This window comes from Schistocerca serialis, chromosome 2 (assembly GCF_023864345.2).
Source record: "Schistocerca serialis cubense isolate TAMUIC-IGC-003099 chromosome 2, iqSchSeri2.2, whole genome shotgun sequence".
In the NCBI taxonomy this organism is placed as follows: Eukaryota; Metazoa; Arthropoda; class Insecta; order Orthoptera; family Acrididae; genus Schistocerca; species Schistocerca serialis.
Genome location: NC_064639.1, coordinates 79,999,437 through 80,071,525, shown reverse-complemented (window position 1 = coordinate 80,071,525; position 72,089 = coordinate 79,999,437).

The window sequence follows — 72,089 nt, the reverse complement described above, 5'->3', positions numbered from 1 at the left end:
TTGCATCTGAATTTAATACAAAAGTCACAATGACGACTTAAGTACAAGAGGACAGACACTGTAACTTTCTTTGATTTAAACCTCTCCTGTGAGTCCAGTTTTAGATTCCGATGCTTCACTTCAGGTTTGCTGTATACCTTGGTCGTTCTTATTGACGATGAAACACAGAAATTGCATCCGAATTTATTACAAAAGGCACAAGGCAGACTTAAGTACAAGAGGACTGACACTATAACCTTCTATAAATTGAAACTCTCCTGTGAGTCCAGTTTTAAATTCCGATGTTTCACTTCAGGTTTACTGTATACCTTTTACCTTCTTATTGACGATGAAACACAGAAATGGCATCCGAATTTAATAAAAAAAGCACAATGCCGACTTAAGTACAAGAGGACAGACACTCTAACTTTCTTTGTTATAAACTTCTCCTGTGAGTAGAGTTTTGGATTCCGATGCCTCACTTCAGGTTTACTGTATACCTTTGACCTTCTTATTGACGATGAAACACAGAAATTGCATCCGAATTTAATACAAAAGGCACAATGCCGACTTAAGTACAAGAGGACTGACACTCTAACTTTCTTTGATTTAAACTTCTCCTGTGAGTCCAGTTTTGGATTCCGATGCTTCACTTCAGGTTGACTGTATCCCTTCGACCTTATTATTGACGATGAAACACAGAAATTGCATCCGAATTTAATACAAAACGCACAATGCCGACTTAAGTACCAGAGGACTGACACTCCAACTTTCTTTGATTTAAACCTCTCCTGTGAGTCCAGTTTTAGATTCCGATGCTTCACTTCAGGTTTACTGTATCCCTTGGACGTTCTTATTGACGATGAAACACAGAAATTGCATCCGAATTTAATACAAAAGCCACAATGCCGACTTAAGTACAAGAGGACTGACACTCTAACTTTCTATGATTGGAACCTCTCCTGTGAGTCCAGTTTTAGATTCCGATGCTTCACTTCAGGTTTACAGTATACCAAAGACCTTCTTATTGACGATGAAACACAAAAATTGCATCCGAATTTAATACAAAAGTCACAATGCCGACTGAAGTACAAGAGGACTGACACTCTAACTTTCTATGATTTGAACCTCTCCTGTGAGTCCAGTTTTAGATTCCTAAGCTTCACTTCAGGTTTCTGTATACCTTGGACCTTCTTATTGACGATGAAACACAGAAATTGCATCCGAATTTAATACAAAAGTCACAATGACGACTTAAGTACAAGAGGACAGACACTGTAACTTTCTTCGATTTAAACCTCTCCTGTGAGTCCAGTTTTCGATTCCGATGCATCACTTCAGGTTTGCTGTATACCTTGGACGCTCTTATTGACGATGAAACACAGAAATTGCATCCGAATTTATTACAAAAGGCACAAGGCAGACTTAAGTACAAGAGGACTGACACTCTAACTTTCTATGATGTGAACCACTCCTGTGAGTCCAGTTTTAAATTCCGATGCTTCTCTTCAGTTTTACTGTATACCTTGGACCTTTTTATTGACGATGAAACATAGAAATTGCATCCGAATTTAATACAAAAGCACAACGCCGACTTAAGTACAAGACGACTGACACTCTAACTTTCTTCGATTCAAACCTCTCCTGTGAGTGCGGTTTTAGATTCCGATGCTTCACTTCAGGTTTACTGTATCCCTTGGACCTTCTTATTGACGATGAGGCACAGAAATAGCATCCGAATTTAATACAAAAGGCACAATGCCGACTTAAGTACAAGAGGACTGACACTCTAACTTTCTTTGATTTAAACCTCTCCTAAGAGTCCAGTTTTAGATTCCGATGCTTCACTTCAGGTTTACTGTATCCCTTGGACGTTCTTATTGACGATGAAACACAGAAATTGCATCCGAATTTAATACAAAAGGCACAATGCCGACTTAAGTACAAGAGGACTGACACTCTAACTTTCTATGATTGGAACCTCTCCTGTGAGTCCAGTTTTAGATTCCGATGCTTCACTTCAGGATTACGGTATACCTAAGACCTTCTTATTGACGATATAACACAAAAATTGCATCCGAATTTAATACAAAAGTCACAATGCCGACTTCAGTACAAGAGGACTGACACTCTAACTATCTATGATTTGAACCTCTCCTGTGAGTCCAGTTTTAGATTCCTAAGCTTCACTTCAGGTTTCTGTATACCTTGGACCTTCTTATTGACGATGAAACACAGAAATTGCATCCGAATTTAATACAAAAGTCACAATGACGACTTAAGTACAAGAGGACAGACACTGTAACTTTCTTCGATTTAAACCTCTCCTGTGAGTCCAGTTTTAGATTCCGATGCATCACTTCAGGTTTTCTGTATACCTTGGACGTTCTTATTGACGATGAAACACAGAAATTGCATCCGAATTTATTACTAAAGGCACAAGGCAGACTTAAGTACAAGAGGACTGACACTCTAACTTTCTATGATGTGAACCACTCCTGTGAGTCCAGTTTTAGATTCCGATGCTTCTCTTCAGTTTTACTGTGGACCTTGGACCTTCTTATTGACGATGAAACATAGAAATTGCATCCGAATTTAATACAACAGCACAACGCCGACTTAAGTACAAGACGACTGACACTCTAACTTTCTTCGATTCAAACCTCTCCTGTGAGTCCGGTTTTAGATTCCGATGCTTCACTTCAGGTTTACTGTATCCCTTGGACCTTCTTATTGACGATGAAGCACAGAAATAGCATCCGAATATAATACAAAAGGCACAATGCCGACTTAAATACAAGAGGACAGACACTCTAACTTTCTTTGATATAAACTTCTCCTGTGAGTCCGGTTTTAGATTCCGATGCTTCACTTCACGTTTACCGTATCCGTTGGACCATCGTATTGACGATGAAGCACAGAAATAGCATCCGAATTTAATACAAAAGTCACAATGACGACTTAAGTACAAGAGGACAGACACTGTAACTTTCTTTGATTTAAACCCCTCCTGTGAGTCCAGTTTTAGATTCCGATGCTTCACTTCAGGTTTGCTGTATACCTTGGTCGTTCTTATTGACGATGTAACACAGAAATTGCATCCGAATTTATTACAAAAGGCACAAGGCAGACTTAAGTACAAGAGGACTGACACTATAACCTTCTATAAATTGAAACTCTCCTGTGAGTCCAGTTTTAAATTCCGATGTTTCACTTCAGGTTTACTGTATACCTTTTACCTTCTTATTGACGATGAAACACAGAAATGGCATCCGCATTTAATACAAAAAGCACAATGCCGACTTAAGTACAAGAGGACAGACACTCTAACTTTCTTTGTTATAAACTTCTCCTGTGAGTAGAGTTTTAGATTCCGATGCTTCACTTCAGGTTTACTGTATACCTTTGACCTTCTTATTGACGATGAAACACAGAAATTGCATCCGAATTTAATACAAAAGGCACAATGCCGACTTAAGTACAAGAGGACTGACACTCTAACTTTCTATGATTGGAACCTCTCCTGTGAGTCCAGTTATAGATTCCGGTGCCTACCTTCAGGTTTACTATATACCTTGGACCTTCTTATTGACGATGAAACACAGATATTGCATCCGAATTTAATACAAAAAGCACAATGACGACCTAAGTACAAGAGGACTGACACTATAGATATCTATGATTTGAACCTCTCCTGTGAGTCCAGTTTTAGATTCCGATGCTTCACTTCAGGTTTACAGTATACCTAAAACCTTCTTATTGACGATGAAACATAGAAATTGCATCCGAATTTAGTACAAAAGGCACAATGCTGACTTAAGTACAAGAGGACTGACACTCTAACTTTCTGTGATTTGAACCTCTCCTGTGAATCCAGTTGTAGATTCCGATGCTTCACTTCAGGTTTACTGTACACCTTGGACCATCTTATTGACGATGAAACACAGAAATAGCATCCGAAATTAATACAAAAGTCACAATGCCGACTTAAGTACAAGAGGACTGACACTCTAACTTTCTATGATTGGAACCTTTCCTGTGAGTCCAGTTTTAGATTCCGATTCTTCACTTCAGGTTTACTGTATACCTTGGCCCTTCTTATTGACGATGAAACACAGAAATTGCATTCGAATTTAATACAAAAGGCACAATGCCGACTTAAGTACAAGAGGACAGACACTCTAACTTTCTTTGATTTAAACTTCTCCTGTGAGTCCAGTTTTGGATTCCGATGCTTCACTTCAGGTTGACTGTATCCCTTCGACCTTATTATTGACGATGAAACACAGAAATTGCATCCGAATTTAATACAAAACGCACAATGCCGACTTAAGTACCAGAGGACTGACACTCCAACTTTCTTTGATTTAAACCTCTCCTGTGAGTCCAGTTTTAGATTCCGATGCTTCACTTCAGGTTTACTGTATCCCTTGGACGTTCTTATTGACGATGAAACACAGAAATTGCATCCGAATTTAATACAAAAGCCACAATGCCGACTTAAGTACAAGAGGACTGACACTCTAACTTTCTATGATTGGAACCTCTCCTGTGAGTCCAGTTTTAGATTCCGATGCTTCACTTCAGGTTTACAGTATACCAAAGACCTTCTTATTGACGATGAAACACAAAAATTGCATCCGAATTTAATACAAAAGTCACAATGCCGACTTAAGTACAAGAGGACTGACACTCTAACTTTCTATGATTTGAACCTCTCCTGTGAGTCCAGTTTTAGATTCCTAAGCTTCACTTCAAGGTTAATGTATACCTTGGACCTTCCTATTGACGATGAAACACAGAAATTGCATCCGAATTTAATACAAAAGTCACAATGACGACTTAAGTACAAGAGGACAGACACTGTAAATTTCTTCGATTTAAACCTCTCCTGTGAGACCAGTTTTAGATTCCGATGCATCACTTCAGGTTTGCTGTATACCTTGGACGTTCTTATTGACGATGAAACACAGAAATTGCATCCGAATTTATTACAAAAGGCACAAGGCAGACTTAAGTACAAGAGGACTGACACTCTAACTTTCTATGATGTGAACCACTCCTGTGAGTCCAGTTTTAAATTCCGATGCTTCTCTTCAGTTTTACTGTATACCTTGGACCTTCTTATTGACGATGAAACATAGAAATTGCATCCGAATTTAATACAAAAGCACAACGCCGACTTAAGTACAAGACGACTGACACTCTAACTTTCTTCGATTCAAACCTCTCCTGTGAGTCCGGTTTTAGATTCCGATGCTTCACTTCAGGTTTACTGTATCCCTTGGACCTTCTTATTGACGATGAGGCACAGAAATAGCATCCGAATTTAATACAAAAGGCACAATGCCGACTTAAGTACAAGAGGACTGACACTCTAACTTTCTTTGATTTAAACCTCTCCTGTGAGTCCAGTTTTAGATTCCGATGCTTCACTTCAGGTTTACTGTATCCCTTGGACGTTCTTATTGACGATGAAACACAGAAATTGCATCCGAATTTAATACAAAAGACACAATGCCGACTTAAGTACAAGAGGACTGACACTCTAACTTTCTATGATTGGAACCTCTCCTGTGAGTCCAGTTTTAGATTCCGATGCTTCACTTCAGGTTTACGGTATACCTAAGACCTTCTTATTGACGATATAACACAAAAATTGCATCCGAATTTAATACAAAAGTCACAATGCCGACTTAAGTACAAGAGGACTGACACTCTAACTTTCTATGATTTGAACCTCTCCTGTGAGTCCAGTTTTAGATTCGTAAGCTTCACTTCAGGTTTCTGTATACCTTGGGCCTTCTTATTGACGATGAAACACAGATATTGCATCCGAATTTAATACAAAAGTCACAATGACGACTTAAGTACAAGAGGACAGACTCTGTAACTTTCTTCGATTTAAACCTCTCCTGTGAGTCCAGTTTTAGATTCCGATGCATCACTTCAGGTTTGCTGTATACCTTGGACGTTCTTATTGACGATGAAACACAGAAATTGCATCCGAATTTATTACAAAAGGCACAAGGCAGACTTAAGTACAAGAGGACTGACACTCTAACGTTCTATGATGTGAACCTCTCCTGTGAGTCCAGTTTTAGATTCCGATGCTTCTCTTCAGTTTTACTGTGTACCTTGGACCTTCTTATTGACGATGAAACATAGAAATTGCATCCGAATTTAATACAAAAGCACAACGCCGACTTAAGTACAAGACGACTGACACTCTAACTTTCTTCGATTCAAACCTCTCCTGTGAGTCCGGTTTTAGATTCCGATGCTTCACTTCAGGTTTACTGTATCCCTTGGACCTTCTTATTGACGATGAAGCACAGAAATAGCATCCGAAAATAATACAAAAGGCACAATGCCGACTTAAGTACAAGAGGACAGACACTCTAACTTTCTTTGATATAAACTTCTCCTGTGTGTCCGGTTTTAGATTCCGATGCTTCACTTCACGTTTACCGTATCCGTTGGACCATCGTATAGACGATGAAGCACAGAAATAGCATCCGAATTTTATACAAAAGGCACAATGCCGACTTAATTACAAGAGGACTGACACTCTAACTTTCTATGATTGGAACCTCTCTTGTGAGTCCAGTTATAGATTCCGGTGCCTCCCTTCAGGTTTACTATATACCTTGGACCTTCTTATTGACAATGAAACACAGAAATTGCATCCGAATTTAATACAAAAGGCACAATGCCGACTTAAGTACAAGAGGACTGACTCTATAACTATCTATGATTTGAACCTCTCCTGTGAGTCCAGTTTTAGATTCCGATGCTTCACTTCAGGTTTACAGTATACCTAAGACCTTCTTATTGACGATGAAACATAGAAATTGCATCGGAATTTAATACAAAAGGCACAATGCCGACTTAAGTACAAGAGGACTGACACTCTAACTTTCTATGATTTGAACCTCTCCTGTGAATCCAGTTGTAGATTCCGATGCTTCACTTCAGCTTTACTGTATCCCTTGGCCCATCTTATTGACGATGAAACACAGAAATTGCATCCGAATTTAATACAAAAGTCACAATGCCGACTTAAGTACAAGAGGACTGACACTCTAACTTTCTATGATTGGAACCTCTCCTGTGAGTCCAGTTTTAGATTCCGATGCTTCTCTTCAGTTTTACTGTATACCTTGGACCTTCTTATTGACGATGAAACATAGAAATTGCATCCGTATGTAATACAAAAGGCACAATGCCTACTTAAGTACAAGAGGACTGACACTCTAACTTTCTATGATGTGAACCTCTCCTGTGAATCCAGTTGTAGATTCCGATGCTTCACTTCAGGTTTACTGTATCCCTTATACCATCTTATTGACGATGAAGCACAGAAATTGCATGCCAATTTAATACAAAACGCACAATGCCGACTTAAGTACAAGAGGACAGACACTCTAACTTTCTTTGATTTAAACCTCTCCTGTGAGTCCAGTTTTAGATTCCGATGCTTCACTTCAGGTTTACTGTATCCCTTGGACGTTCTTATTGACGATGAAACACAGAAATTGCATCCCAATTTATTACAAAAGGCACAATGCCGACTTAAGTACAAGAGGCCTGACACTCTAACTTTCTATGATTGGGACCTCTCCTGTGAGTCCAGTTTTAGATTCCGATGCTTCACTTCAGGTTTACAGTATACCTAAGACCTCCTTATTGACGATGAAACACAAAAATTGCATTCGAATTTAATACAAAAGTCATAATGCCGACTTAAGTACAAGAGGACTGACACTCTAACTTTCTATGATTTGAACCTCTCCTGTGAGTCCAGTTTTAGATTCCGAAGCTTCACTTCAGGTTTACCGTACACCTTGGACCTTCTTATTGACGATGAAACACAGAAATTGCATCCGAATTTAATACAAAAGTCACAATGACGACTTAAGTACAAGTGGACAGACACCGTAACTTTCTTTGATTTAAACCTCTCCTGTGAGTCCATTTTTAGATTCCGATGCTTCACTTCAGGTTTGCTGTATACCTTGGACGTTCTTATTGACAATGAAACACAGAAATTGCATCCGAATTTATTACAAAAGGCACAAGGCAGACTTAAGTACAAGAGGACTGAAACTATAACTTTCTATAAATTGAAACTCTTCTGTGAGTCCAGTTTTAGATTCCGATGCTTCACTTCAGGTTCACTGTATACCTTGGACCTTCTTATTGACCACTAAACACAGAAATTGCATCCGAATTTAATACAAAAGGCACAATGCCGACTTAAGTACAAGAGGACAGACACTCTTACTTTCTTTGATATAAACCTCTCCTGTGAGTCCAGTTTTAGATTCCGATGCTTCACTTCAGGTTTACTGTATACCTTGGCCCTTCTTATTGACGATGAAACACAGAAATTGCATCCGAATTTAATACAAAAGGCACAATGCCGACTTAAGTACAAGAGGACAGACACTCTAAATTTCTTTGATATAAACTTCTCCTGTGAGTCCAGTTTTAGATTCCGATGCTTCACTTCAGGTTTACTGTATCCCTTGGATCTTCTTATTGACGATAAAACACAGAAATTGCATCCGAATTTAATACAAAAGCCACAATGAAGCCTTAAGTACAAGAGGACTGACACTCTATCTTTCTATGATTTGAACCTCTCCTGTGAGTCCAGTTTTAGATTCCGATGCTTCACTTCAGGTTTAGTGTATACCTTGGACCTTCTTATTGACGATGAAACACAGAAATTGCATCCGAATTTAATACAAAAGTCACAATGTCGACTTAAGTACAAGAGGACAGACACTGTAACTATCTTTGATTTAAACCTCTCCTGTGAGTCCAGTTTTAGATTCCGATGCTTCACTTCAGGTTTGCTGTATACATTGGACGTTCTTATTGACGATGAAACACAGAAATTGCATCCGAATTTATTACAAAAGGCACAAGGCAGACTTAAGTACAAGAGGACTGACACTATAACTTTCTATAAATTAAAACTCTCCTGTGAGTCCAGTTTTAGATTCCGATGCTTCACTTCGGGTTTACTGTATACCTTGGACCTTATTATTGACGATGAAACACAGAAATTTCATCCGAATTTTATACAAAAGGCACAATGCCGACTTAAGTACAAGAGGACTGACACTATAACTTTCTTTGATATAAACTTCTCCTGTGAGTCCAGTTTTAGATTCCGATGCTTCACTTCAGGTTTACTGTATCCCTTGGACCTTCTTATTGACGATGAAACACAGAAATTGCATCCGAATTTAATACAAAAGGCACAATGTTTACTTAAGTACAAGAGGAGTGACACTCAAACTTTCTGTGATCTTAACCGCTCCTGTAAGTCCAGTTTCAGATTCCGATGCTTTACTTAAGGTTTACTGTATACCTTTCACCTTCTTGTTGACGATGAAACACAGAAATTGCATCCGAATTTAATACAAAAGGCACAATGCCGACTTAAGTACAAGAGGAGTGACACTCTAACTTTCTATGATGTGAACCACTCCTGTGAGTCCAGTTTTAGATTCCGATGCTTCTCTTCAGTTTTACTGTATACCTTCGACCTTCTTATTGACGATAAAACATAGAAATTGCATCCGAATTTAATACAAAAGGCACAATGCCGACTTAAGTACAAGACGACTGACACTCCAACTTTCTTCGATTCAAACTTTTCTTGTGAGTCCGGTTTTAGATTCCGATGCTTCACTTCAGGTTTACTGTATCCCTTGGACCTTCTTATTGACGATGAAGCTCAGAAATAGCATCCGAATTTAATACAAAAGGCAAAATGCCGACTTTAGTACAAGAGGACTGACACTCAAACTTCCTATGATTGGAACCCCTCCTGTGAGTCCAGTTATAGATTCCGGTGCCTCACTTCAGGTTTACCATATACCTTGGACCTTCTTATTGACGACGAAACACAGAAATTGCATCCGAATTTAATACAAAAGTCACAATGCCGACTTAAGTACAAGAGAACTGACACTATAACTATCTATGATTTGAACCTCTCCTGTGAGTCCAGTTTTAGATTCCGATGCTTCACTTCAGGTTTACTGTATACCTTGGACCTTCTTATTGACGATGAAACACAGAAATTGCATCCGAAATTAATACAAAAAGCACAATGCCGACGTAAGTAGAAGAGGACTGACCCCTTAACTTTCCATGATTTGAACCTCTCCTGTGAGTCCAGTTTTCGATTCCGATGCTTCACTTTAGCTTTACTGTATACCTAGGATCTTCTTATTGACGATGAAAAACAGAAATTGCATCCGAATTTATTACAAAAGGCACAAGGCAGACTTAAGTACAAGAGGACGGACACTGTAACTTTCTAAGAATTGAACCTCTCCTGTGAGTCCAGTTTTAGATGCCGATGCTTCACATCAGGTTTACTGTATACCTTGGACCTTCTTATTGACGACGAAACACCGAAATTGGATCCGAATTTAATACAAAAGGCACAATGCCGACTTAAGTACAAGAGGACAGACACTCAAACTTTCTTTGCTTTAAACGTCTCCTGTGAGTCCAAATTTAGATTCCGATGCTTCACTTCAGGTTTACTGTATACCTTGGACCTTCTTATTGACGATGAAACACAGAAATTGCATCCGAAATTAATACAAAAAGCACAATGCCGACGTAAGTAGAAGAGGACTGACAACTTAACTTTCTATGATTTGAACCTCTCCTGTGAGTCCAGTTTTCGATTCCGATGCTTCACTTTACGTTTACTGTATTCCTTGGACTTTCTTATTGACGATGAAACACAGAAATTGCATCCGAATTTATTACAAAGTGCACAAGGCAGACTTAAGTACAAGAGGACGGACACTATAACTTTCTATGAATTGAACCTCTCCTGTGAGTCCAGTTTTAGATTCCGATGCTTCACATCAGGTTTACTGTATACCTTGGACCTTCTTATTGACGACGAAACACCGAAATTGCATCCGATTTTAATACAAAAGGCACAATGCCGACTTAAGTACAAGAGGACAGACACTCAAATTTTCTTTGATTTAAACGTCTCCTGTGAGTCCAGTTTTAGATTCCGATGCTTCACTTCAGGTTTACTGTATGCCTGGGACCTTCGTATTGACGATGAAACACATAAATTGCATCCGAATTTAATACAGAAGGCACAATGTCGACTTATGTACAAGAGGAGTGACACTCTAACTTTCTATGATTTGAATTGCTCCTGTGAGTCCAGTTTTAGATTCCGATGCTTCACTTCAGGTTTACTGTATACCTTTGACCTTCTTATTGACGATGAATTACAGAAATTGTATCCGAATTTAATACAAAAGGCACAATGCCGACTTAAGTAGAAGAGGACTGACACTATAACATTCTATGATTTGAACCTCTCCTGTGAGTTGAGTTTTAGATTCAGACGATTCACTTCAGGTTTACTGTATACCTTGGACCTTCTTATTGATGATCAAACACAGAAATTGCATCCGAATATAATATAAAAGCCACAATGCCGCCTTAAGTACAAGCGGCCTAACACACTAACTTTCAATGATTTGAACCTCTCCTGTGAGTCCAGTTTTAGATTCCGATGCTTCACTTCCGGTTCACTGTATACCTTGGACGTTCTTATTGACGATGAAACACAGAAATTGCATCCTAATTTATTACAAAAGGCACAATGCCGACTTAAGTACAAGAGGACTGACACTCTAACTTTCTATGATTGGGACCTCTCCTGTGAGTCCAGTTTTAGATTCCGATGCTTCACTTCAGGTTTACAGTATACCTAAGACCTCCTTATTGACGATGAAACACAAAAATTGCATTCGAATTTAATACAAAAGTCATAATGCCGACTTAAGTACAAGAGGACTGACACTCTAACTTTCTATGATTTGAACCTCTCCTGTGAGTCCAGTTTTAGATTCCGAAGCTTCACTTCAGGTTTACCGTACACCTTGGACCTTCTTATTGACGATGAAACACAGAAATTGCATCCGAATTTAATACAAAAGTCACAAGACGACTTAAGTACAAGTGGACAGACACCGTAACTTTCTTTGATTTAAACCTCTCCTGTGAGTCCATTTTTAGATTCCGATGCTTCACTTCAGGTTTGTTGTATACCTTGGACGTTCTTATTGACAATGAAACACAGAAATTGCATCCGAATTTATTACAAAAGGCACAAGGCAGACTTAAGTACAAGAGGACTGACACTATAACTTTCTATAAATTGAAACTCTTCTGTGAGTCCAGTTTTAGATTCCGATGCTTTACTTCAGGTTCACTGTATACCTTGGACCTTCTTATTGACCACTAAACACAGAAATTGCATCCGAATTTAATACAAAAGGCACAATGCCGACTTAAGTACATGAGGACAGACACTCTAACTTTCTATGATTTGAATTGCTCCTGTGAGTCCAGTTTTAGATTCCGATGCTTCACTTCAGGTCTACTGCTTCCCTTGGACCTTCTTATTGACGATGAAACACAGTAATTGCATCCGAATTTAATACAAAAGGCACAATGTCGACTTAAGAACAAGAGGAGTGACACTCTAACTTTCTATGATTTGAATTGCTCCTGTGAGTCCAGTTTTAGATTCCGATGCTTCACTTCAGGTTTACTGTATACCTTTGACATTCTTATTGACGATGAAACACAGAAATTGTATCCGAATTTAATACAAAAGGACAATGCCGACTAAACTAGAAGAAGACTGACACTATAACTTTCTATGATTTGAACCTATCCTGTGAGTTGAGTTTTAGATTCAGATGCTTCACTTCAGGTTTACTGTATACCTTGGACCTCCTTATTGATGATCAAACACAGAAATTGCATCCGAATTTAATACAAAGGGCACAATGCCGACGAAAGTAGATGAGGACTGCACTCTAACTTTCTATTATTTGAACCTCTCCTGTGAGACCATTTTCAGATTCCGATGCTTCCCTTCAGGTTTACTGTATACCTTGGACCATCTTCTTGACGATGAAACACAGAAATTGCATCCGACTTAAAAACAAAAAGCACAATGCCGACATAAGTACAAGAGGACTGACACTCTAACTTTCTTTGATTTAAACTTCTCCTGTGAGTCCTGTTTTAGATTCCGATGCTTCACTTCAGGTTTACTGTATCCCTTGGTCCTTCTTATTGACGATGAAACACAGAAATTGCATCCGAATTTAATACAAAAGGCACAATGTCGACTTAAGTACAAGGGGAGTGACACTCTAACTTTCTATGATTTGAACCTCTCCTGTGAGTCCAGTTTTAGATTCCGATGCTTCACTTCAGGTATACTATATACCTTGGACCTTCTAATTGACGATGAAACACAGAAATTGCATCCGAATTTAATACAAACGGCACAATGCCGACTTAAGTACAAGAGGACTGACACTATAACTTTCTATGATTTCAACCTCACCTGTGAGTTGAGTTTTAGATTCCGATGCTTCACTTCAGGTTTACTGTATAACTTGGACCTTCTTATTGATGATCAAACATAGAAATTGCAACCGAATTTAATACAAAGGGCTCAATGCCGACTTAAGTACAAGAGGACTGACACACTCACTTTCTATGATTTGAACCTCTCCTGTGAGACCAGTTTTAGATTCCGATGCTTCGCTTCAGGTTACTGTATCCCTTGGACCATCTTATTGACGATGAAGCACAGAAATTGCATCCGAATTTAATACAAAAGGCACAATGCCGACTTAAGTACAAGAGGAAAGACACTCTAACTTTCTTTGATTTAAACCTCTCCTGTGAGTCCAGTTTTAGATTCCGATGCTTCACTTCAGGTTTACTGTATACCTTGGACCTTCTTATTGACGATGAAACACAGAAATTGCATCCGAATGTAATACAAAAGACACAATGCCGACTTAAGTACAAGAGGACTGACACTCTAACTTTCTATGATTGGAACCTCTCCTGTGAGTCCAGTTTTAAATTCCGATGCTTCACTTCAGGTTTACAGTATACCTAAGACCTTCTTATTGACGATGAAACGCAGAAATTGCATCCGAATTTAATACAAAAGGCACAATGCCGACTTAAGTAGAAGAGGACTGACACTCTAACTTTGTATGATTGGAACCTCTCCTGTGAGTCCAGTTTTAGATTCCGATGATTCACTTCAGGTTTACTGTATCCCTTGGACCTGCTTATTGACGATGAAACACAGAAATTGCATCCGAATTTAATACAAAAGGCTTAATGCCGACATAAGATCAAGAGGACTGACACTCTATCTATCTATGATTTGAACCTCTCCTGTGAGTCCAGTTTTAGATTCCGATGCTTCTCTTCAGGTTTACTGTATACCTTAAACCTTCTTATTGACGACGATACACAGGAATTGCATCCGAATTTAATACAAAGGGCACAATTCCGACTTAAGTACAATAGGACTGACACTCTAAGTTTATGTTATTTGAATCTCTTCTGTGAATCCAGTTGTAGATTCCGATGCTCACTTCAGGTTTACTGCATCCCATGGACCATCTTATTGACGATGAAACACAGAAATTGCATCCGAATTTAATACAAAAGTCCCAATGCCGACTTAAGTACAAGAGGACTGACACACTAACTTTCTATGATTGGAACCTCTACTGGGAGTCCAGTTTTAGATTCCGATGCTTCACTTCAGGTTTACTGTATACCTTGGCCCTTCTTATTGACGATGAAACACAGAAATTGCATCCGAATTTAATACAAAAGGCACAATGCCGACTTAAGTACAAGAGGACAGACACTCTAAATTTCTTTGATATAAACTTCTCCTGTGAGTCCAGTTTTAGATTCCGATGCTTCACTTCAGGTTTACTGTATCCCTTGGATCTTCTTATTGACGATAAAACACAGAAATTGCATCCGAATTTAATACAAAAGCCACAATGAAGCCATAAGTACAAGAGGACTGACACTCTATCTTTCTATGATTTGAACCTCTCCTGTGAGTCCAGTTTTAGATTCCGATGCTTCACTTCAGGTTTACTGTATACCTTGGACCTTCTTATTGACGATGAAACACAGAAATTGCATCCGAATTTAATACAAAAGTCACAATGTCGACTTAAGTACAAGAGGACAGACACTGTAACTATCTTTGATTTAAACCTCTCCTGTGAGTCCAGTTTTAGATTCCGATGCTTCACTTCAGGTTTGCTGTATACATTGGACGTTCTTATTGACGATGAAACACAGAAATTGCATCCGAATTTATTACAAAAGGCACAAGGCAGACTTAAGTACAAGAGGACTGACACTATAACTTTCTATAAATTAAAACTCTCCTGTGAGTCCAGTTTTAGATTCCGATGCTTCACTTCGGGTTTACTGTATACCTTGGACCTTATTATTGACGATGAAACACAGAAATTTCATCCGAATTTTATACAAAAGGCACAATGCCGACTTAAGTACAAGAGGACTGACACTATAACTTTCTTTGATATAAACTTCTCCTGTGAGTCCAGTTTTAGATTCCGATGCTTCACTTCAGGTTTACTGTATCCCTTGGACCTTCTTATTGACGATGAAACACAGAAATTGCATCCGAATTTAATACAAAAGGCACAATGTTTACTTAAGTACAAGAGGAGTGACACTCAAACTTTCTGTGATCTTAACCGCTCCTGTAAGTCCAGTTTCAGATTCCGATGCTTTACTTAAGGTTTACTGTATACCTTTCACCTTCTTGTTGACGATGAAACACAGAAATTGCATCCGAATTTAATACAAAAGGCACAATGCCGACTTAAGTACAAGAGGAGTGACACTCTAACTTTCTATGATGTGAACCACTCCTGTGAGTCCAGTTTTAGATTCCGATGCTTCTCTTCAGTTTTACTGTATACCTTCGACCTTCTTATTGACGATAAAACATAGAAATTGCATCCGAATTTAATACAAAAGGCACAATGCCGACTTAAGTACAAGACGACTGACACTCCAACTTTCTTCGATTCAAACTTTTCTTGTAAGTCCGGTTTTAGATTCCGATGCTTCACTTCAGGTTTACTGTATCCCTTGGACCTTCTTATTGACGATGAAGCTCAGAAATAGCATCCGAATTTAATACAAAAGGCAAAATGCCGACTTTAGTACAAGAGGACTGACACTCAAACTTCCTATGATTGGAAACCCTCCTGTGAGTCCAGTTATAGATTCCGGTGCCTCACTTCAGGTTTACCATATACCTTGGACCTTCTTATTGACGACGAAACACAGAAATTGCATCCGAATTTAATACAAAAGTCACAATGCCGACTTAAGTACAAGAGAACTGACACTACAACTATCTATGATTTGAACCTCTCCTGTGAGTCCAGTTTTAGATTCCGATGCTTCACTTCAGGTTTACTGTATACCTTGGACCTTCTTATTGACGATGAAACACAGAAATTGCATCCGAAATTAATACAAAAAGCACAATGCCGACGTAAGTAGAAGAGGACTGACCCCTTAACTTTCCATGATTTGAACCTCTCCTGTGAGTCCAGTTTTCGATTCCGATGCTTCACTTTAGCTTTACTGTATACCTTGGATCTTCTTATTGACGATGAAAAACAGAAATTGCATCCGAATTTATTACAAAAGGCACAAGGCAGACTTAAGTACAAGAGGACGGACACTGTAACTTTCTAAGAATTGAACCTCTCCTGTGAGTCCAGTTTTAGATTCCGATGCTTCACATCAGGTTTACTGTATACCTTGGACCTTCTTATTGACGACGAAACACCGAAATTGGATCCGAATTTAATACAAAAGGCACAATGCCGACTTAAGTACAAGAGGACAGACACTCAAACTTTCTTTGCTTTAAACGTCTCCTGTGAGTCCAAATTTAGATTCCGATGCTTCACTTCAGGTTTACTGTATACCTTGGACTTTCTTATTGACGATGAAACACAGAAATTGCATCCGAAATTAATACAAAAAGCACAATGCCGACGTAAGTAGAAGAGGACTGACAACTTAACTTTCTATGATTTGAACCTCTCCTGTGAGTCCAGTTTTCGATTCCGATGCTTCACTTTACGTTTACTGTATTCCTTGGACCTTCTTATTGACGATGAAACACAGAAATTGCACCCGAATTTATTACAAAGTGCACAAGGCAGACTTAAGTACAAGAGGACGGACTCTATAACTTTCTATGAATTGAACCTCTCCTGTGAGTCCAGTTTTAGATTCCGATGCTTCACATCAGGTTTACTGTATACCTTGGACCTTCTTATTGACGACGAAACACCGAAATTGCATCCGATTTTAATACAAAAGGCACAATGCCGACTGAAGTACAAGAGGACAGACACTCAAATTTTCTTTGATTTAAACGTCTCCTGTGAGTCCAGTTTTAGATTCCGATGCTTCACTTTAGGTTTACTGTATGCCTTGGACCTTCGTATTGACGATGAAACACATAAATTGCATCCGAATTTAATACAGAAGGCACAATGTCGACTTATGTACAAGAGGAGTGACACTCTAACTTTATATGATTTGAATTGCTCCTGTGAGTCCAGTTTTAGATTCCGATGCTTCACTTCAGGTTTACTGTATACCTTTGACCTTCTTATTGACGATGAATTACAGAAATTGTATCCGAATTTAATACAAAAGGCACAATGCCGACTTAAGTAGAAGAGGACTGACACTATAACATTCTATGATTTGAACCTCTCCTGTGAGTTGAGTTTTAGATTCAGACGATTCACTTCAGGTTTACTGTATACCTTGGACCTTCTTATTGATGATCAAACACAGAAATTGCATCCGAATATAATATAAAAGCCACAATGCCGCCTTAAGTACAAGCGGCCTAACACACTAACTTTCAATGATTTGAACCTCTCCTGTGAGTCCAGTTTTAGATTCCGATGCTTCACTTCCGGTTCACTGTATACCTTGGACCTTCTTATTGACGATGAAACACAGAAATTGCATCCGAATTTAATACAAAAGGCACAATGCCGACTTAAGTACAAGAGGACTGACACTCTAACTTTCTATGATTGGAACCTCTCCTGTGAGTCCAGTTTTAAATTCCGATGCTTCACTTCAGGTTTACAGTATACCGAAGACCTTCTTATTGACGATGAAACGCAGAAATTGCATCCGAATTTAATACAAAAGGCACAATGCCGACTTAAGTACAAGAGGCCTGACACTCTAACTTTGTATGATTGGAACCTCTCCTGTGAGTCCAGTTTTAGATTCCGATGATTCACTTCAGGTTTACTGTATCCCTTGGACCTTGTTATTGACGATGAAACACAGAAATTGCATCCGAATTTAATACAAAAGGCTTAATGCCGACATAAGATCAAGAGGACTGACACTCTATCTATCTATCTATGATTTGAACCTCTCCTGTGAGTCCAGTTTTAGATTCCGATGCTTCTCTTCAGGTTTACTGTATAGCTTGGACCTTCTTATTGACGATGATACACAGGAATTGCATCCGAATTTCATACAAAGGGCACAATTCCGACTTAAGTACAATAGGACTGACACCCTAAGTTTCTGTTATTTGAACCTCTTCTGTGAATCCAGTTGTAGATTCCGATGCTCACTTCAGGTTTACTGTATCCCTTGGACCATCTTATTGACGATGAAACACAGAAATTGCATCCGAATTTAATACAAAAGTCCCAATGCCGACTTAAGTACAAGAGGACTGACACACTAACTTTCAATGATTGGAACCTCTACTGTGAGTCCAGTTTTAGAGTCCGATGCTTCGCTTCAGGTTTACTGTACACCTTGGCCCTTCTTATTACCGATGAAACACAGAAATTGTATCCGAATTTAATACAAAAGGCACAATGCCGACTTAAGTACAAGAGGACAGACACTCTAAATTTCTTTGATATAAACTTCTCCTGTGAGTCCAGTTTTAGATTCCGATGCTTCACTTCTGGTTTACTGTATCCCTTGGACCATCTTATTGACGATGAAACACAGAAATTGCATCCGAAATTATTACAAAAGGCACAAGGCAGACTTAAGTACAAGAGGACTGACACTATAACTTTCTATAAATTAAAACTCTCCCGTGAGTCCAGTTTTAGATTCCGATGCTTCACTTCGGGTTTACTGTATACCTTGGACCTTCTTATTGACGATGAAACACAGAAATTGCGACCGAATTTAATACAAAAGGCACAATGCCGACTTAAGTACAAGTGGACTGACACTATAACTTTCTTTGATATAAACATCTCCTGTGAGTCCAGTTTTAGATTCCGATGCTTCACTTCAGGTTTACTGTATCCCTTGGACCTTCTTATTGACGATGAAACACAGAAATTGCATCCGAATTTAAAACAAAAGGCACAATGTTTATTCAAGTACAAGAGGAGTGACACTTAAACTTTCTGTGATTTTAACCGCTCCTGTGAGTCCAGTTTCAGATTCCGATGCTTCACTTAAGGTTTACTGTATACCTTTGACCTTCTTGTTGACGATGAAACACAGAAATTGCATCCGAATTTAATACAAAAGGCACAATGCCGACTTAAGTACAAGAGGACTGAAACTCTAACTTTCTATGATGTGAACCACTCCTGTGAGTCCAGTTTTAGATTCCGATCCTTCTCTTCAGTTTTACTGTATACCTTTGGACCTTCTTATAGACGATGAAACATAGAAATTGCATCCGAATTCAATACAAAAGGCACAATGCCGACTTAAGTACAAGACGACTGACACTCTAACTTTCTTCGATTCAAACTTTTTCTGTGAGTCTGGTTTTAGATTCCGATGCTTCACGTCAGGTTTAATGTATCCCTTGGACCTTCTTATTGACGATGAAGCACAGAAATAGCATCCGAATTTAATACAAAAGGCACAATGCCAACTTTAGTACAAGAGGACTGACACTCTAATTTTCTATGATTGGAACCTCTCCTGTGAGTCCAGTTATAGATTCCGGTGCCTCACTTCAGGTTTATTATATACCTTGGACCTTCTTATTGACGATGAAACACAGAAATTGCATCCGAATTTAATACAAAAGTCACAATGCCGACTTAAGTACAAGAGGACTGACACTATAAGTATCTATGATTTGAACCTCTCCTGTGAGTCCAGTTTTAGATTCCGATGCTTCACTTCAGGTTTACTGTATACCTTGGACCTTCGTATTGACGATGAAACACAGAAATTGCATCCGAAATTAATACAAAAAGCACAATGCCGACGTAAGTAGAAGAGGACTGACCCCTTAACTTTCTATGATTTGAACCTCTCCTGTGAGTCCAGTTTTTGATTCCGATGCTTCACCTTTGGTTTACTGTATACCTTATACCTTCTTATTGACGATGAAAAACAGATATTGCATCCGAATTTATTACAAAAGGCACAAGGCAGACTTAAATACAAGAGGACGGACACTATAACTTTCTGTGAATTGAACCTCTCCTGTGAGTCCAGTTTTAGATTCCGATGCTTCACATCAGGTTTACTGTATACCATGGACCATCTTGTTGACGACGAAACACCGAAATTGCATCCGAATTTAATACAAAAGGCACAATGCCGACTTAAGTACAAGAGGACAGACACACAAACTTTCTTTGATTTAAACGTCTCCTCTGAGTCCAAATTTAGATTCCGATGCTTCACTTCAGGTTTACTGTATTCCTTGGACCTTCTTATTGACGATGAAACACAGAAATGGTATCCGAAATTAATACAAAAAGCACAATGCCGACGTAAGTAGAAGAGGACTGACCCCTTAACTTTCTATGATTTGAACCTCTCCTGTGAGTCCAGTTTTCGATTCCGATGCTTCACTTTAGGTTTACTGTATACCTTGGACCTTCTTATTGACTATGATAAACAGAAATTGCATCCGAATTTATTACAAAAGGCACAAGGCAGACTTAAGTACAAGAGGGCGGACACCTTTACTTTCTATGAATTGAACCTCTCCTGTGAGTCCAGTTTTAGATTCCGATGCTTCACTTCAGGTTTACTGTATGCCTTGGGCCTTCTTATTGACGATGAAACACATGAATTGCATCCGAATTTAATACAAAAGGCACAATGTCGACTTAAGTACAAGAGGAGTGATACTCTCAATTTCTATGATTTGAATTGCTCCTGTGAGTCCAGTTTTAGATTCCGATGCTTCACTTCAGGTTTACTGTATACCTTTGACCTTCTTATTGACGATGAATTACAGAAATTGTATCCGAATTTAATACAAAAGGCACAATGCCGACTTAAGTACAAGAGGACTGACACTATAACATTCTATGATTTGAACCTCTCCTGTGAGTTGAGTTTTAGATTCAGATGATTCACTTCAGGTTTACTGTATACCTTGGACCTTCTTATTGATGATCAAACACAGAATTTGCATCCGAATATAATACAAAAGCCACAATGCCGCCTTAAGTACAAGAGGACTGACACTCTAACTTTCGATGATTTGAACCTCTCCTGTGAGTCCAGTTTTAGATTCCGATGCTTCACTTCAGGTTTACTGTATACCTTGGACCTTCTTATTGACGATGAAACACAGAAATTGCATCCGAATTTAATACAAAAGTCACAATGACGACTTAAGTACAAGAGGACAGACACTGTAACTTTCTTTGATTTAAACCTCTCCTGTGAGTCCAGTTTTAGATTCCGATGCTTCACTTCAGGTTTGCTGTATACCTTGGACGTTCTAATTGACGATGAAACACAGAAATTGCATCCGAATTTATTACAAAAGGCACAAGGCAGACTTAAGTAGAATAGGACTGACACTATAACTTTCTATAAATTGAAACTCTCCTGTGAGTCCAGTTTTAGATTCCGATGCTTCACTTCAGGTTTACTGTATACCTTGGACCTTCTTATTGACGATGAAACACAGAAATTGCATCCGAATTTAATACAAAAGGCACAATGCCGACCTAAGTACAAGATGACAGACACTCTAACTTTCTTTGTTATAAACTTCTCCTGTGAGTCCAGTTTTGGTTCCGATGCTTCACTTCAGGTTTACTATATCCCTTGGACCTTCTTATTGACGATGAAACACAGAAATTGCATCGGAATTTAATACAAAAGGCACAATGTTGACTTAAGTACAAGAGGAGTGACACTCTAACTTTCTGTGATTTTAACCGCTCCTGTGAATCCAGTTTCAGATCCCGATGCTTCACTTCAGGTTTAATGTATACCTTTGACCTTCTTGTTGACGATGAAACACAGAAATTGCATCCGAATTTAATACAAAAGGCACAATGCCGACTTAAGTACAAGACGACTGACACTCTAACTTTCTTCGATTCAAACCTCTCCTGTGAGTCCGGTTTTACATTCCGATGCTTCACTTCACGTTTACTGTATCCCTTGGACCTTCTTATTGACGATGAAGCACAGAATTAGCATCCGAATTTAATACAAAAGGCACAATGCCGACATAAGTACAAGAGGACTGGCACTCTAACTTTCTATGATTGGAACCTCTCCTGTGAGTCCAGTTATAGATTCCGGTGCCTCACTTCAAGTTTACTATATACCTTGGACCTTCTTAATGACGATGAAACACAGAAATTGCATCCGAATTTAATACAAAAGGCACAATGCCGACTTAAGTACAAGAGGACTGACACTCTAACTATCTACGATTTGAACCTCTCCTGTGAGTCCAGTTTTAGATTCCGATGCTTCACTTCAGGTTTACTGTATACCTTGGACCTCCTTATTGACGATGAAACACAGAAATTGCACCCGAAATTAATACAAAAAGCACAAGGCCGACGTAAGTAGAAGAGGACTGACACCTTAACTTTCTATGATTTGAACCACTCCTGTGAGTCCAGTTTTAGATTCCGATGGTTCACTTTAGGTTTACTGTATACCTTGGACCTTCTTATTGACGATGAAACACAGAAATTGCATCCGAATTTATTACAAAAGGCACAAGGCAGACTGAAGGACAATAGGACGGACACTATAACTTTCTATGAATTGAACCTCTCCTGTGAGTCCAGTTTTATTTTCCGATGCTTCACATCAGGTTACTGTATACCTTGGACCTTCTTATTGACGATTAATTACCGAAATTGCATCCGAATTTAATACAAAAGGCACAATGCCGACTTAAGTACAAGAGGACAGACACCCTAACTTTCCTTGATTTAAACGTCTCCTGTGAGTCCAGTTTTAGATTCCGATGCTTCACTTCAGGTTTACTGTATCCCTTGGACCTTCTTATTGACGATGAAACAGAGAAATTGCATCCGAATTTAATACAAAAAGCACAATGCCGACTTAAGTACCGGACGACAGACACTCTAACTTTCTTTGATTTAAACTTCTCCTGTGAGTCCAGTTTTAGATTCTGATGCTTCACTTCAGGTTTACTGTATCCCTTGGTCCTTCTTATTGACGATGAAACACAGAAATTGCATCCGAATTTAATACAAAAGGCACAATGTCGACTTAAGTACAAGGGGAGTGACACTCTGACTTTCTATGATTTGAACTTCTCCTGTGAGTCCAGTTTTAGATTCCGATGCTTCACTTCAGGTATACTATATACCTTGGACCTTCTTATTGACAATGAAACATAGAAATTGCATCCGAATTTAATACAAAAGGCACAATGCCGACTTAAGTACAAGAGGACTGACACTATAACTTTCTATGATTTCAACCTCACCTGTGAGATGAGTTTTAGATTCCGATGCTTCACTTCAGGTTTACTGTATAACTTGGACCTTCTTATTGACGATGAAGCACAGAAATTGCATTCGAATTTAATACAATAGGCACAATGCCGACTTAAGTACAAGTGGACTGACACTCTAACTTTCTATGATTGGAACCTCTCCTGTGATTCCAGTTTTAAATTCCGACGCTTCACTTCGGGTTTACAGTATACCTAAGACCTTCTTATTGACGATGAAACGCAGAAATTGCATCCGAATTTAATACAAAAGGCACAATGCCGACTTAAGTACAAGAGGACTGACACTCTAACTTTGTATGATTTGAACCTCTCCTGTGAGTCCAGTTTTAAATTCCGATGCTTCTCTTCAGGTTTACTGTATACCTTGGACCTTCTTAGTGACGATGATACACAGGAATTGCATCCGAATTTAATACAAAAGGCACAATTCCGACTTAAGTACAATAGGACTGACATTCTAACTTTCTGTTATTTGAACCTCACCTGTGAATCCTGTTGTAGATTCCGATGCTCAACTTCAGGTTTACTGTATCCCTTGGACCATCTTATTGACGATGAAACACAGAAATTGCATCTGAATTTAATACAAAGGTCCCAATGCCGACTTAAGTACAAGAGGACTGACACTCTAACTTTCTATGATTGGAAACTCTACTGTGAGTCCTGTTTTAGATTCCGATGCTTGACCTCAGGTTTACTGTATACCTTGGCCCTTCTTATTGACGATGAAACACAGATATTGCATCCGAAGTTAATACAAAAGGCACAATGCCGACTTAAGTACAAGAGGACAGACATTCTAACTTTCTTTGATTTAAACTTCTCCTGTGAGTCCAGTTTTAAATTCCGATGCTTCACTTCAGGTTTACTGTATCCCTTGGACTTTCTTATTGACGATGAAACACAGAAATTGCATCCGAATTTAATACAAAAGGCACAATGTCGACGTAAGTACAAGAGGACTGACACTCTAACTTTCTATGATTGGAACCTCTCCTGTGAGTCCAGTTATAGATTCCGATGCTTCCCTTCAGGTTTACTGTATACCTTGGACCTTCTTATTGACGATGAAACACAGAAATTGCATCCGAAATTAATACAAAAAGCACAATGCCGACGTAAGTAGGAGTGGACTGACACCTTAACTTTCTATGATTTGAACCTCTCCTGTGAGTCCAGTATTCGATTCCGATGGTTCACTTTAGGTTTACTGTATACCTTGGACCTTCTTATTGACGATGAAACACAGAAATTGCATCCGAATTGAATACAAAAGGCACAAGGCAGACTGAAGTACAATAGGACGGACACTATAACTTTCTATGAATTGAACCTCTCCTGTGAGTCCAGTTTTATTTTCCGATGCTTCACATCAGGTTTACTGTATACCTTGGACCTTCTTATTGACGATTAAACACCGAAATTGCATCCGAATTTAATACAAAAGGCACAATGCCGACTTAAGTACAAGAGGACAGACACCCTAACTTTCTTTGATTTAAACGTCTCCTGTGAGTCCAGTTTTAGATTCCGATGCTTCACTTCAAGTTTACTGTATCCCTTGGACCTTCTTATTGACGATGAAACAGAGAAATTGCATCCGAATTTAATACAAAAAGCACAATGCCGACTTAAGTACCGCACGACAGACACTCTAACTTTCTTTGATTTAAACTTCTCCTGTGACTCCAGTTTTAGATTCTGATGCTTCACTTCAGGTTTACTGTATCCCTTGGTCCTTCTTATTGACGATGAAACACAGAAATTGCATCCGAATTTAATACAAAAGGCACAATGTCGACTTAAGTACAAGGGGAGTGACACTCTGACTTTCTATGATTTGAACTTCTCCTGTGAGTCCAGTTTTAGATTCCGATGCTTCACTTCAGGTATACTATATACCTTGGACCTTCTTATTGACGATGAAACATAGAAATTGCATCCGAATTTAATACAAAAGGCACAATGCCGACTTAAGTACAAGAGGACTGACACTATAACTTTCTATGATTACAACCTCACCTGTGAGTTGAGTTTTAGATTCCGATGCTTCACTTCAGGTTTACTGTATAACTTGGACCTTCTTATTGACGATGAAGCACAGAAATTGCATTCGAATTTAATACAATAGGCACAATGCCGACTTAAGTACAAGTGGACTGACACTCCAACTTTCTATGATTGGAACCTCTCCTGTGAATCCAGTTTTAAATTCCGACGCTTCACTTCGGGTTTACAGTATACCTAAGACCTTCTTATTGACGATGAAACGCAGAAATTGCATCCGAATTTAATACAAAAGGCACAATGCCGACTTAAGTACAAGAGGACTGACACTCTAACTTTGTATGATTTGAACCTCTCCTGTGAGTCCAGTTTTAGATTCCGATGCTTCTCTTCAGGTTTACTGTATACCTTGGACCTTCTTAGTGACGATGATACACAGGAATTGCATCCGAATTTAATACAAAAGGCACAATTCCGACTCAAGTACAATAGGACTGACATTCTAACTTTCTGTTATTTGAACCTCACCTGTGAATCCTGTTGTAGATTCCGATGCTCCACTTCAGGTTTACTGTATCCCTTGGACCTTCTTATTGACGATGAAACACAGAAATTGCATCCGAATTTACTACAAAAGGCACAATGTCGACTTACGTACAAGAGGAGTGACACACTATCTTTCTATGATTTGAATTGCTCCTGTGAATCCAGTTTTAGATTCCGATGCTTCACTTCAGGTTTACTATATACCTTTGACCTTCTTATTGACGATGAAACACAGAAATTGTATCCGAATTTAATACAGAAGGCACAATGCCGACTTAAGTAGAAGAGGACTGACACTATAACCTTCTATGATTTTAACCTTGCCTGTGAGTTGAGTTTTAGATTCAGATGCTTCACATCAGGTTTAATGTATACCTTGGACCTTCTTATTGTTGATCAAACACAGAAATTGCATCCGAATTTAATACAAAAGGCACAATGCTGACGAAAGTAGAAGAAGACTCACACTCTAACTTTCTATTATTTGAACCTCTCCTGTGAGTCCAGTTTTAGATTCCGATGTTTCTCTTCAGGTTTACTGTATACCTTGTACCATCTTATTGACGATGAAACACAGAAATTGCATCCGAATTTAATACAAAAGTCACAATGCCGACATAAGTACAAGAGGACAGACACTCTAAATTTCTATGATGTGAACCACTCCTGTGAGTCCAGTTTCAGATTCCGATGCTTCTCTTCAAATTTACTGTATACCTTGGACCTTCTTATTGACGATGAAACACAGGAATTGCATCCGAATTTAAGACAAAATTCACAATGCCGACTTAAGTACAAGAGGACTGACACTCTAACTAACTATGATTGGAACGTCTCCTGTGAGTCCAGTTTTAGATTCCGATGCTTCACTTCAGGTTTACTGTATACCTTGGCCCTTCTTATTGTCGATGAAACACAGAAATCGCGTCCGAATTAAATACAAAAGGCACAATGCCGACTTAAGTACAAGAGGACAGACACTCTAACTTCCTTTGATTTAAACTTCTCCTGTGAGTCCAGTTTTAGTTTGCGATGCTTCACTTCAGGTTTACTGTATCCCTTGGTCCTTCTTATTGACGATGAAACATAGAAATTGCATCCCAATTTAATACAAAGGCAATATGTCGACTTAAGTACAAGGGGAGTGACACTCTAACTTTCTATGATTTGAATTTTTCCTGTGAGTCCAGTTTTAGATTCCGATGCTTCACTTCAGGTGTACTATATACCTTGGACCTTCTTGTTGACGATGAAACACAGAAATTGCATCCGAATTTAATACAAAAGGCACAATGCCGACTTAAGTACAAGAGGACTGACACTATAACTTTCTATGATTTCAGCCTCACCTGTGAGTTGAGTTTTAGATTCCGATGATTCACTTCAGGTTTACTGTATAACTTGGACCTTCTTATTGATGATCAAACACAGAAATGGTATCCGAAATTAATACAAAAGGCACAATGCCGACTTATGTACAAGAGGACTGACACTCTCACTTTCTATGATTTGAACCTCTCCTGTGAGTACAGTTTTAGATTCCGATGCTTCACTTCAGGTTTACTGTATCCCTTGGACCTTCTTATTGACGATGAAGCACAGAAATTGCATTCGAATTTAATACAAAAGGCACAATGCCGACTTAAGTACTAGAGGACAGACACTGCAACTTTCTTTGATTTAATCCTCTCCTGTGAGGCCAGTTTTAGATTCCGATGCTCCATTTCAGGTTTACAGTATACCTTTGACCTTCTTGTTTACGATGAAACACAGAAATTGCATCCGAATTTAATACAAAAGGCACAATGCCGACTTAAGTACAAGACGACTGACACTCTAACTTTCTTCGATTCAAACTTCTCCTGTGATTCCGGTTTTAGATTCCGAAGCTTCACTTCAGTTTTACTGTATACCTTGGACCTTCTTATCGACGATGAAACACAGAAATTGCATCCGAATTTATTACAAAAGGCACAAGGCAGACTTAAGTACAAGAGGACGGACACTATAACTTTCTATAAATTGAACCTCTCCTGTGAGTCCAGTTTTAGATTCCGATGCTTCACATCAGGTTTACTGTATACCTTGGACCTTCTTATTGACGATGAAACACATAAATTGGATCCGAATTTAATACAAAAGGCACAATGTCGACTTAAGTACAAGAGGAGTGACACTCTAACTTTCTATGATTTGAATTGCTCCTGTGAGTCCAGTTTTAGTTTCCGATGCTTCACTTCAGGTTTACTGTATACCTTTGACCTTCTTATTGACGTTGAAACACAGAAATTGTATCCGAAATTAATACAAAAGGAACAATGCCGACTTAAGTAGAAGATGACTGACACTATAACATTCTATGATTTGAACCTCTCCTGTGAGTTGAGTTTTAGATTCAGAAGATTCACTTCAGGTTTAATGTATACCTTGGACCATCTTATTGACGATGAAACACAGAAATTGCATCCGAATTTAATACAAAATGCACAATGCCGACATAAGTACAAGAGGACAGACACTCTAACTTTCTTTGATTTAAACCTCTCCTGTGAGTCCAGTTTTAGATTCCGATGCTTCACTTCAGGTATGCTGTATACCTTGGACGTTCTAATTGACGATGAAACACAGAAATTGCATCCGAATTCATTACAAAAGGCACAAGGCAGACTTAAGTAGAAGAGGACTGACACTATAACTTTCTATAAATTGAAACTCTCCTGTGAGTCCAGTTTTAGATTCCGCTGCTTCACTTCAGGTTTACTGTATACCTTTGACCTTCTTGTTGACGATGAAACACAGAAATTGCATCCGAATTTAATACAAAAGGCACAATGCCGACTTAAGTACAAGACGACTGACACTCTAACTTTCTTCGATTCAAACTTCTCCTGTGAGTCCGGTTTTAGATTCCGAAGCTTCACTTCAGGTTTACTGTATACCTTGGACCTTCTTATTGACGATGAAACACAGAAATTGCATCCGAATTTATTACAAAAGGCACAAGGCAGACTTAAGTACAAGAGGACGGACACTATAACTTTCTACGAATTGAACCTCTCCTGTGAGTCCAGTTTTAGATTCCGATGCTTCACATCAGGTTTACTGTATACCTTGGACCTTCTTATTGACGATGAAACTCATAAATTGGATCCGAATTTAATACAAAAGGCACATTGCCGACTTAAGTTCAACAGGACAGACACTCGAACTTTCTTTGATTTAAACGTCTCCTGTGAGTTCAGTTTTAGATTCCGATGCTTCACTTCAGGTTTACTGTATACCTTTGACCTTCTTATTGACGATGAAACACTGAAATTGTATCCGAATTTAATACAAAAGGCACAATGCCGACTTAAGTAGAAGATGACTGACACTATAACATTCTATGATTTGAACCTCTCCTGTGAGTTGAGTTTTAGATTCAGATGATTCACTTCAGGTTTAATGTATACCTTGGACCTTCTTATTGACGATGAAACACAGAAATTGCATCCGAATTTAATACAAAAGGCACAATGCAGACTTAAGTACAAGAGGACAGACACTCTAACTTTCTTTGATTGAAACCTCTCCTGTGAGTCCGGTTTTACATTCCGATGCTTCACTTTACGTTTACTGTATCCCTTGGACCTTCTTATTGACGATGAAGCACAGAAATAGCATCCGAATTTAATACAAAAGGCACAATGCCGACATAAGTACAAGAGGACAGACACTCTAACTTTCTATGATTGGAACCTCTCCTGTGAGTCCAGTTATAGATTCCGGTGCCTCACTTCAGGTTTACTATAAAGCTTGGACCTTCTTAATGATGATGAAACACCGAAATTGCATCCGAATTTAATACAATAGGCACAATGCCGACTTCAGTACAAGAGGACTGACACTATAACTATCTATGATTTGGACCTCTCCTGTGAGTCCAGTTTTAGATTCCGATGGTTCACTTTAGGTTTACTGTATACCTTGGACCTTCTTATTGACGTTGAAACACAGAAATTGCATCCGAATTTACTACAAAAAGCACAAAGCAGACTGTAGTACAATAGGACGGACACTATAACTTTCTATGAATTGAACCTCTCCTGTGAGTCCAGTTTTATTTTCCGATGCTTCACATCAGGTTTACTGTATACCTTGGACCTTCTTATTGACGATGAAACACAGAAATTGCTTCCGAATTTAATATAAAAGGCACAATGTCGACTTACGTACAAGAGGAGTGACACACTAACTTTCTATGATTTGAATTGCTCCTGTGAGTCCAGTTTTAGATTCCGATGCTTCACTTCAGGTTTACTGTATACCTTTGACCTTCTTGTTGACGATGAATCACAGAAATTGTATCCGAATTTAATACAAAAGGCACAATGCCGACTTAAGTGTAAGAGGACAGGCACCCTAACTTTCTTTGATTTAAACGTCTCCTGTGAGTCCAGTTTTAGATTCCGATGCTTCACTTCAGGTTTACTGTATCCCTTGGACCTTCTTATTGACGATGAAACACAGAAATTGCATCCGATTTTAATACAAAAGGCACAATGTCGACTTAAGTACAAGGGGAGTGACACTCTAACTTACTATGATTTAAACTTCTGCTGTGAGTCCAGTTTTAGATTCCGATGCTTCACTTCAGGTGTACTATATACCTTGGACCTTCTTATTGACGATGAAACACAGAAATTGCATCCGAATTTAATACAAAGGGCACAATGTCGACTTAAGTACAAGAGGACAGACACTGTAACTTTCTTTGTTTTAATCCTCTCCTGTGAGTCCAGTTTTAGATTCCGATGCTCCACTTCAGGTTTACTGTATACCTTGGACCTTCTAATTGACGTCGAAACACCGAAATTGCATCCGAATTTAATACAAAAGGCACATTGCCGACTTAAGTACAAGAGGACAGACACTCGAACTTTCTTTGATTTAAACGTCTCCTGTGAGTTCAGTTTTAGATTCCGATGCTTCACTTCAGGTTTACTGTATGCCTTGGATCTTCTTATTGACGATGAAACACATAAATTGCATCCGAATTTAATACAAAAGGCACAATGTCGACTTAAGTACAAGAGGAGTGACACTCTAACTTTCTATGATTTGAATTGCTCCTGTGAGTCCAGTTTTAGATTGCGATGCTTCATTTCAGGTTTACTGTATACCTTTGACCTTCTTATTGACGAAGAAACACAGAAATTGTATCCGAATTTAATACAAAAGCCACAATGCCGACTTAAGTAGAAGATGACTGACACTATAACATTCTATGATTTGAACCTCTCCTGTGAGTTGAGTTTTAGATTCAGATGATTCACTTCAGGTTTAATGTATACCTTGGACCTTCTTATTGACGATGAAACACAGAAATTGCATCCGAAATTAATACAAAAGGCACAATGCAGACTTAAGTACAAGAGGACAGACTCTCTAACTTTTTTTCATTTAAACCTCTCCTGTGAGTCCGGTTTTACATTCCGATGCTTCACTTTACGTTTACTGTAACCCTTGGACCTTCTTATTGACGATGAAGCACAGAAATAGCATCCGAATTTAATACAAAAGGCACAATGCCGACATAAGTACAAGAGGACAGACACTCTAACTTTCTATGACTGGAACCTCTCCTGTGAGTCCAGTTATAGATTCCGGTGCCTCACTTCAGGTTTACTATATAGCTTGGACCTTCTTAATGATGATGAAACACAGAAATTGCATCCGAATTTAATACAAAAGGCACAATGCCGACTTAAGTACAAGAGGACTGACACTATAACTTTCTATGATTTCATCCTCACCTGTGAGGTGAGTTTTAGATTCCGATGATTCACTTCAGGTTTACTGTATAACTTGGACCTTCTTATTGATGATCAAACACAGATATTGCATCCGAATTTAATACAAAAGGCACAATGCCGACTTATGTACAAGAGGACTGACACTCTCACTTTCTATGATTTGAACCTCCCCTGTGAGTCCAGTTTTAGATTCCGATGCTTCACTTCAGGTTTACTGTATCCCTTGGACCTTCTTATTGACGATGAAGCACAGAAATTGCATTCGAATTTAATACAAAGGGCACAATGTCGACTTAAGTACAAGAGGACAGACACTGTAACTTTCTTTGTTTTAATCCTCTCCTGTGAGTCCAGTTTTAGATTCCGATGCTCCACTTCAGGTTTACTGTATACCTTTGACCTTCTTGTTGACGATGAAACACAGAAATTGCATCCGAATTTAATACAAAAGGCACAATGCCGACTTAAGTACAAGAGGACTGACACTCTAACTTTCTATGATGTGAACCACTCCTGTGAGTCCAGTTCTAGATTCCGACGCTTCTCTTCAGTTTTACTGTATACCTTGGACCTTCTTATTGACGATGAAACATAGAAATTGCATCCGAATTTAATACAAAAGGCACAATGCCGACTTAAGTACAAGACGACTGACGCTCTAACTTTCTTCGATTCAAACTTCTCCTGTGAGTCCGGTTTTAGATTCCGAAGCTTCACTTCAGGTTTACTGTATACCTTGGACCTTCTTATTGACGATGAAACACAGAAATTGCATCCGACTTTATTACAATAGGCACAAGGCAGACTTAAGTACAAGAGGACGGACACTATAACTTTCTATGAATTGAACCTCTCCTGTAAGTCCAGTTTTAGATTCCGATGCTTCACATCAGGTTTACTGTATACCTTGGACCTTCTTATTGACGACGAAACACCGAAATTGCATCCGAATTTAATACAAAAGGCACAATGCCGACTTGAGTACAAGAGGACAGACACTCTAACTTTCTTTGATATAAACGTCTCCTGTGAGTTCAGTTTTAGATTCCGATGCTTCACTTCAGGTTTACTGTATGCCTTGGACTTTCTTATTGACGATGGAACCCATAAATTGCATCCGAATGTAATACAAAAGGCACAATGTCGACTTAAGTACAAGAGGAGTGACACTCTAACTTTCTATGATTTGAATTGCTCCTGTGAGTCCAGTTTTAGATTTCGATGCTTCACTTCAGGTTTACTGTATACCTTTGACCTTCTTATTGACGATGAAACACAGAAATTGTATCCGAATTTAATACAAAAGGCACAATGCCGACTTAAGTAGAAGATGACTGACACTATAACATTCTATGATTTGAACCTCTCCTGTGAGTTGAGTTTTAGATTCAGATGATTCACTTCAGGTTTAATGTATACCTTGGACCTTCTTATTGACGATGAAACACAGAAATTGCATCCGAATTTAATACAAAAGGCACAATGCCGACTTAACTACAAGAGGACAGACACTCTAACTTTCTTTGATTTAAACCTCTCCTGTGAGTCCAGTTTTAGATTCCGATGCTTCACTTCAGGTTTGCTGTATATCTTGGACGTTCTAATTGACGATGAAACACAGAAATTGCATCCGAATTCATTACAAAAGGCACAAGGCAGACTTAAGTAGAAGAGGACTGACACTATTACTTTCTATAAATTGAAACTCTCCTGTGAGTCCAGTTTTAGATTCCGATGCTTCACTTCAGGTTTACTGTATACCTTTGACCTTCTTGTTGACGATGAAACACAGATATTGCATCCGCATTTAATACAAAAAGCACAATGCCGACTTAAGTACAAGACGACTGACGCTCTAACTTTCTTCGATTCAAACTTCTCCTGTGAGTCCGGTTTTGGATTCCGAAGCTTCACTTCAGGTTTACTGTATACCTTGGACCTTCTTATTGACGATGAAACACAGAAATTGCATCCGAATTTATTACAATAGGCACAAGGCAGAATTAAGTACAAGAGGACGGACACTATAACTTTCTATGAATTGAACCTCTCCTGTGAGTCCAGTTTTAGATTCCGATGCTTCACATCAGGTTTACTGTATACCTTGGACCTTCTTATTGACGACGAAACACCGAAATTGCATCCGAATTTAATACAAAAGGCACAATGCCGACTTGAGTACAAGAGGACAGACACTGTAACTTTCTTTGTTTTAATCCTCTCCTGTGAGTCCAGTTTTAGATTCCGATGCTCCACTTCAGGTTTACTGTATACCTTGGACCTTCTAATTGACGTCGAAACACCGAAATTGCATCCGAATTTAATACAAAAGGCACATTGCCGACTTAAGTGTAAGAGGACAGGCACCCTAACTTTCTTTGATTTAAACGTCTCCTGTGAGTCCAGTTTTAGATTCCGATGCTTCACTTCAGGTTTACTGTATCCCTTGGACCTTCTTATTGACGATGAAACACAGAAATTGCATCCGATTTTAATACAAAAGGCACAATGTCGACTTAAGTACAAGGGGAGTGACACTCTAACTTACTATGATTTAAACTTCTGCTGTGAGTCCAGTTTTAGATTCCGATGCTTCACTTCAGGTGTACTATATACCTTGGACCTTCTTATTGACGATGAAACACAGAAATTGCATCCGAATTTAATACAAAGGGCACAATGTCGACTTAAGTACAAGAGGACAGACACTGTAACTTTCTTTGTTTTAATCCTCTCCTGTGAGTCCAGTTTTAGATTCCGATGCTCCACTTCAGGTTTACTGTATACCTTGGACCTTCTAATTGACGTCGAAACACCGAAATTGCATCCGAATTTAATACAAAAGGCACATTGCCGACTTAAGTACAAGAGGACAGACACTCGAACTTTCTTTGATTTAAACGTCTCCTGTGAGTTCAGTTTTAGATTCCGATGCTTCACTTCAGGTTTACTGTATGCCTTGGATCTTCTTATTGACGATGAAACACATAAATTGCATCCGAATTTAATACAAAAGGCACAATGTCGACTTAAGTACAAGAGGAGTGACACTCTAACTTTCTATGATTTGAATTGCTCCTGTGAGTCCAGTTTTAGATTCCGATGCTTCACTTCAGGTTTACTGTATACCTTTGACCTTCTTATTGACGATGAAACACAGAAATTGTATCCGAATTTAATACAAAAGGCACAATGCCGACTTAAGTAGAAGATGACTGACACTATAACATTCTATGATTTGAACCTCTCCTGTGAGTTGAGTTTTAGATTCAGATGATTCACTTCAGGTTTAATGTATACCTTGGACCTTCTTATTGACGATGAAACACAGAAATTGCATCCGAAATTAATACAAAAGGCACAATGCAGACTTAAGTACAAGAGGACAGACTCTCTAACTTTCTTTCATTTAAACCTCTCCTGTGAGTCCGGTTTTACATTCCGATGCTTCACTTTACGTTTACTGTATCCCTTGGACCTTCTTATTGACGATGAAGCACAGAAATAGCATCCGAATTTAATACAAAAGGCACAATGCCGACATAAGTACAAGAGGACAGACACTCTAACTTTCTATGATTGGAACCTCTCCTGTGAGTCCAGTTATAGATTCCGGTGCCTCACTTCAGGTTTACTATATAGCTTGGACCTTCTTAATGATGATGAAACACAGAAATTGCATCCGAATTTAATACAAAAGGCACAATGCCGACTTAAGTACAAGAGGACTGACACTATAACTTTCTATGATTTCATCCTCACCTGTGAGTTGAGTTTTAGATTCCGATGATTCACTTCAGGTTTACTGTATAACTTGGACCTTCTTATTGATGATCAAACACAGATATTGCATCCGAATTTAATACAAAAGGCACAATGCCGACTTATGTACAAGAGGACTGACACTCTCACTTTCTATGATTTGAACCTCCCCTGTGAGTCCAGTTTTAGATTCCGATGCTTCACTTCAGGTTTACTGTATCCCTTGGACCTTCTTATTGACGATGAAGCACAGAAATTGCATTCGAATTTAATACAAAGGGCACAATGTCGACTTAAGTACAAGAGGACAGACACTGTAACTTTCTTTGTTTTAATCCTCTCCTGTGAGTCCAGTTTTAGATTCCGATGCTCCACTTCAGGTTTACTGTATACCTTTGACCTTCTTGTTGACGATGAAACCCAGAAATTGCATCCGAATTTAGTACAAAAGGCACAATGCCGACTTAAGTACAAGAGGACTGACACTCTAACTTTCTATGATGTGAACCACTCCTGTGAGTCCAGTTCTAGATTCCGACGCTTCTCTTCAGTTTTACTGTATACCTTGGACCTTCTTATTGACGATGAAACATAGAAATTGCATCCGAATTTAATACAAAAGGCACAATGCCGACTTAAGTACAAGACGACTGACGCTCTAACTTTCTTCGATTCAAACTTCTCCTGTGAGTCCGGTTTTAGATTCCGAAGCTTCACTTCAGGTTTACTGTATACCTTGGACCTTCTTATTGACGATGAAACACAGAAATTGCATCCGAATTTATTACAATAGGCACAAGGCAGACTTAAGTACAAGAGGACGGACACTATAACTTTCTATGAATTGAACCTCTCCTGTGAGTCCAGTTTTAGATTCCGATGCTTCACATCAGGTTTACTGTATACCTTGGACCTTCTTATTGACGACGAAACACCGAAATTGCATCCGAATTTAATACAAAAGGCACAATGCCGACTTGAGTACAAGAGGACAGACACTCTAACTTTCTTTGATATAAACGTCTCCTGTGAGTTCAGTTTTAGATTCCGATGCTTCACTTCAGGTTTACTGTATGCCTTGGACTTTCTTATTGACGATGGAACCCATAAATTGCATCCGAATGTAATACAAAAGGCACAATGTCGACTTAAGTACAAGAGGAGTGACACTCTAACTTTCTATGATTTGAATTGCTCCTGTGAGTCCAGTTTTAGATTTCGATGCTTCACTTCAGGTTTACTGTATACCTTTGAGCTTCTTATTGACGATGAAACACAGAAATTGTATCCGAATTTAATACAAAAGGCACAATGCCGACTTAAGTAGAAGATGACTGACACTATAACATTCTATGATTTGAACCTCTCCTGTGAGTTGAGTTTTAGATTCAGATGATTCACTTCAGGTTTAATGTATACCTTGGACCTTCTTATTGACGATGAAACACAGAAATTGCATCCGAATTTAATACAAAAGGCACAATGCCGACTTAACTACAAGAGGACAGACACTCTAACTTTCTTTGATTTAAACCTCTCCTGTGAGTCCAGTTTTAGATTCCGATGCTTCACTTCAGGTTTGCTGTATATCTTGGACGTTCTAATTGACGATGAAACACAGAAATTGCATCCGAATTCATTACAAAAGGCACAAGGCAGACTTAAGTAGAAGAGGACTGACACTATTACTTTCTATAAATTGAAACTCTCCTGTGAGTCCAGTTTTAGATTCCGATGCTTCACTTCAGGTTTACTGTATACCTTTGACCTTCTTGTTGACGATGAAACACAGAAATTGCATCCGCATTTAATACAAAAAGCACAATGCCGACTTAAGTACAAGACGACTGACACTCTAACTTTCTTCGATTCAAACCTCTCCTGTGAGTCCGGTCTTACATTCCGATGCTTAACTTTACGTTTACTGTATCCCTTGGACCCTCTTGTTGACGATGAAGCACAGAAATAGCATCCGAATTTAATACAAAAGGCACAATGCCGACATAAGTACAAGAGGACAGACACTCTAACTTTCTATGATTGGAACCTCTCCTGTGAGTCCAGTTATAGATTCCGGTGCCTCACTTCAGGTTTACTATATAGCTTGGACCTTCTTAATGATGATGAAACACAGAAATTGCATCCGAATTTAATACAAAAGGCACAATGCCGACCTAAGTACAAGAGGACTGACACTATAACTATCTATGATTTGGACCTCTCCTGTGAGTCCAGTTTTAGATTCCGATGCTTCACTTCAGGTTTACTGTATACCTTGGACCTTCTTATTGACGATGAAACACAGAAATTGCATCCGAAATTAATACAAAAAGCACAATGCCGACGTAAGTAGAAGAGGACTGACACTATAACTTTCTATGATTTGAACCTCTCCTGTGAGTCCAGTTTTAGATTCCGATGGTTCACTTTAGGTTTACTGTATACCTTGGACCTTCTTATTGACGATGAAACACAGAAATTGCATCCGAATTTATTACAAAAGGCACAAGGCAGACTGTAGTACAATAGGACGGACACTATAACTTTCTATGAATTGAACCTCTCCTGTGAGTCCAGTTTTATTTTCCGATGCTTCACATCAGGTTTACTGTATACCTTGGACCTTCTTATTCACGATGAAACACAGAAATTGCATCCGAATTTAATACAAAAGGCACAATGTCGACTTAAGTATAAGAGGACAGGCACCCTAACTTTCTTTCACTTAAACGTCTCCTGTGATTCCAGTTTTAGATTCCGATGCTTCATTTAAGGTTTACTGTATCCCTTGGGCCTTCTTATTGACGATGAAACACAGAAATTGCATCCGAATTTAATACAAAAGGCACAATGTCGACTTACGTACAAGAGGAGTGACACACTAACTTTCTATGATTTGAATTGCTCCTGTGAGTCCAGTTTTAGATTCCGATGCTTCACTTCAGGTTTACTGTATACCTTTGACCTTCTTATTGACGATGAAACACAGAAATTGTATCCGAATTTAATACAAAAGCACAATGCCGACATAAGTAGAAGAGGACTGTCACTATAACTTTCTATGATTTGAACCTTTCCTGTTAGTTGAGTTTTAGATTCAGATGCTTCACTTCAGGTTTAATGTATACCTTGGACCATCTTATTGATGATCAAACACAGAAATTGCATCCGAATTTAATACAAAAGGCACAATGCCGACGAAAGTAGAAGAGGCCTGACACTCTAACTTTCTATAATTTGAACCTCTCCTGTGAGTCCAGTTTTAGATTCCGATGCTTCTCTTCAGGTTTACTGTATACCTTGGACCATCTTATTGACGATGAAACACAGAAATTGCATCCGAATTTAATACAAAAGGCACAATGCCGACTTAAGTACAAGAGGACAGACACTCTAACTTTCTTTGATTTAAACCTCTCCTGTGAGTCCAGTTTTAGATTCCGATGCTTCACTTCAGGTTTACTGTATACCTTGGACCTTCTTATTGACGATGAAACACAGAAATTGCATCCGAATTTAATACAAAAGGCACAATGTCGACTTACGTACAAGAGGAGTGACACACTAACTCTCTATGATTTGAATTGCTCCTGTGAGTCCAGTTTTAGATTCCGATGCTTCACTTCAGGTTTACTGTATACCTTTGACCTTCTTATTGACGATGAAACACAGAAATTGTATCCGAATTTAATACAAAAGGCACAATGCCGACTTAAGTAGAAGAGGACTGACACTATAACTTTCTATGATTTGAACCTTTCCTGTGAGTTGAGTTTTAGCTTCAGATGCTTCACTTCAGGTTTAATGTATACCTTGGACCTTCTTATTGATGATCAAACACAGAAATTGCATCCGAATTTAATACAAAAGGCACAATGCCTACGAAAGTAGAAGAGGACTGACACTCTAACTTTCTATAATTTGAACCTCTCCTGTGAGTCCAGTTTTAGATTCCGATGCTTCTCTTCAGGTTTACTGTATACCTTGGACCATCTTATTGATGATGAAACACAGATATTGCATCCGAATTCAATACAAAAGGCACAATGCCGACATAAGTACAAGAGGAAAGACACTCTAAATTTCTATGATGTGAACCACTCCTGTGAGTCCAGTTTTAGATTCCGATGCTTCTCTTCAGTTTTACTGTATACCTTGGACCTTCTTATTGTCGATGAAACACAGGAATTGCATCCGAATGTAATACAAAAGTCACAATGCCGACTTAAGTACAAGAGGATTGACACTCTAACTATCTATGATTGGAACGTCTCCTGTGAGTCCAGTTTTAGATTCCGATGCTTCACTTCAGGATTACTGTATACCTTGGCCCTTCTTATTGTCGATGAAACACAGAAATCGCATCCGAATGTAATACAAAAGGCACAATGCCGACTTACGTACAAGACGACACACACTCTAACTTTCTTTGATTTAAACTTCTCCTGTGAGTCCAGTTTTAGATTCCGATGCTTCACTTCAGGTTTACTGTATCCCTTGGTCCTTCTTATTGACGATGAAACACAGAAATTGCATCCGAATTTAATACAGAAGGCACAATGTCGACTTAAGTACAAGGGGAGTGACACTCTAACTTTCAATGATTTGAACTTCTCCTGTGAGTCCAGTTTTAGATTCCGATTCTTCACTTCAGGTATTCTATATACCTTGGACCTTCTTATTGACGATGAAACACAGAAATTGCATCCGAATTTAATACAAAAGGCACAATGCCGACTTAAGTACAAGAGGACTGACACTATAAATTTCTATGATTTCATTCTCACCTGTGAGTTGAGTTTTAGATTCCGATGCTTCACTTCAGGTTTACTGTATAACTTGGACATTTTTATTGATGATCAAACACAGAAATTGCATCCGAATTTAATACAAAAGGCACAATGCTGAATTAAGTACAAGAGGACTGACACTCTCACTTTCTATGATTAGAACCTCTCCTGTGAGTCCAGTTTTAGATTCCGATGCTTCACTTCAGGTTTACTGTATCCCATGGTTCTTCTTATTGACGATGAAGCACAGATATTGCATTCGAATTTAATACAAAAGGCACAATGCCGACTTAAGTACAAGAGGACAGAGACTCTAACTTTCTTTGATTTAAACCTCTCCTGTGAGTCCAGTTTTAGATTCCGATGCTTCACTTCAGGTTTAATGTATACCTTGGACCTTCTTATTGACGATGAAACACAGAAATTGCATCCGAATTTATTACAAAAGGCACAATGCCGACTTAAGTACAAGAGGACAGACACTCTAACTTTCTATGATTGGAACCTCTCCTGTGAGTCCAGTTTTAAATTCCGGTGCTTCACTTCAGGTTTACAGTTTACCTAAGACCTTCTTATTGACGATGAAACGCAGAAATTGCATCCGAATTTAATACAAAAGGCACAATGCCGACTTAAGTACAAGAGGACTGACACTCTATCTTTCTATGATTTGAACCTCTCCTGTGAGTCCAGTTTTAGATTCCGATGCTTCTCTTCAGGTTTACTGTATACCTTGGACCTTCTTATTGACGATGATACACAGGAATTGCATCTTAATTTAATACAAAAGGCACAATTCCGACTTAAGTACAATAGTACTGACATTCTAACTTTCTGTTATTTGAACCTCTCCTGTGAATCCAGTTGTAGATTCCGATGCTTCACTTCAGGTTTACTGTATCCCTTGGACCATCTTATTGACGATGAAACACAGAAATTGCATCTGAATTTAATACAAAGGTCAAAATGCCGACTTAAGTACAAGAGGACTGACACTCCAACTTTCAATGATTTAAACCTCTCCTGTGAGTCCAGTTTTAGATTCCGATGCTTCACTTCAGGTTTACTGTATACCTTGGACCTTCTTATTGACGATGAAACACAGAAATTGCATCCGAATTTAATACAAAAGGCACAATGCCGACTTAAGTACAAGAGGGCAGACACTCTAACTTTCTATGATTGGAACCTCTCCTGTGAGTCCAGTTTTAAATTCCGATGCTTCACTTCAGGTTTACAGTATACCTAAGACCTTCTTATTGACGATGAAACGCAGAAATTGCATCCGAATTTAATACAAAATTCACGCTGCCGACTTAAGTACAAGAGGACTGACACTTTAACATTTAATGATTGGAACCTCTACTGTGAGGCCAGTTTTAAATTCCGATGCTTCACTTCAGTTTTGCTGTATACCTTGGACGTTCTAATTGACGATGAAACACAGAAATTGCATCCGAATTCATCACAAAAGGCACAAGGCAGACGTAAGTAGAAGAGGACTGACACTATAACTTTCTATAAATTGAAACTCTCCTGTGAGTCCACTTTTAGATTCCGATGCTTCACTTCAGGTTTACTGTATACCTTGGACCTTCTTATTGACGATGAAACACTAAAATTGCAACCGAATTTAATACAAAAGGCACAATGCCGACTTAAGTACAAAGGACAGACACTGTAACTTTCTTTGATATAAACTTCTCCTGTGAGTCCAGTTTTAGATTCCGATGCTTCACTTCAGGTCTACTGTATCGCTTGGAACTTCGTATTGACGACGAAACACAGAAACTGCATCGGAATTTAATACAAAAGGCACAATGTTGACTTAAGTACAAGAGGAGTGACACTCAAACTTTCTGTTATTTTAACCGCTCCTGTGAATCCAGTTTCAGATTCCGAAGCTTCACTTCAGGTTTACTGTATACCTTTGACCTTCTTGTTGACGATGAAACACAGAAATTGCATCCGAATTTATTACAAAAAGCACAATGATGACTTAAGTACAAGACGACTGACACTCTAACTTTCTTCGATTCACACCTCTCCTGTGAGTCCGGTTTTACATTCCGATGCTTTACTTTACGTTTACTGTATCCCTTGGACCTTCTTATTGACGATGAAGCACAGAAATAGCATCCGAATTTAATACAAAAGGCACAATGCCGACATAAGTACAAGAGGACTGACACTCTAACTTTCTATGATTGGAACCTCTCCTGTGAGTCCAGTTATAGATTCCGGTGCCTCACTTCAGGTTTACTATATAGCTTGGACCTTCTTAATGACGATGAAACACAGAAATTGCATCAGAATTTAATACAAATAGCACAATGCCGACTTAATTACAAGAGGACTGACACTGTAACTATCTATGATTTGGACCTCTCCTGTGAGTCCAGTTTTAGATTCCGATGCTTCACTTCAGGTTTACTGTATACCTTGGACCTTCTTATTGACGATGAAACACAGAAATTGCATCCGAAATTAATACAAAAAGCACGATGCCGACGTAAGTAGAAGAGGACTGACACCTTAACTTTCTATGATTTGAACCTCTCCTGTGAGTCCAGGTTTAGATTCCGATGGTTCACTTTAGGTTTACTGTATACCTTGGACCTTCCTATTGACGATGAAACACAGAAATTGCATCCGAATTTATTACAAAAGGCACAAGGCAGACTGAAGTACAATAGGACGGACACTATAACTTTCTATGAATTGAACCTCTCCTGTGAGTCCAGTTTTATTTTCCGATGCTTCACATCAGGTTTACTGTATACCTTGGACGTTCTTATTGACGATGAAACACAGAAATTGCATCCGAATTTAATACAAAAGACACAATGTCGACTTACGTACAAGAGGAGTGACACACTAACTTTCTATGATTTGAATTGCTCCTGTAAGTCCAGTTTTAGATTCCGATGCTTTACTTCAGGTTTACTGTATACCATTGACCTTCTTATTGACGATGAAACACAGAAATTGTATCCGAATTTAATACAAAAGGCACAAAGCCGACTTAAGTATAAGAGGACAGGCACCCTAACTTTCTTTGATTTAAACGTCTCCTGTGAGTCCAGTTTTAGATTCCGATCCTTCACTTTAGGTTTACTGTATCCCTTGGACCTTCTTATTGACGATGAAACACAGAAATTGCATCCGAATTTAATACAAAAGGCACAATGTCGACTTACGTACTAGAGGAGTGACACACTAACTTTCTATGATTTGAATTGCTCCTGTGAGTCCAGTTTTAGATTCCGATGTTTCACTTTAGGTTTACTGTATACCTTGGACCTTCTTATTGACGATGAAACACAGAAATTGCATCCGAATTTAATACAAAATGCACAATGCCGACTTAAGTAGAAGAGGACTGACACTATAACTTTCTATGATTTGAACCTTTCCTGTGAGTTGAGTTTTAGTTTCAGATGCTTCACTTCAGGTTTAATGTATACCTTGGACCTTCTTATTGATGATCAAACACAGAAATTGCATCCGAATTTAATACAAAAGGCACAATGCCTACGAAAGTAGAAGAGGACTGACACTCTAACTTTCTATAATTTGAACCTCTCCTGTGAGTCCAGTTTTAGATTCCGATGCTTCTCTTCAGGTTTACTGTATACCTTGGACCATCTTATTGACGATGAAACACAGAAATTGCATCCGAATTCAATAGAAAAGGCACAATGCCGACATAAGTACAAGAGGACAGACACTCTAAATTTCTATGATGTGAACCACTCCTGTGAGTCCAGTTTTAGATTCCGATGCTTCTCTTCAGTTTTACTGTATCCCTTGGTCCTTCTTATTGACGATGAAACACAGAAATTGCATCCGAATTTAATACAGAACTCACAATGTCTACTTAAGTACAAGGGGAGTGACACTCTAACTTTCTATGATTTGAACTTCTCCTGTGAGTCCAGTTTTAGATTCCGATTCTTCACTTCAGGTATACTATATACCTTGGACCTTCTTATTGACGATGAAACACAGAAATTGAATCCGAATTTAATACAAAAGGCACAATGCCGACTTAAGTACAAGAGGACTGACACTATAACTTTCTATGATTTCATTTTCACCTGTGAGTTGAGTTTTAGATTCCGATGCTTCACTTCAGGTTTACTGTATAACTTGGAAATTCTTATTGATGATCAAACACAGAGATTGCATCCGAATTAAATACAAAAGGCACAATGCCGAATTAAGTACAAGAGGACTGACACTCTCACTTTCTATGATTAGAACCTCTCCTGTGAGTCCAGTTTTAGATTCCGATGCTTCACTTCAGGTTTACTGTATCCCTTGGACCCTCTTATTGACTATGAAGCACATAAATTGCATTCGAATTTAATACAAAAGGCACAATGCCGACTTAAGTACAAGAGGACAGACACTCTTACTTTCTATGATTTAAACCTCTCCTGTGAGTCCAGTTTTAGATTCCGATGCTTCACTTCAGGTTTACTGTATACCTTGGACCTTCTTATTGACGATGAAACACAGAAATTGCATCCGAATTTAATACAAAAGGCACAATGCCGACTTAAGTACAAGAGGACAGACACTCTAACTTTCTATGATTGGAACCTCTCCTGTGAGTCCAGTTTTAAATTCCGGTGCTTCACTTCAGGTTTACAGTATACCTAAGACCTTCTTATTGACGATGAAACGCAGAAATTGCATCCGAATTTAATACAAAAGGCACAATGCCGACTTAAGTACAAGAGGACTGAAACTCTATCTTTCTATGATTTGAACCTCTCCTGTGAGTCCAGTTTTAGATTCCGATGTTTCTCTTCAGGTTTACTGTACACCTTGGACCTTCTTATTGACGATGATACACAGGAATTGCATCCTAATTTAATACAAAAGGCACAATTCCGACTTAAGTACAATAGGACTGACATTCTAACTTTCTGTTATTTGAACCTCTCCTGTGAATCCAGTTGTAGATTCCGATGCTTCACTTCAGGTTTACTGTATCCCTTGGACCATCCTATTGACGAGAAACACAGAAATTGCATCTGAATTTAATACAAAGGTCCCAATGCCGACTTAAGTACAAGAGGACTGACACTCTAACTTTCAATGATTGGAACCTCTACTGTGAGTCCAGTTTTAGATGCCGATGCTTCACTTCAGGTTTACTGTGTACCTTGGCCCTTCTTATTGACGATGAAACACAGAAATTGCATCCGAAATTAATACAAAAGGCACAATGCCGACTTAAGTACAAGAGGACAGACACTCTAACTTGCTTTGTTTTAAACTTCTCCTGTGAGTCCAGTTTTAAATTCCGATGCTTCACTTCAGGTTTACTGTATACCTTGGACCTTCTTATTGACGATGAAACACAGAAATTGCATCCGAAATTAATACAAAAAGCACAATGCCGACGTAAGTAGAAGAAGACTGACACCTTAACATTCCATGATTTGAACCTCTCCTGTGAGTCCAGTTTTAGATTCCGATGGTTCACTTTAGGTTTACTGTATACCTTGGACCTTCTTATTGACGATGAAACACAGAAATTGCATCCGAATTTATTACAAAAGGCACAAGGCAGACTGAAGTACAATAGGACGGACACTATAACTTTCTATGAATTGAACCTCTCCTGTGAGTCCAGTTTTAGATTCCGATGCTTCACATCAGGTTTACTGTATACCTTGGACCTTCTTATTGACGATGAAACACCGAAATTTGCATCCGAATTTAATACAAAAGGCACAATGTCGACTTACGTACAGGAGGAGTGACACACTAACTTTCTATGATTTGAATTGCTCCTGTGAGTCCAGTTTTAGATTCCGATGCTTCACTTCAGGTTTACTATATACCTTTGACCTTCTTATTGACGATGAAACACAGAAATTGTATCCGAATTTAATACAAAAGGCACAATGCCGACTTAAGTAGAAGAGGACTGACACTATAACTTTCTATGATTTGAACCTTTCCTGTGAATTGAGTTTTAGATTCAGATGCTTCACATCAGGTTTAATGTATACCTTGGACCTTCTTATTGATGATCAAACACAGAAATTGCGTCTGAATTTAATAGAAAAGGCACAATACCGACGAAAATAGAAGAGGACTGACACTCTAACTTTCTATTATTTGAACCTCTCCTGTGAGTTCAGTTTTAGATTCCGATGCTTCTCTTCAGGTTTACTGTATAGCTTGGACCATCTTATTGACGATGGAACACAAAAATTACATCCGAATTTAATACAAAGGGCACAATGCCGACATAAGTACAAGAGGACAGACACTCTAAATTTCTATGATGTGAACCACTCCTGTGAGTCCAGTTTTAGATTCCGATGCTTCTCTTCAGTTTTACTGTATACCTTGGACCTTCTTATTGACTATGAAACATAGGAATTGCATCCGAATTTAATACAAAAGTCACAATGCCGACTTAAGTACATGAGGACTGACACTCTAACTATCTATGATTGGAACGTCTCCTGTAAGTCCAGTTTTAGATTCCGATGCTTCACTTCAGGTTTACAGTATACCTTGGCCCTTCTTATTGTCGATGAAACACAGAAATCGCATCCGAATTTAGTACAAAAGGCACAATGCCGACTTAAGTACAAGAGGACAGACACTCTAACTTTCTTTGATTTAAACTTCTCCTGTGAGTCCAGTTTTAGATTCCGATGCTTCACTTCAGGTTTACTGTATCCCTTGGTCCTTCTTATTGACGATGAAACACAGAAATTGCATCCGAATTTAATACAAAAGGCACAATGTCGACTTAAGTACAAGGGGAGTGACATTCTAACTTTCTGTTATTTGAACCTTTCCTGTGAATCCAGTTGTAGATTCCGATGCTTCACTTCAGGTTTACTGTATCCCTTGGACCATCTTATTGACGATGAAACACAGAAATTGCATCTGAATTTAATACAAAGGTCCCAATGCCGACTTAAGTACAAGAGGACAGACAGTCTAACTTTCTTTGTTTTAAACTTCTCCTGTGAGTCCAGTTTTAAATTCCGATGCTTCACTTCAGGTTTACTGTATACCTTGGACCTTCTTATTGACGATGAAACACAGATATTGCAACCGAATTTAATACAAAAGGCACAATGTCGACGTATGTACAAGAGGACTGACACTCTAACTTTCTATGATTGGAACCTCTCCTGTGAGTCCAGTTATAGATTCCGGTGCCTCACTTCAGGTTTACTATATACCTTGGACCTTCTTCATGACGATGAAACACAGAAATTGCATCCGAATTTAATACAAAAGGCACAATGCCGACTTAACTACAAGAGGACTGACACTATAACTATCTATGATTTGAACCTCTCCTATGAGTCCTGTTTTAGATTCCGATGCTTCACTTCAGGTTTACTGTATACCTTGGACCTTCTTATTGACGATGATACACAGAAATTGCATCCGAAATTAATACAAAAAGCACAATGCCGACGTAAGTAGAAGAAGACTGACACCTTAACATTCCATGATTAGAACCTCTCCTGTGAGTCCAGTTTTAGATTCCGATGGTTCACTTTAGGTTTACTGTATACCTTGGACCTTCTTATTGACGATGAAACACAGAAATTGCATCCGAATTTATTACAAAAGGCACAAGGCAGACTGAAGTACAATAGGACGGACACTATAACTTTCTATGAATTGAACCTCTCCTGTGAGTCCAGTTTTAGATTCCGATGCTTCACATCAGGTTTACTGTATACCTTGGACCTTCTTATTGACGATGAAACACCGAAATTTGCATCCGAATTAAATACAAAAGGCACAATGCCGACTTAAGTACAAGAGGACAGACACCCTAACTTTCTTTGATTTAAACGTCTCCTGTGAGTCCAGTTTTAGATTCCGATGCTTCACTTTAGGTTTACTGTATCCCTTGGACCTTCTTATTGACGATGAAACACAGAAATTGCATCCGAATTTAATACAAAAGGCACAATGTCGACTTAAGTACAAGGGGAGTGACACTCTAATTTTCTATGATTTGAACTTCTCCTGTGAGTCCAGTTTTAGATTCCGATGCTTCTCTTCAGGTATACTATATACCTTGGACCTTCTTATTGACGATGAAACACAGAAATTGCATCCGAATTTAATACAAAAGGCACAATGCCGACTTAAGTACAAGAGGACAGACACTCTAACTATCTATGATTGGAACGTCTCCTGGAAGTCCAGATTTAGATTCCGATGCTTCACTTCAGGTTTACTGTATACCTTGGCCCTTCTTATTGTCGATGAAACACAGAAATCGCATCCGAATTTAGTACAAAAGGCACAATGCCGACTTAAGTACAAGAGGACAGACACTCTAACTTTCTTTGATTTAAACTTCTCCTGTGAGTCCAGTTTTAGATTCCGATGCTTCACTTCAGGTTTACTGTATCCCTTGGTCCTTCTTATTGACGATGAAACACAGAAATTGCATCCGAATTTAATACAAAAGGCACAATGTCGACTTAAGTACAAGGGGAGTGACACTCTAATTTTCTATGATTTGAACTTCTCCTGTGAGTCCAGTTTTAGATTCCGATGCTTCTCTTCAGGTATACTATATACCTTGGACCTTCTTATTGACGATGAAACACAGAAATTGCATCCGAATTTAATACAAAAGGCACAATGCCGACTTAAGTACAAGAGGACTGACACTATAACTTTCTATGATTTCAACCTCACCTGTGAGTTGAGTTTTAGATTCAGATGCTTCACTTCACGTTTACTGTATAACTTGGACCTTCTTATTGATGATCAAACACAGAAATTGCATCCGAATTTAATACAAAAGGCACAATGCCGACTTATGTACAAGAGGACTGACACTCTCACTTTCTATGATTTGAACTTCTCCTGTGAGTCCAGTTTTAGATTCCGATGCTCCACTTCAGGTTTACTGTATACCTTGGACCTTCTTATTAACGATGAAACACAGAAATTGCATCCGAATGTAATACAAAAGGCACAATGTCGACTGAAGTACAAGAGGACTGACACTATAACTTCCTATGATTGGAACCTCTCCTGTTAGTCCAGTTTTAAATTCCGATGCTTCACTTCAGCTTTACAGTATACCTAAGACCATCTTATTGACGATGAAACGCAGAAATTGCATCCGAATTTAATACAAAAGGCACAATGCCAACTTAAGTACAAGAGGACCGACACTCTAACTTTGTATGATCTGAACCTCTGCTGTGAGTCCAGTTTTAGATTCCGATGATTCACTTCAGGTTTACTGTATCCCTTGGTCCTTCTTATTGACGATGAATCACAGAAATTGCATCCGAATTTAATACAAAAGGCACAATGTCGACTTAAGTACAATGGGAGTGACACTCTAATTTTCTATGATTTGAACTTCTCCTGTGAGTCCAGTTTTAGATTCCGATGCTTCACTTCAGGTATACTATATACCTTGGACCTTCTTATTGACGATGAAACACAGAAATTGCATCCGAATTTAATACAAAAGGCACAATGCCGACTTAAGTACAAGAGGACAGACACTCTAACTTTCTTTGATTGGAACCTCTCCTGTGAGTCCAGTTTTATATTCCGATGCTTCACTTCAGGTTTACAGTATACCTAAGACCATCTTATTGACGATGAAACGCAGAAATTGCATCTGAATTTAATACAAAAGGCACAATACCGACGAAAGTAGAAAAGGACTGACACTCTAACTTTCTATTATTTGAACCTCTCCTGTGACTTCAGTTTTAGATTCCGATGCTTCTCTTCAGGTTTACTGTATACCTTGGACCATCTTATTGACGATGAAACACAAAAATTGCATCCGAATTTAATACAAAGGGCACAATGCCGACATAAGTACAAGAGGACAGACACTCTAAATTTCTATGATGTGAACCACTCCTGTGAGTCCAGTTTTTGATTCCGATGCTTCTCTTCAGTTTTACTGTATACCTTGGACCTTCTTATTGACGATGAAACATGGGAATTGCATCCGAATTTAATACAAAAGTCACAATGCCGACTTAAGTACAAGAGGACTGACACTCTAACTATCTATGATTGGAACGTCTCCTGTAAGTCCAGTTTTAGATTCCGATGCTTCACTTCAGGCTTACTGTATACCTTGGCCCTTCTTATTGTCGATGAAACACAGAAATCGCATCCGAATTTAATACAAAAGGCACAATGCCGACTTAAGTACAAGAGGACAGACACTCTAACTTTCTTTGATTTAAACTTCTCCTGTGAGTCCAGTTTTAGATTCCGATGCTTCACTTCAGATTTACTGTATCCCTTGGTCCTTCTTATTGACGATGAAACACAGAAATTGCATCCGAATTTAATACAAAAGGCACAATGTCGACTTAAGTACAAGGGGAGTGACACACTAATTTTCTATGATTTGAACTTCTCCTGTGAGTCCAGTTTTAGATTCCGATGCTTCTCTTCAGGTATACTATATACCTTGGACCTTCTTATTGACGATGAAACACAGAAATTGCAACCGAATTTAATACAAAAGGCACAATGCCGACTTAAGTACAAGAGGACTGACACTATAACTTTCTATGATTTCAACCTCACCTGTGAGTTGAGTTTTAGATTCAGATGCTTCACTTCAGGTTTACTGTATAATTTGGACCTTCTTATTGATGATCCAACACAGAAATTGCATCCGAATTTAATACAAAAGGCACAATGCCGACATATGTACATGAGGACTGACACTCTCACTTTCTATGATTTGAACCTTTCCTGTGAGTCCAGTTTTAGATTCCGATGCTTCACTTCAGGTTTACTGTATCCCTTGGACCTTCTTATTGACGATGAAGCACAGAAATTGCATTCGAATGTAATACAAAAGGCACAATGCCGACTTAAGTACAAGAGGACAGACACTCTAACTTTCTTTGATTTAAACCTCTCCTGTGAGTCCAGTTTTAGATTCCGATGCTCCACTTCAGGTTTACTGTATACCTTGGACCTTCTTATTAACGATGAAACACAGAAATTGCATCCGAATTTAATACAAAAGGCACAATGTCGACTTAAGTACAAGAGGACTGACACTATAACCTCCTATGATTGGAACCTCTCCTGTTAGTCCAGTTTTAAATTCCGATGCTTCACTTCAGCTTTACAGTATACCTAAGACCATCTTATTGACGATGAAACGCAGAAATTGCATCCGAATTTAATACAAAAGGCACAATGCCAACTTAAGTACAAGAGGACCGACACTCTAACTTTGTATGATCTGAACCTCTGCTGTGAGTCCAGTTTTAGATTCCGATGATTCACTTCAGGTTTACTGTATCCCTTGGACCTTCAAATTGACGATGAAACACAGAAATTGCTTCCGAATTTAATACAAAAGGATTAATGCCGACATAAGTTCAAGAGGACTGACACTCTATCTTTGTATGATTTGAACCTCTCCTGTGAGTCCAGTTTTAGATTCCGATGCTTCTCTTCAGGTTTACTGTATACCTTGGACCTTCTTATTGACGATGATACACAGGAATTGCATCCGTATTTTATACAAAAGGCACAATTCCGACTTAAGTACAATAGGACTGACACTCTAACTTTCTGTCATATGAACCTCTCCTGTGAATCCAGTTGTAGAATCCGATGCTTCACTTCAGGTTTACTGTATCCCTTGGACCATCTTATTGACGATGAAACACAGAAATTGAATCTGAATTTAATAAAAAGGTCCCAATGCCAACTTAAGTACAAGAGGACTGACACTCTAACTTTCTATGATTGGAACCTCTACTGTGTGTCCAGTTTTAGATTCCGATGCCTCGCTTCAGGTTTACTATATACCTTGGCCCTTCTTATTGACGATGAAAAAGAAAATACATCCGAATTTAATACAATAGGCACAATGCCGACTTCAGTACAAGGGGACTGACACTATAACTTTCTGTGATTTGAACCTCTCCTGTGAGCTGTGTTTTAGATTCCGATGCTTCACTTCAGGTTTACTGTATAACTTGGACCTTCTTATTGATGATCAAACACAGAAATTGCATCCGAATGTAATACAAAAGGCACAATGCCGACTTAAGTACGAGAGGACTGACACTCTCACTTTCTATGATTTGAACCTCTCCTGTGAGTCCAGTTTTAGATTCCGATGCTTCACTTCAGGTTTATTCACTTCTTATTGACGATGAAACACAGAAATTGCGTCCGAATTTAATACAAAAGCCACAATGCCGACTTAAGTACAAGAGGACTGACACTCTAACTTTCTATGATTGGAACCTCTCCTGTGAGTCCAGTTTTAGATTCCGATGCTTTACTTCAGGTTTACAGTATACCTAATACCTTCTTATTGACGATGAACACAGAAATTGCATCCGAATATAATACAAAAGGCACAATGCCGACTTAAGAACAAGAGGACTGACACTATAACTTTCTATGAATTGAAAATATCCTGTGAGTCCAGTTTTAGATTCAGATGCTTCACTTCAGGTTTACTGTATACCTTGGACCTTGTTATTGACGATGAAACACAGAAATTGCATCCATTTAATACAAAAGTCACAATGACGACTTAAGTACAAGAGGACAGACACTCTAACTTTCTTTGTTTTAAACTTCTCCTGTGAGTCCAGTTTTAGATTCCGATGCTCCACTTCAGGTTTTCTGTATCCCTTAGACCTTCTTATTGACGATGAAACACAGAAATTACATCCGAATTTAATACAACAGGCACAATGCCGACTTAAGTACAAGAGGGCAGACATTCTAACTTTCTATGATTGGAACCTCTCCTGTGAGTCCAGTTTTAAATTCCGGTGCTTCACTTCAGGTTTACAGTATACCTAAGACCTTCTTATTGACGATGAAACGCAGAAATTGCATCCGAATTTAATACAAAAGGCACAATGCCGACTTAAGTACAAGAGGACTGAAACTCTATCTTTCTATGATTTGAACCTCTCCTGTGAGTCCAGTTTTAGATTCCGATGTTTCTCTTCAGGTTTACTGTACACCTTGGACCTTCTTATTGACGATGATACACAGGAATTGCATCCTAATTTAATACAAAAGGCACAATTCCGACTTAAGTACAATAGGACTGACATTCTAACTTTCTGTTATTTGAACCTCTCCTGTGAATCCAGTTGTAGATTCCGATGCTTCACTTCAGGTTTACTGTATCCCTTGGACCATCCTATTGACGAGAAACACAGAAATTGCATCTGAATTTAATACAAAGGTCCCAATGCCGACTTAAGTACAAGAGGACTGACACTCTAACTTTCAATGATTGGAACCTCTACTGTGAGTCCAGTTTTAGATGCCGATGCTTCACTTCAGGTTTACTGTGTACCTTGGCCCTTCTTATTGACGATGAAACACAGAAATTGCATCCGAAATTAATACAAAAGGCACAATGCCGACTTAAGTACAAGAGGACAGACACTCTAACTTGCTTTGTTTTAAACTTCTCCTGTGAGTCCAGTTTTAAATTCCGATGCTTCACTTCAGGTTTACTGTATACCTTGGACCTTCTTATTGACGATGAAACACAGAAATTGCATCCGAATTTAATACAAAAGGCACAATGTCGACGTATGTACAAGAGGACTGACACTCTAACTTTCTATGATTGGAACCTCTCCTGTGAGTCCAGTTATAGATTCCGGTGCCTCACTTCAGGTTTACTATATACCTTGGACCTTCTTAATGACGATGAAACACAGAAATTGCATCCGAATTTAATACAAAAGGCACAATGCCGACTTAACTACAAGAGGACTGACACTATAACTATCTATGATTTGAACCTCTCCTGTGAGTCCAGTTTTTGATTCCGATGCTTCACTTCAGGTTTACTGTATACCTTGGACCTTCTTATTGACGATGAAACACAGAAATTGCATCCGAAATTAATACAAAAAGCACAATGCCGACGTAAGTAGAAGAAGACTGACACCTTAACATTCCATGATTTGAACCTCTCCTGTGAGTCCAGTTTTAGATTCCGATGGTTCACTTTAGGTTTACTGTATACCTTGGACCTTCTTATTGACGATGAAACACAGAAATTGCATCCGAATTTATTACAAAAGGCACAAGGCAGACTGAAGTACAATAGGACGGACACTATAACTTTCTATGAATTGAACCTCTCCTGTGAGTCCAGTTTTAGATTCCGATGCTTCACATCAGGTTTACTGTATACCTTGGACCTTCTTATTGACGATGAAACACCGAAATTTGCATCCGAATTTAATACAAAAGGCACAATGTCGACTTACGTACAGGAGGAGTGACACACTAACTTTCTATGATTTGAATTGCTCCTGTGAGTCCAGTTTTAGATTCCGATGCTTCACTTCAGGTTTACTATATACCTTTGACCTTCTTATTGACGATGAAACACAGAAATTGTATCCGAATTTAATACAAAAGGCACAATGCCGACTTAAGTAGAAGAGGACTGACACTATAACTTTCTATGATTTGAACCTTTCCTGTGAATTGAGTTTTAGATTCAGATGCTTCACATCAGGTTTAATGTATACCTTGGACCTTCTTATTGATGATCAAACACAGAAATTGCGTCTGAATTTAATAGAAAAGGCACAATACCGACGAAAATAGAAGAGGACTGACACTCTAACTTTCTATTATTTGAACCTCTCCTGTGAGTTCAGTTTTAGATTCCGATGCTTCTCTTCAGGTTTACTGTATAGCTTGGACCATCTTATTGACGATGGAACACAAAAATTACATCCGAATTTAATACAAAGGGCACAATGCCGACATAAGTACAAGAGGACAGACACTCTAAATTTCTATGATGTGAACCACTCCTGTGAGTCCAGTTTTAGATTCCGATGCTTCTCTTCAGTTTTACTGTATACCTTGGACCTTCTTATTGACTATGAAACATAGGAATTGCATCCGAATTTAATACAAAAGTCACAATGCCGACTTAAGTACATGAGGACTGACACTCTAACTATCTATGATTGGAACGTCTCCTGTAAGTCCAGTTCTAGATTCCGATGCTTCACTTCAGGTTTACAGTATACCTTGGCCCTTCTTATTGTCGATGAAACACAGAAATCGCATCCGAATTTAGTACAAAAGGCACAATGCCGACTTAAGTACAAGAGGACAGACACTCTAACTTTCTTTGATTTAAACTTCTCCTGTGAGTCCAGTTTTAGATTCCGATGCTTCACTTCAGGTTTACTGTACCCCTTGGTCCTTCTTATTGACGATGAAACACAGAAATTGCATCCGAATTTAATACAAAAGGCACAATGTCGACTTAAGTACAAGGGGAGTGACATTCTAACTTTCTGTTATTTGAACCTTTCCTGTGAATCCAGTTGTAGATTCCGATGCTTCACTTCAGGTTTACTGTATCCCTTGGACCATCTTATTGACGATGAAACACAGAAATTGCATCTGAATTTAATACAAAGGTCCCAATGCCGACTTAAGTACAAGAGGACAGACAGTCTAACTTTCTTTGTTTTAAACTTCTCCTGTGAGTCCAGTTTTAAATTCCGATGCTTCACTTCAGGTTTACTGTATACCTTGGACCTTCTTATTGACGATGAAACACAGATATTGCAACCGAATTTAATACAAAAGGCACAATGTCGACGTATGTACAAGAGGACTGACACTCTAACTTTCTATGATTGGAACCTCTCCTGTGAGTCCAGTTATAGATTCCGGTGCCTCACTTCAGGTTTACTATATACCTTGGACCTTCTTCATGACGATGAAACACAGAAATTGCATCCGAATTTAATACAAAAGGCACAATGCCGACTTAACTACAAGAGGACTGACACTATAACTATCTATGATTTGAACCTCTCCTATGAGTCCTGTTTTAGATTCCGATGCTTCACTTCAGGTTTACTGTATACCTTGGACCTTCTTATTGACGATGATACACAGAAATTGCATCCGAAATTAATACAAAAAGCACAATGCCGACGTAAGTAGAAGAAGACTGACACCTTAACATTCCATGATTAGAACCTCTCCTGTGAGTCCAGTTTTAGATTCCGATGGTTCACTTTAGGTTTACTGTATACCTTGGACCTTCTTATTGACGATGAAACACAGAAATTGCATCCGAATTTATTACAAAAGGCACAAGGCAGACTGAAGTACAATAGGACGGACACTATAACTTTCTATGAATTGAACCTCTCCTGTGAGTCCAGTTTTAGATTCCGATGCTTCACATCAGGTTTACTGTATACCTTGGACCTTCTTATTGACGATGAAACACCGAAATTTGCATCCGAATTAAATACAAAAGGCACAATGCCGACTTAAGTACAAGAGGACAGACACCCTAACTTTCTTTGATTTAAACGTCTCCTGTGAGTCCAGTTTTAGATTCCGATGCTTCACTTTAGGTTTACTGTATCCCTTGGACCTTCTTATTGACGATGAAACACAGAAATTGCATCCGAATTTAATACAAAAGGCACAATGTCGACTTACGTACAAGAGGATTGACACACTAACTTTCTATGATTTGAATTGCTCCTGTGAGTCCAGTTTTAGATTCCGATGCTTCACTTCAGGTTTACTATATACCTTTGACCTTCTTATTGACGCTGAAACACAGATATTGTATCCGAATTTAATACAAAAGGCACAATGCCGACTTAAGTAGAAGAGGACTGACACTATAACTTTCTATGATTTGAACCTTTCCTGTGAATTGAGTTTTAGATTCAGATGCTTCACATCAGGTTTAATGTATACCTTGGACCTTCTTATTGATGATCAAACACAGAAATTGCATCTGAATTTAATACAAAAGGCACAATACCGACGAAAATAGAAGAGGACTGACACTCTAACTTTCTCTTATTTGAACCTCTCCTGTGAGTTCAGTTTTAGATTCCGATGCTTCTCTTCAGGTTTACTGTATAGCTTGGACCATCTTATTGACGATGAAACACAAAAATTGCATCCGAATTTAATACAAAGGGCACAATGCCGACATAAGTACAAGAGGACAGACACTCTAAATTTCTATGATGTGAACCACTCCTGTGAGTCCAGTTTTAGATTCCGATGCTTCTCTTCAGTTTTACTGTATACCTTGGACCTTCTTATTGACGATGAAACATAGGAATTGCATCCGAATTTAATACAAAAGTCACAATGCCGACTTAAGTACAAGAGGACAGACACTCTAACTATCTATGATTGGAACGTCTCCTGGAAGTCCAGATTTAGATTCCGATGCTTCACTTCAGGTTTACTGTATACCTTGGCCCTTCTTATTGTCGATGAAACACAGAAATCGCATCCGAATTTAGTACAAAAGGCACAATGCCGACTTAAGTACAAGAGGACAGACACTCTAACTTTCTTTGATTTAAACTTCTCCTGTGAGTCCAGTTTTAGATTCCGATGCTTCACTTCAGGTTTACTGTATCCCTTGGTCCTTCTTATTGACGATGAAACACAGAAATTGCATCCGAATTTAATACAAAAGGCACAATGTCGACTTAAGTACAAGGGGAGTGACACTCTAATTTTCTATGATTTGAACTTCTCCTGTGAGTCCAGTTTTAGATTCCGATGCTTCTCTTCAGGTATACTATATACCTTGGACCTTCTTATTGACGATGAAACACAGAAATTGCATCCGAATTTAATACAAAAGGCACAATGCCGACTTAAGTACAAGAGGACTGACACTATAACTTTCTATGATTTCAACCTCACCTGTGAGTTGAGTTTTAGATTCAGATGCTTCACTTCACGTTTACTGTATAACTTGGACCTTCTTATTGATGATCAAACACAGAAATTGCATCCGAATTTAATACAAAAGGCACAATGCCGACTTATGTACAAGAGGACTGACACTCTCACTTTCTATGATTTGAACTTCTCCTGTGAGTCCAGTTTTAGATTCCGATGCTCCACTTCAGGTTTACTGTATACCTTGGACCTTCTTATTAACGATGAAACACAGAAATTGCATCCGAATGTAATACAAAAGGCACAATGTCGACTGAAGTACAAGAGGACTGACACTATAACTTCCTATGATTGGAACCTCTCCTGTTAGTCCAGTTTTAAATTCCGATGCTTCACTTCAGCTTTACAGTATACCTAAGACCATCTTATTGACGATGAAACGCAGAAATTGCATCCGAATTTAATACAAAAGGCACAATGCCAACTTAAGTACAAGAGGACCGACACTCTAACTTTGTATGATCTGAACCTCTGCTGTGAGTCCAGTTTTAGATTCCGATGATTCACTTCAGGTTTACTGTATCCCTTGGTCCTTCTTATTGACGATGAATCACAGAAATTGCATCCGAATTTAATACAAAAGGCACAATGTCGACTTAAGTACAATGGGAGTGACACTCTAATTTTCTATGATTTGAACTTCTCCTGTGAGTCCAGTTTTAGATTCCGATGCTTCACTTCAGGTATACTATATACCTTGGACCTTCTTATTGACGATGAAACACAGAAATTGCATCCGAATTTAATACAAAAGGCACAATGCCGACTTAAGTACAAGAGGACAGACACTCTAACTTTCTTTGATTGGAACCTCTCCTGTGAGTCCAGTTTTATATTCCGATGCTTCACTTCAGGTTTACAGTATACCTAAGACCATCTTATTGACGATGAAACGCAGAAATTGCATCTGAATTTAATACAAAAGGCACAATACCGACGAAAGTAGAAAAGGACTGACACTCTAACTTTCTATTATTTGAACCTCTCCTGTGACTTCAGTTTTAGATTCCGATGCTTCTCTTCAGGTTTACTGTATACCTTGGACCATCTTATTGACGATGAAACACAAAAATTGCATCCGAATTTAATACAAAGGGCACAATGCCGACATAAGTACAAGAGGACAGACACTCTAAATTTCTATGATGTGAACCACTCCTGTGAGTCCAGTTTTTGATTCCGATGCTTCTCTTCAGTTTTACTGTATACCTTGGACCTTCTTATTGACGATGAAACATGGGAATTGCATCCGAATTTAATACAAAAGTCACAATGCCGACTTAAGTACAAGAGGACTGACACTCTAACTATCTATGATTGGAACGTCTCCTGTAAGTCCAGTTTTAGATTCCGATGCTTCACTTCAGGCTTACTGTATACCTTGGCCCTTCTTATTGTCGATGAAACACAGAAATCGCATCCGAATTTAATACAAAAGGCACAATGCCGACTTAAGTACAAGAGGACAGACACTCTAACTTTCTTTGATTTAAACTTCTCCTGTGAGTCCAGTTTTAGATTCCGATGCTTCACTTCAGATTTACTGTATCCCTTGGTCCTTCTTATTGACGATGAAACACAGAAATTGCATCCGAATTTAATACAAAAGGCACAATGTCGACTTAAGTACAAGGGGAGTGACACACTAATTTTCTATGATTTGAACTTCTCCTGTGAGTCCAGTTTTAGATTCCGATGCTTCTCTTCAGGTATACTATATACCTTGGACCTTCTTATTGACGATGAAACACAGAAATTGCAACCGAATTTAATACAAAAGGCACAATGCCGACTTAAGTACAAGAGGACTGACACTATAACTTTCTATGATTTCAACCTCACCTGTGAGTTGAGTTTTAGATTCAGATGCTTCACTTCAGGTTTACTGTATAATTTGGACCTTCTTATTGATGATCCAACACAGAAATTGCATCCGAATTTAATACAAAAGGCACAATGCCGACATATGTACATGAGGACTGACACTCTCACTTTCTATGATTTGAACCTTTCCTGTGAGTCCAGTTTTAGATTCCGATGCTTCACTTCAGGTTTACTGTATCCCTTGGACCTTCTTATTGACGATGAAGCACAGAAATTGCATTCGAATGTAATACAAAAGGCACAATGCCGACTTAAGTACAAGAGGACAGACACTCTAACTTTCTTTGATTTAAACCTCTCCTGTGAGTCCAGTTTTAGATTCCGATGCTCCACTTCAGGTTTACTGTATACCTTGGACCTTCTTATTAACGATGAAACACAGAAATTGCATCCGAATTTAATACAAAAGGCACAATGTCGACTTAAGTACAAGAGGACTGACACTATAACCTCCTATGATTGGAACCTCTCCTGTTAGTCCAGTTTTAAATTCCGATGCTTCACTTCAGCTTTACAGTATACCTAAGACCATCTTATTGACGATGAAACGCAGAAATTGCATCCGAATTTAATACAAAAGGCACAATGCCAACTTAAGTACAAGAGGACCGACACTCTAACTTTGTATGATCTGAACCTCTGCTGTGAGTCCAGTTTTAGATTCCGATGATTCACTTCAGGTTTACTGTATCCCTTGGACCTTCAAATTGACGATGAAACACAGAAATTGCTTCCGAATTTAATACAAAAGGATTAATGCCGACATAAGTTCAAGAGGACTGACACTCTATCTTTGTATGATTTGAACCTCTCCTGTGAGTCCAGTTTTAGATTCCGATGCTTCTCTTCAGGTTTACTGTATACCTTGGACCTTCTTATTGACGATGATACACAGGAATTGCATCCGTATTTTATACAAAAGGCACAATTCCGACTTAAGTACAATAGGACTGACACTCTAACTTTCTGTCATATGAACCTCTCCTGTGAATCCAGTTGTAGAATCCGATGCTTCACTTCAGGTTTACTGTATCCCTTGGACCATCTTATTGACGATGAAACACAGAAATTGAATCTGAATTTAATAAAAAGGTCCCAATGCCAACTTAAGTACAAGAGGACTGACACTCTAACTTTCTATGATTGGAACCTCTACTGTGTGTCCAGTTTTAGATTCCGATGCCTCGCTTCAGGTTTACTATATACCTTGGCCCTTCTTATTGACGATGAAAAAGAAAATACATCCGAATTTAATACAATAGGCACAATGCCGACTTCAGTACAAGGGGACTGACACTATAACTTTCTGTGATTTGAACCTCTCCTGTGAGCTGTGTTTTAGATTCCGATGCTTCACTTCAGGTTTACTGTATAACTTGGACCTTCTTATTGATGATCAAACACAGAAATTGCATCCGAATGTAATACAAAAGGCACAATGCCGACTTAAGTACGAGAGGACTGACACTCTCACTTTCTATGATTTGAACCTCTCCTGTGAGTCCAGTTTTAGATTCCGATGCTTCACTTCAGGTTTATTCACTTCTTATTGACGATGAAACACAGAAATTGCGTCCGAATTTAATACAAAAGCCACAATGCCGACTTAAGTACAAGAGGACTGACACTCTAACTTTCTATGATTGGAACCTCTCCTGTGAGTCCAGTTTTAGATTCCGATGCTTTACTTCAGGTTTACAGTATACCTAATACCTTCTTATTGACGATGAACACAGAAATTGCATCCGAATATAATACAAAAGGCACAATGCCGACTTAAGAACAAGAGGACTGACACTATAACTTTCTATGAATTGAAAATATCCTGTGAGTCCAGTTTTAGATTCAGATGCTTCACTTCAGGTTTACTGTATACCTTGGACCTTGTTATTGACGATGAAACACAGAAATTGCATCCATTTAATACAAAAGTCACAATGACGACTTAAGTACAAGAGGACAGACACTCTAACTTTCTTTGTTTTAAACTTCTCCTGTGAGTCCAGTTTTAGATTCCGATGCTCCACTTCAGGTTTTCTGTATCCCTTAGACCTTCTTATTGACGATGAAACACAGAAATTACATCCGAATTTAATACAACAGGCACAATGCCGACTTAAGTACAAGAGGGCAGACACTCTAATTTTCTTTGATTTAAACTTCTCCTGTGGGTCCAGTTTTAGATTCCGATGCTTCACTTCAGGTTTACTGTATCCCTTGGACCTTCTTATTGACGAAGAAACACTGAAATTGCATCCGAATTTAATACAACAGGCACAATGTCGACTTAACTACAAGAGGAGTGACACTCTAACTTACTATGATTTGAACAGCTCCTGTGAGTCCGGTTTTAGATTCCGATGCTTCACTTCAGGTTTACTGTATACCTTTGACCTTCTTATTGACAATGAAACACAGAAATTGAATTCGATTTTAATACAAAAGGCACAATGCCGACTTAAGTACAAGAGGACTGACACACTAACTATCTATGATTTGAACCTCTCCTGTGAGACCAGTTTTAGATTCCGATGCTTCACTTCAGGTTTACTGTATCCCTTGAACTTTCTTATTCACAATGAAACACAGAAATTGCATCCGAAGTTAATACAAAAGCACAATGCCGACGTAAGTACAAGAAGACTGACACTCTAACTTTCTGTGATTTGAACCTCTCCTGTGAGTCCAATTTTAGATTCCGATGCTTCACTTCAGGTTTACTGTATACCTTGGACCTTCTTATTGATGATCAAACACAGGAATAGCATCCGAATTTAATACAAAAGGCACAATGCCGACTTAAGTACAGTAGGACTGACACTCTAACTTTATACGATTTGAAACTCTCCTGTGAGTCCAGTTTTAGATTCCGATGCTTCACTTCAGGTTTACTGTATCCCTTGAACTTTCTTATTCACGATGAAACACAGAAATTGCATCCGAAGTTAATACAAAAGGCACAATGCCGACGTAAGTACAAGAAGACAGACACTCTAACTTTCTGTGATTTGAACCTCTCCTGTGAGTCCAATTTTAGATTCCAAAGCTTCACTTCAGGTTTACTGTATACCTTGGACCTTCTTATTGATGATCAAACACAGGAACAGCATCCGAATTTAATACAAAAGGCACAATGCCGACTTAAGTACAATTGGACTGACACTCTAACTTTATACGATTTGAAACTTTCCTTTGAGTCCAGTTTTAGATTCCGATGCTTCACTTCAGGTTTACTGTATCCCTTGGACCATCTCATTGACGATGAAACACAGAAATTGCATCCGAATTTAATACAAAAGTCACAATGCCGACTTAAGTACAAGGGGACTGACACACAAACTTTCTATGATTTGAACCTCTCCTGTGAGTCCAGTTTTAGATTCCGATGTTTCACTTCTGGTTTACTGTATACCTCGGACCTTCTTATTGACGATGAAAGACAGAAATTGCATCCGAATTTAATATAAGAGTCACAATGCAGACTTAAGTACAAGAGGACTGACACTCTAACTATCTATGATTGGAACGTCTCCTGTGAGTCCAGTTTTAGATTCCGATGCTTCACTTCTGGTTTACTCTATACCTTGGCCCTTCTTATTGTCGATGAAACACAGAAATTCCATCCGAATTTAATACAAAAGGCACAATGCCGACTTAAGTACAAGAGGACAGACACTCTAAGATTCTTTGATTTAAACTTCTCCTATGAGTCCAGTTTTAGATTTCGATGCTTTACTTCAGGTTTACTGTATCCGTTGGACCTTCTTATTGACGATGAAACACAGAAATTGCATCCGAATTTAATACAAATGGCACAATGCCGACTAAAGTACAAGAGGACTGACAATATAACTTTCTATGATTTGAACCTGTCCTGTAAGTTGAGTTTTAGATTCCGATGCTTCACTTCAAGTTTACTGTATAACTTGGACCCTCTTTTTGATGATCAAGCACAGAATTTGCATCTGGATATAATACAAAAGGCACAATGCCGACTTAAGTACAAGAGGACTGACACTCTCAATTTCTATGATTTGAACCTCTCCCGTGAGTCCAGTTATAGATTCCGACGCTTCACTTCAGGCTTTCTGTATCACTTGGACCTTCTTATTGACGATGAAGCACAGAAATTGCATCCGAATTTAATACGAAAGGCACAATGCCGACTTAAGTACAAGAATACAGGCACTCTAACTTTCTATGATTTCAACCTCTCCTGTGAGTCCAGTTTTAGATTCCAATGCTTCACTTCAGGTTTACTGTACCCCTTGGACCTTCTTATTGACGATGACAAACAGAAATTGCATCCGAATATAAAACAAAAGTCCCAATGCCGACTTAAGTTCAAGAGGACTGACACTCTAATTTTCTATGATTTGAACCTCTCCGGTGAGTCCAGTTTTAGATTCCGATGCTTCTCTTCAGGTTTACTGTCTACCTTGGACCTTCTTATTGACGATGAAACACAGGAACTGCATCCGAATTTAATACAAAAGGCACAATTCCGACTTATGTACAATAGGACTGACACTCTAACTTCCTGTGATTTGAACCTCTCCTGTGAGTCCAGGGTTAGATTCCGAATCTTCACTTCAGGTTTACTGCATCCCTTGGGCCTTCTTATTCACGATGAAACACAGGAATTGCATCTGAATTTAATACAAAAGGCACAATGCCGACGTAAGTAGAAGAGGACTGTCACTCTAACTTTCTATGATTTGAACCTCTCCTGTGAGTCCAGTTTTAGATTCCGATGCTTCACTTCAGGTTTACTGTATCCCTTGGACCTTCTTATTGACGATGAAGCACAGAATATGCATCCGAATTTAATACAAAAGGCACAATGACGACTTAAGTACAAGAGGACTGACACTCTAACTTTCTGTGATTTGAACCTCTCCTGTGAGTCCAGTGTTAGATTCCGAATCTTCACTTAAGGTTTACTGTATCCCATGGACCTTCTTACTCACGATGAAACACAGGAATTGCATCCGACTTTAATACAAAAGTACTAATGCCGACTTAAGTACAAGGGGACTGACACTCTAACTTTCTATGATTTGAACCTCTCCTGTGAGTTCAGTTTTACATTCCGGTGTTTCACTTCAGGTTTACTGTATACCTTGGGCCTTCGTATTGACGATGAAACTCAGAAATTGCATCCGAATTTAATACAAAAGGCAAAATGCTGATTTAAGTACAAGGAGACTGACACTATAACTTTCTATGGTTTGAACATCTCCTGAGAGTTGAATTTTAGATTCCGATGCTTCACTTCAGGTTTACTGTATACCTTGGACCTTCTTATTGATGATCAAACACAGAAATTGCTTCCGAATTTAATACATAAGGTACAACGCCGACCTAAGTCTAAGAGGACAGACACGCTAATTTTCTTTGATTTAAACTTCTTCTGTAAGTCCAGATTTAGATTCCAATGCTTCACTTCAGGTTTACTGTATACCTTGGACCTTCTTATTGACGATGGAACACAGATATTGCATCCGAATTTAATACAAAAGGCACAATGCCGACTTATGTACAAGAGGACTGACAATCTTCACTTTCTATGATTGGAACCTCTCTTGTGAGTCCAGTTTTAGATTCCGATGCTTCACTTCAGGTTTCTGTATCCCTTGGACCTTCTTATTGACGATGAAGCACAGAAATTGCATTCGAATGTAATACAAAAGGCACAATGCCGACTTAAGTACAAGAGGACAGACACTCTAACTGTCTTTGATTAAAATCTCTCCTGTGAGTCCAGTTTTAGATTTCGATGCTCCACTTCAGGTTTACTGTATACCTTGGACCTTCTTATTAACGATGAAACACAGAAATTGCATCCCAATTTAATACAAAATACACAATGTCGACTTAAGTACAAGAGGACTGACACTATAACTTCCTATGATTGGAACCTCTCCTGTGAGTCCAGTTTTAAATTCCGATGCTTCACTTCAGGTTTACAGTATACCTAAGACCATCTTATTGACGATGAAACGCAGAAATTGCATCCGAATTTAATACAAAAGGCACAATGCCAACTTAACTACAAGAGGACCGACACTCTAACTTTGTATGATCTGAACCTCTGCTGTGAGTCCAGTTTTAGATTCCGATGATTCACTTCAGGTTTACTGTATCCCTTGGACCTTCAAATTGACGATGAAACACAGAAATTGCTTCCGAATTTAATACAAAAGGCTTAATGCCGACATAAGTTCAAGAGGACTGACACTCTATCTTTCTATGATTTGAACCTCTCCTGTGAGTCCAGTTTTAGATTCCGATGCTTCTCTTCAGGTTTACTGTATACCTTGGACCTTCTTATTGACGATGATACACAGGAATTGCATCCGTATTTTATACAAAAGGCACAATTCCGACTTAAGTACAATAGGACTGACACTCTAACTTTCTGTCATTTGAACCTCTCCTGTGAATCCAGTTGTAGATTCCGATGCTTCACTTCAGGTTTACTGTATCCCTTGGACCATCTTATTGACGATGAAACACAGAAATTGAATCTGAATTTAATAAAAAGGTCCCAATGCCAACTTAAGTACAAGAGGACTGACACTCTAACTTTCTACGATTGGAACCTCTACTGTGAGTCCAGTTTTAGATTCCGATGCCTCACTTCAGGTTTACTATATACCTTGGCCCTTCTTATTGACGATGAAAAAGAAAATACATCCGAATTTAATACAATAGGCACAATGCCGACTTGAGTACAAGGGGACTGACACTATAACTTTCTGTGATTTGAACCTCTCCTGTGAGCTGTGTTTTAGATTCCGATGCTTCACTTCAGGTTTACTGTATAACTTGGACCTTCTTATTGATGATCAAACACAGAAATTGCATCCGAATGTAATACAAAAGGCACAATGCCGACTTAAGTACGAGAGGACTGACACTCTCACTTTCTATGATTTGAACCTCTCCTGTGAGTCCAGTTTTAGATTCCGATGCTTCACTTCAGGTTTATTCACTTCTTATTGACGATGAAACACAGAAATTGCGTCCGAATTTAATACAAAAGCCACAATGCCGACTTAAGTACAAGAGGACTGACACTCTAACTTTCTATGATTGGAACCTCTCCTGTGAGTCCAGTTTTAGATTCCGATGCCTTACTTCAGGTTAACAGTATACCTAAGACCTTCTTATTGACGATGAAACACAGAAATTGCATCCGAATATAATACAAAAGGCACAATGCCGACTTAAGAACAAGAGGACTGACACTGTAACTTTCTATGAATTGAAAATATCCTGTGAGTCCAGTTTTAGATTCAGATGCTTCACTTCAGGTTTACAGTATACCTTGGACCTTCTTATTGACGATGAAACACAGAAATTGCATCCATTTAATACAAAAGTCACAATGACGACTTAAGTACAAGAGGACAGACACTCTAACTTTCTTTGTTTTAAACTTCTCCTGTGAGTCCAGTTTTAGATTCCGATGCTCCACTTCAGGTTTTCTGTATCCCTTAGACCTTCTTATTGACGATGAAACACAGAAATTACATCAGAATTTAATACAACAGGCACAATGCCGACTTAAGTACAAGAGGGCAGACACTCTAATTTTCTTTGATTTAAACTTCTCCTGTGGGTCCAGTTTTAGATTCCGATGCTTCACTTCAGGTTTACTGTATCCCTTGGACCTTCTTATTGACGAAGAAACACTGAAATTGCATCCGAATTTAATACAACAGGCACAATGTCGACTTAAGTACAAGAGGAGTGACACTCAAACTTACTATGATTTGAACAGCTCCTGTGAGTCCGGTTTTAGATTCCGATGCTTCACTTCAGGTTGTCTTATTGACAGTGAAACACAGAAATTGAATCCGAATTTAATACAAAAGGCACAATGCCGACTTAAGTACAAGAGGACTGACACACTAACTCTCTATGATTTGAACCTCTCCTGTGAGACCAGTTTTAGATTCCGATGCTTCACTTCAGGATTACTGTATCCCTTGAACTTTCTTATTCACGATGAAACACAGAAATTGCATCCGAAGTTAATACAAAAGGCACAATGCCGACGTAAGTACAAGAAGACTGACACTCTAACTTTCTGTGATTTGAACCTCTCCTGTGAGTCCAATTTTAGATTCCGATGCTTCACTTCAGGTTTACTGTATACCTTGGACCTTCTTATTGATGATCAAACACAGGAATAGCATCCGAATTTAATACAAATGGCACAATGCCGACTTAAGTACAATAGGACTGACACTCTAACTTTATACGATTTGAAACTCTCCTGTGAGTCCAGTTTTAGATTCCGATGCTTCACTTCAGGTTTACTGTATCCCTTGAACTTTCTTATTCACGATGAAACACAGAAATTGCATCCGAAGTTAATACAAAAGGCATAATGCCGACGTAAGTACAAGAAGACAGACACTCTAACTTTCTGTGATTTGAACCTCTCCTGTGAGTCCAATTTTAGATTCCGATGCTTCACTTCAGGTTTACTGTATACCTTGGACCTTCTTATTGATGATCAAACACAGGAACAGCATCCGAATTTAATACAAAAGGCACAATGCCGACTTAAGTACAAATGGACTGACACTCTAACTTTATACGATTTGAAACTCTCCTTTGAGTCCAGTTTTAGATTCCGATGCTTCACTTCAGGTTTACTGTATCCCTTGGACCATCTTATTGACGATGAAACACAGAAATTGCATCCGAATTTAATACAAAAGTCACAATGCCGACTTAAGTACAAGGGGACTGACACACTAACTTTCTATGATTTGAACCTCTCCTGTGAGTCCAGTTTTAGATTCCGATGTTTCACTTCTGGTTTACTGTATACCTCGGACCTTCTTATTGACGATGAAAGACAGAATTTGCATCCGAATTTAATACAAAAGTCACAATGCAGACTTAAGTACAAGAGGACTGACACTCTAACTATCTATGATTGGAACGACTCCTGTGAGTCCAGTTTTAGATTCCGATGCTTCACTTCTGGTTTACTGTATACCTTGGCCCTTCTTATTGTCGATGAAACACAGAAATTCCATCCGAATTTAATACAAAAGGCACAATGCCGACTTAAGTACAAGAGGACAGACACTCTAACTTTCTTTGATTTAAACTTCTCCTATGAGTCCAGTTCTAGATTTCGATGCTTTACTTCAGGTTTACTGTATCCGTTTGACCTTCTTATTGACGATGAAACACAGAAAATGCATCCGAATTTAATACAAAAGGCACAATGTCGACTTAAGTACAAGAGGACTGACACTCTCAATTTCTATGATTTGAACCTCTCCTGTGAGTCCAGTTATAGATTCCGACGCTTCACTTCAGGCTTTCTGTATCACTTGGACCTTCTTATTGACGATGAAGCACAGAAATTGCATCCGAATTTAATACCAAAGGCACAATGCCGACTTAAGTACAAGAATACAGACACTCTAACTTTCTATGATTTGAACCTCTCCTGTGAGTCCAGTTTTAGATTCCAATGCTACACTTCAGGTTTACTGTACCCCTTGGACCTTCTTAATGACGATGACAAACAGAAATTGCATCCGAATATAAAACAAAAGGCCCAATGCCGACTTAAGTTCAAGAGGACTGACACTCTAACTTCCTGTGATTTGAACCTCTCCTGTGAGTCCAGGGTTAGATTCCGAATCTTCACTTCAGGTTTACTGTATCCCTTGGACCTTCTTACTCACGATGAAACACAGGAATTGCATCCGACTTTAATACAAAAGTACCCATGCCGACTTAATTACAAGGGGACTGACACTCTAACTTTCTATGATTTGAACCTCTCCTGTGAGTCCAGTTTTACATTCCGGTGTTTCACTTCAGGTTTACTGTATACCTTGGGCCTTCGTATTGACGATGAAACACAGAAATTGCATCCGAATTTAATACAAAAGGCAAAATGCTGATTTAAGTACAAGAAGACTGACACTATAACTTTCTATGGTTTGAACCTCTCCTGAGAGTTGAGTTTTAGATTCCGATGCTTCACTTCAGGTTTACTGTATACCTTGGACCTTCTTATTGATGATCAAACACAGAAATTGCATCCGAATTTGATACAAAAGGCACAATGCCGACTTTAGTACAGGAGGACTGACACTCTCACTTTCTATGATTTGAAACCCTCCTGTGAGTCCAGATTTAGATTCCAATGCTTCACTTCAGGTTTACTGTATACCTTGGACCTTCTTATTGACGATGAAACACAGAAATTGCATCTGAATTTAATACAAAAGGCACAATGCCGACTTAAGTACAAGAGGACAGACGCTCTAACATTCTTTGATTTAAACCTCTCCTGTGAGTCCAGTTTTAGATTCCGATGCTTCACTTCAGGTTTACTGTATCCCTTGGACCTTCTTATTGACGATGAAACACAGATATTGCATCCGAATTTAATACAAAAGGCACAATGCTGATTTAAAGTACAAGAAGACTGACACTATAACTTTCTATGGTTTAAACCTCTCCTGAGAGTTGAGTTTTAGATTCCGATGCTTCACTTCAGGTTTACTGTATACCTTGGACCTTCTTATTGATGATCAAACACAGAAATTGCATCCGAATTTGATACAAAAGGCACAATGCCGACTTAAGTACAAGAGGACTGACACTCTCACTTTCTATGATTTGAAACCCTCCTGTGAGTCCAGATTTAGATTCCAATGCTTCACTTAAGGTTTACTGTATCCCTTGGACCTTCTTACTCACGATGAAACACAGCAATTGCATCCGACTTTAATACAAAAGTACCAATGCCGACTTAAGTACAAGGGGACTGACACTCTAACTTTCTATGATTTCAACCTCTCCTGTGAGTCCAGTTTTAGATTCCGATGCCTCACTTCAGGTTTACTATATACCTTGGACCTTCTTATTGACGATGAAAAAGATAATACATCCGAATTTAATACAAAAGGCACAATGCCGACTTAAAGGCAAGAGGACTGACACTATAACTTTCTGTGATTAGAACCTCTCCTGTGAGTTGAGTTTTAGATTCCGATGCTTCACTTCAGGTTTACTGTATAACTTGGACCTTCTTATTGATGATCAAACACAGAAATTGCATCCGAATTTAATACAAAAGGCACAATGCCGACATAAGTACGAGAGGACTGACACTCTCGCTTTCTATGATTTGATCCTCTCCTGTGAGTCCAGTTTTAGATTCCGATGCTTCACTTCAGGTTTACTGTATCCCTTGGACCTTCTTATTGACGATGAAACAAAGAAATTGCATCCGAATTTAATACAAAAGCCACAATGCCGACTTAAGTACAAGAGGACTGACACTCTAACTTTCTATGATTGGAACCTCTCCTGTGAGTCCAGTTTTAGATTCCGATGCTTTTCTTCAGGTTTACAGTATATCTGAGACCTTCTTATTGACGATGAAACACAGAAATTGCATCCGAATTTTATACAAAAGGCACAATGAGGACTTAAGTACAAGGGGACTGACACTCTAACTTTCTATGATTTGAACCTCTCCTGTGAGTCCAGTTTTAGATTGAGATGCTACACTTCAGGTTTACTGTATACCTTGGACCTTCTTATTGACGATGAAACACAGAAATTGCATCCGAATTTAATAAAAAAGTCACAATGACGACTTAAGTACAAGTGGACAGACACTCTAACTTTCTTTGTTTTAAACTTCTCCTGTGAGTCCAGTTTTAGATTCCGATGGTTCACTTCAGGTTTTCTGTATCCCTTGGACCTTCTTATTGACGATGAAACACAGAAATTGCA